Source organism: Thamnophis elegans, chromosome 6 (genome assembly GCF_009769535.1).
Source record: "Thamnophis elegans isolate rThaEle1 chromosome 6, rThaEle1.pri, whole genome shotgun sequence".
NCBI lineage: Eukaryota > Metazoa > Chordata > Lepidosauria > Squamata > Colubridae > Thamnophis > Thamnophis elegans.
This window is the reverse complement of record NC_045546.1, coordinates 16,611,993-16,684,081: the sequence shown is the minus strand read 5'-3', so window position 1 is coordinate 16,684,081 and position 72,089 is coordinate 16,611,993.

Sequence of the window (72,089 nt, the reverse complement as noted above, 5' to 3'; positions counted from 1 at the left end):
TTATTTGGATATAAGATTATTAGGGACAGATTATCCGAAATTGGCAGTGATGGTTGCCCTTCCAGTGACTCATCTTATGAGTTTGGTTTGCCCCTGAAGACTACGCTGTTTAAACATGATTTCCTGCTTGACAAGCATGACAGATATTTCTATAAATATGTTCTTCCTACTTGGTGTACAATGCAGGTGTTAAAAGTTTTATAAAGGCAATACCAATGAGCAAGAACAGCAACTGCAGCCTGTCACACAGCAACTGCTCTTTGAGAATTGACCTAATGTTGTCCTGAAAAATAAAAATGTCATTACCATAGTATCCGCTCATTTTTCATAAACACATGTGAAACCTTAGCAATGGAAGAGCTTATGAAGGACAAAAAGACTTACAGCTGAACATCCATCTTGAGATAGTTACGTGCATCAATTATGTACCATACTCCCCTGAAACTACTAAAGTAAAGGATAGGCACTAGTAACCAGATGTCTTTAATCGTTCTATGGTAGCCACAAGGACAAAACTTAGTATTGTCTTTCTTAGTAGGATCTTGGAACTCTTCTCTGAATGGAAATATGAAGGAAAGAATTGTGTATGTTTATGTCACATATTTCTATCTGAGGACACCCAAGAAAGATAACAATTAAAATAGGAAACAAACCATTGAAGTCAACTCAGACTGAAAATATCTGAATAAGAAGGTCCAGATTCCTTTTTGAAATAAGAAACAGAGAAAGCGAGAACTGCCAAGATCATGCACTCCGTAGCTCATTAGTAACATAGGGGAAGCTCTTTCCATGCAGTATAGGACAACTTGCTGTGGCCAATTCACTATAGTCAACTCGCCATGACCAACTTGCCATGGCCAAACTCACTGCACGAAAACTCCCCATGGCCAACTCACTGCAGGACAATTTAACAATTCTATTTAATGATTTAAAATAAATAAAAAACATATTTCATTCTATCCTTCCTTTTGCATCCTTTCTTTAATGATTCTATTCCACTATTTCTTTGAAATAGTGGAACGTAGTTCTTGTTCTGCAGTGAGTTGTCCTGCAGCAAGTTGGCTGTGTTGCACTGAGTTGGTCATGGCAAGTTGGCTGTGGCAAATTGTCATAGATCCTGTTCCATTCACTAGACAAATTATGCTATATGGGAAACAATATCTACCTCCCTAATTCTGCAAGATAGATGGACCAGATTGTCACTTTGTTACACATCCCAGAACAGATAGTGCTATCTGTCACCACTCATGTGATTGACAATGTTACATTTCAGCATAAACATGAAGGAATCTATGCCTAAAGATTGAATTTCTAAAGAAGGGGAAGCCTCTTTTGGAGGGATCTCTTCTCTCCTTAAGAATCAGGTAAGAACCTCTCTGAGACATGTGTACAATCATTCTTCATGAAATGTAAGAAGAACTAAGTCAAGTCCAGGTTCCAGTTTATTTATTAAAGAATCTAGGTGAGAAGAGTCAGAAATGATTGGTTGCATGAGGCATTCACAAAAGGGATGGGGATTAAATCATGTTACTGAAACCGCCATCTTGCCTTTTGGAGTTCTGATGGACTATTACCATTTAGAATAAAACTTTGTTATTGCTAATTAAAAATTAACTTGACATTTGATGATGCTTCTAATTGATTCCTTAGGACTTATTCAAGGGCTTCTCTTGAAAACAAAGCAGGTTTGTTCATGGATGTGTATTTGTAGGTGTGTGTGTACAGTTTTCAAGGTGGAAATTCAAAATGATCGATTCATATCATGACTAAATTGGTCACTTATCCTCTCTATGAGTTCCATCATATCTCTTTAAGGCCTCTGAAACACAATCAGTTTGGGATGTGGAGTCAGATATAGTAGGCTTGAGCATGTCTGAATATGTCCTTATTTTTAAAAAAGTTCTAAAACATTTAAACATAAAAAAATTAAAAATGCTCATGGGAAACAAAGTCTGACTCCATTGTGTAGACTGTCCTTAGAAAGTTAGAGTATCTTGAATAACACCTTTTATGTTGAGCTTAATGTCCAGATAGATTAATAATGGAAGAGGTGTCTCCTCCAATATTCAACCATTAAAGTTTTATTTCATTATCTTACATTGCACATCTGTCAGCCTGGCCATAACATCCTTCTGAGTCACAAACACTTTATGAACATAATTGAAAATGATAACTTTATGCCAATTTTAATAAGAAAGAGTTACTTAAATTATAAGAATGAATAAGGTTAATATGGAAAGGTTCTATGATTCTTCATGGTAATTGGGAAACAACCCTGTAAACAAATTAGCATCACATTTTTGAAGCAAGCAAATATGTCTAGATATATAGTCTAAAAAATACTGAACATTGAATACTCAGCCTTGTACAATATCAAGAGAAAGTCCACTGAGTTTTGTTGGGATTTAGCCAGTTAAGCATTTTTAAATTGTATAGTAGATACATTGGTGTTGTGGCCCAGCAGGAGCCGTTGGAGCTGCCACCAGACTCCAACAGCGAGGGGCTCTATGATTCGGCTCTGGAGGATGTGGAGGACTCTGGACAGGGTTCTGACTCCAAGCAGGGTGCAGAGAGACTGGTTGGCCACCAGGAGGCACTTGAGCCTTGGACAAGTGGGGAGGAGACAAGGGAGAGTGAGCCGGACATCAGTAGTGAGTTGTTCCTGGATGCATGGCATCGAAGAGCTAATAGGTGTCAGCAACAGTTGCGCAGTTACAGGAGGTAATTGCACTCAGCTGGTGGTCATTAGGCTCCTCTCCAGACTATAAAAAGACTACTTGTGCACACACCCCTCTTGCAGAAGTCAACGCAGGAACGAATGTCGGAAAACATTGTTATGAGCTTGGCAGGCTGGATTGCTTATCTGTGTTTATTGCTGCCCAAGCTTGTCTGTGCCAGTTTGCTGCCAAGGACCTGTCTGTCTGTTAATTAAATGCCGTAACTTATCTTTGGCTCAGAGTGTGCTTTGGTGTGGAATGAGAGGGGTCAGAACACATTGGTATCTACAGTATGTGTCACCAATCCAGCTGGTTATTTGTAATATTTGTTGTTGTTGAAACTTTCAGCTGGAAAATTGGAGACCAACCAGAGAAACACATATATCAGAGTTGCATATTTTGGTGTAATTCTGTATTATGTATAAAGGTAATGGTTCCCCTTGTACATATTTGCTAGTCATTCTCGACTCTAGAGGGCGGTGCTCATCTCCGTTTCAAAGCTAAAGAGCCAGCGTTGTCCGAAGACGTCTCCATGATCATGTGGCTGGCATGACTATATACCAAAGGTGCACAGAACGCTGTTAGCTTCCCACCAAAGGTGGTTCCTATTTTTCTACTTGCATTTTTACATGCTTTCGAACTTCTAGGTTGGCAGAAGCTGAGACAAGTAACGGGAGCTCACTGCATTATGTGTCGCTAGGGATTCGAACTACTGAACTGCTGACAAGCTGATCAACAAGCTCAGCATCTTAGCCACTGAGCCACTGCGTCCCTGTGTATTATGTATAGTCACATGTAAAACATTTTATAATAAATCTGGTTCATATCTATTTTTCCCAGTTGCACCACTCTCTTTGTTCTTTGAAATTCCAGATAAGGAATTTCCAGGTCGCTGTTCCAATAAACCAGTGTTATTCAGCTGTGGGAATTTGAAACTGTCTGATATTCAACTCCCAGAATTCCCCAAGAAGAATGGCTGACTGGCAAATTCAGGGAGTTGAAGTCCATACAGCTTCAAGTTGCTAAGGTTGAGAAATACTGCCATAGACCAACAGCAAGGTTAAGGACCAGTTGTCAAAGTCAGCAATTCCCAACTTAATATCTAAGTTAATCTACTGTTATCACCCTTCTCAGTTTCTGGGATGCTAAGTGTGAAAACTAATACTGTGCTGATACACAGAGAAGAAATATAATGGAGAGAAAGCACTACTGCTGGGAAAGGTTATGATTTTAGCAACTGTTTTTCAATTGCTGAATGCTAACAGGTGCTTCATGGAATCATCTGAAATAAATGGGAATTTACAGGTGGTTAGGAAGTCCCCATAGGAATTGTTCATTGCATTGGGCAAACATTGTTTGTTTCTGATCTTTTTATCTGGAATTGTTTACTATGTGTGGGAAAGATTTTTTGTCCTTTCACAGAATTAAGGATTTGAAAGGTGCATTTAGGACACATTAAAAAGTGTTGGTCTGTGTACACATTTAGAAAAAGGCAGCTATGGCAGATGGCGGCTTTAATTTAAATTCCTGCACAAGAAAGTATTCATTCTAACCCAGATGCTCTTAGTAGTATCACAATGACCATTTCCATATAAATGTTTTTTCCTCCTTTTTAATCAGGTTGTATCCTTTCACTGCTATATTTCAAACAGGAGAATAATTCAAACAAAGCTCACTTAGAACTTCCCGCAACACTGTCATATTACCTACTAAAACTGTATTGCTATTATTCTTCTCTTCCTTCCTAGTACCTATCTCTTCCCACTTATGACTATAACCATGTTGCTTGTAAGTTTACAATTTATATTGCTTTGTTTCCTAGTATTTGATTGCTAAGTGTTGTATCTTATGAGCCTTGATGAATGTATTCTATTTTATTTTTCTTTATGTACACTGATGCACCAAAGACAAATTCCTTGTGTGTCCAATCACACTTGGCCAACAAAGAATTCTATTCTATTCTATTCTATTCTATTCTATTCTATTCTATTCTACTTTATTCTATTCTATTTTTTTTTACTTTATTTTATAAAGAAGATTCTGGGTCATGTGTTTATTTGATTTGATTTGATTTGATTTATTGCATTTCTATGCCGCCCTATTCCCAGAGGGACTCAGGGTGGCTCACAAACCAAAGTAAGGGGGGATACAAACAGGAGGAAAACAACAGACAAACAATAACAACAATTTAAAAACAATCAACAACCACACAATTCGAGCGGGGACAGAAACTCGTCAGCCCCAGGCCTGTCAGAACAGCCAGGTTTTAAGGGCTTTGCGGAAAGCCTGAAGGGTGGTGAGGCTCCGAATCTCCATGGGGAGCTCGTTCCAGAGGGCCGGAGCAACCACAGAGAAAGCCCTCCTCCGGGTGGTAGCCAATCGGCATTGGCCGGTAGATGGAATTCGGAAGAGGCCTAGTCTGTGGGATCTAATAGGTCTGTTGGAGGTAATTGGCAGCAGGTGGTCTCTCAAGTACCCAGGTCCAATACCATGATTTGGTTATTATGGGTATCCTCATGAAAGCTGAATCTTGACTTTTTGGTAAATAGCAGTACACATTTTTCACAGAAGCGATACAAATCAGAAATAGTTTGGATTCAATAGGTTTTATTGCTAATGGCATTAGCTCTTCAATGTCTATTATCTATAAAGTAATTCTACCCATTTCAGTGAGGAACCTGGGGAAAAAACCCACAATCTGGTTTATACCAGTGTGATGGTGTTAAAGTGCAAGGCTGTGAAGACTCAATCCACTTGAGCTACAGAAACTCATTAGTTGACTCTGGGCCAGTCACTCTCTCATACTAGTGCTATAAAAATAATGTGAAAGATCTTGAGCTTCTGGAAAGAAGTGAGATAGCAACGAGATAAATATAAATTTAAGCTTGCAAAAAAAGAGAAGCTTTTTTGGCAGCTAGCTGGGAAGAAGGTGGGATAATTTGGTTTGTAGAGATATGTTTTCCATTCATCTGAGGAGTAAATCTCACTTGGGCTGTAAGTGAAATTAAGAAAGCTCCAACCAAGATTAACATTAGACCAACAATCAAGAAGCAAACAATGCCTCAATCAAGGTAATACCAACTCAGATAAACAAGCTAACGATAAAGAGAAACCCAATAGCAATAGCACTTAGACTTATATACTGCTTCATAGTGCTTTTACAGCCATCTCTAAGCAGTTTACAGAGTCAGCCTGTTGCCCCCAACAATCTGGGTCCTGATTTTATTCACCTCGGAAGGATGGAAGGTTGGGTCAAAATTGAGCCTGGTGAGATTCGATCTGCCAAACTGCTGGCAACCGGGGATCAGCAAAAGTAGCCTGCAGTACTGCACTCCAACCACTGCGCCAATCAAGGAAACACCAAAACCACTCCCACCATCACTGACAGGGCAAGCCAGTAGTATATAAAATGAGAGCAAAGCCCACCTCCCTACTAGCACTGATGATGTTACCTAGTTTGTTAATGAAGCAATCTGGAAGAAAACAGCCTAGTTCAGAGAGTTCCAAGGACCCTACAGTTCAACACTGAATTACGATTATTCTTTTATATGACTCCTGCTTTAAGCTACGTGGAATCAAGCAATTTTCTAAAGTGCTAAATTAAGTTTTAAACCAAATCTTCAGAAGTGAAACTTCATTTGCTCTCAAAGAGAGTGACACTCATTTAATAGTTAGCTGCACAATTGGATGGCTCCTCTGTTCTTTCACGATTCATTTGTGATACAGGTTAACAAATATTACATCACTGAGAGCGAGTGTAGGGCGGTGGTTAAGGAATCAGGCTAGAAATTGAAAAACTGGGACTTCTAGTCTTGTTTTAGGCTTAAAGTCAATGACTTTGGGTCAGTTATTCTTTGTCATTCTTTGGAAGCAGACAATAGGAAATCACTTATGAAAAAGTTTTCTAAGAAAACTGCTGTCAGGCATGCCTCCATCAATAACCAAGAAAGAAAACTCCCAACTCCATTGTTCATGGAATTAAAATACTTTTATTGGTTATGAAAAGATAGCAACAAAAGTAAAGCAAGATCTGAGCCAGAAAGGCGCGAACAAATACATATCAAATTATAACTCAGCTCCCTCCCTCCAACGACTCCACCCCAGTGTCCAATCTGCAACTCCCTTAGGTGTCATGTGGATTGCATCTCCAAAAGGCATCATCATGTTGCTATGCAGGACCAATCACCGGCCACCTGCATGTGCAGAAGATGGTGAGAAGAAAATCCCATTTCCCTATCACCTCCTGTACCATTTATTCCCATCCCAAATACCATGCCCCCACCCTCCCTGTTTCTATGGCAGCCGATAGCAAGTAAGCGAAGCAGAGGCTGACAACTGCAGCGATTGGTCCAGGTGTAAACCAGGGGTCAACATTGACTTGAAGAAACAATTCCCCATCACCCATCTCATGATGCAAAATGGGTGGCGCCAGCATGGGGATTCACTTAGGTTTACCTCAGTTCACAATTGTGAGCATGTGCTCACACTAATGTTGTGTGGCGTGCCTTCTGCACATCCATGCAGCCTTTAGCGCATGCACTTTGCTTGCACACACAGCCTGCACACATGCATGTGGCATCGAAAATGACACTACATAGGATGTTTTGGAGCTGGAGTGGGTGGGCAGGCCCACCTACAGTTCAGAGCTACTGTTTCAGGTGAACTGGTCCGAACTGCCTGAATACCACATCTGGGTGGCTCCAAAACCATATGTTTTTTTTTTAAAGAAGGCTCTCTTTTTCCTTTCATTTACTTTAAACTGTCCCTTTTTCAAAATCAAAACTTTGGCTTTTTTTTAAGCGAACCAAGTGGTTGCTTAGCTAACCACCCAACAGGACAAGAGAAGCAGATGAGAGTCTATTAGTGGCCAAGTCTTAAAGGCCGGTGTTCATGCCCTCTCTATTTACCTGAACACATTCTGTGTTCAGCCTTTATCTGTCCACTCAAATTGGCAAAATTGAACCTCTTCATTTTACATTAACCTCCTAGGGATCTGAACTTCTTTTCATCTTAGAAACCATCAATTGCAAAAAAAGAGTATCAGGGATACTTCATGAACAAGTTACAGGCTTGTATGGCTTCTTGATTGTCCATCGGTAATAGTCTACTTAAGCCATATTGCTGTGAGTTCCTGTTTAGGTTTTTGGTGATTTGTGAATGTAGGATTTGTGGAGGAGAGAGAGGGCGGGGGAGGGAGGGAGGGAGGGAGAGGGGAGAGAGATTGAAAGAGAAAAGACCAGATTTTTACAATAGCAATAGCACTTAGACGTATATACCACTTCACAATGGTTTACAGCCCTCTCTAAGCGGTTTACAGAGTCAGCCTCTTGCCCCCAACAATCTGGGTCCTCATTTTACCCACCTCGGAAGAATGGAAGGCTGAGTCAACCTTGAGCTTGCTGAGATTGGAATTGCCAAATTGTAAGCAGCCGGCAGGCAGCAGAAGTAGCTTGCAGTACTGCACTCTAACCACAGTGCTACCTCGGCTCAGTAACTTTGTAATGCCTGCTGTTTTTGCAAATATTTTCAATTACACGAATTGCATATAATGAAGTAGGTAAGCAGAAGAGGTCAGTATTTGAATACCTCCTTCTGTTTTGGATTATGCATTTAAAAGGATTTTTAAAAATTTTATGTATACAATTTATTTGCCACCCATCTCATATCTCAAGACACTGGAATGGAACAACTGATATTTCCGATGATCAGCTGTGAGCGGGATTTAAATTAGCTAGAAAGCAGGATTTCCTACTTTCTAGCTAATCTAAATCTCATGTGGCACAGTGGATTCCCCCGCCCCCTGCTGTTACCAAGTGTGCCTTTGCAGGCACACTTGGTAACAGGCTCTGCCCACCCGCTCTGCCATTATCACATTCATTTTTGATGCTCTGCACATGTGCGGAGGTGACACTCACATTTGTGAACCAGTAGCAAAGGTAAATAGATTTCATCCCTGCTACCTGGACAAGACAAGTTAAACTGAAGTTTTTTCTAATAATGAGACACCTCAAAAACTCCCAACTTTATTGGGAAAGGTATTAAAAGCAGAATTTTACAGTAGGATGGAGATAAAACAGGAGGATGGAGATATAAAGGATTCTTCATGTGAAAGAATATATATATATATATATATATATATATATATATATATATATATATATATATATATATATATATATATATATATATATATATTTATTTAGTTCAGTTTATTTTATTTTAGTTTAGTTTAATTTAGTTTAGTTTAGTTTAGTTTAGTTTATTGATTAGCCCATAGACCATACCAAAATATAGAGTTCCAAACACAAATTGTTAATAAAATCCCATAAAAACAATTTAAAATGAAATTGGAATAAAATACAATAGTTTAATATATAGGTAAGTAAAAGAAGATAAAATTATATTTCAGTATTACCCCTACAATCTATCCCTATCAGTCCCTATACACCAATCTCAACCCGAATTAATTTATTGTGCGGTATTAAATATTGTTTTCAAATTCTGGCCAAACATAAGATAATGTATGTATGTATGTATGTATGTATGTATGTATGTATGTATGTATGTATGTATGTATGTTTGTTTCATATTTCTTAATTGGTCATCTTCCTCAGAGAGAGGCTCTAGTTGGGTGTTTACATGGAATTATTTTTCTCAGCCTAGAAAATAGGTAATATTGTTTGTTTAGTTTTGTTTATAGTTATAGCCTTGTTTCACCTATAGGAAGAATGTAAGCGGTTCACAGTTGATTGACAATTGGAGAGGTTATAGATGCCTGCTAAAATAATTGAATGAATAAGTAACTCCTTTGAGCATTTAAAAAAATGTGGCTTAGATAATTATTTCTAAATCATGCATAATATCGCTATTAGCAGTTGACAATCACTCAGCCATATAAGCGACTTTTACTTAAGACGACTTATGATACTTATGATTTTTCATTGTACACTCATTATGAAAATAACACTTCTACTGCCACAGACTCAGTGTGGTACTCAGTTAAGGCAATTTTTTAAAAAGGAGTTTAAAAATAGATGCATCTGCTGATCTCAGGTCTGCTCCCATCTGTTCATGTATCAATCCATTCCAACCTATTCTGCATGCTCCGTATACTATAATATTTACATTTGCATTTTAATTTACTTCATCCCATGAAATGTATATGTAAATAATCTCATCTAAAAGGATACATTTATTTATATGTAAATCTGCATATTCTTATATGCCTTCATGGGCATTTTTTAAACAAAAAAATAAACAAATCTGTCTGAAATTCAGAGAAATCTAGTTATATTCTGATCAGCATCTTAGCCAAGGAGTGTAAATATTTGGTGTACGCTACCCAGAGTTGTTCCTGGTGAGATGGGTGGTCATATAAATTAGATAAACAGATAAGTAATGTTAGCTTAGTCACAAAACTGAATTCCTAAAGCATTTTTAAAAGGATTGATTTCTGTGTAGGAAATGATGCTGTTTGACTGCCCCTTTTAATTATTCTATAGAGGGTGATGATTTCTTAAAAAGAAAAGGAGGAGGAGGAGGACTGTGAGGTGTTTGGTGCACTCTGAACTTAGTGGTTTTCTTGCAGACATTTCATTACCCAAGTAGGTAACAGCATCAGTGCTAGAAGGGAGTGTGGTTTGGTCTTCCTATCAGTGTTGGTGGGAATGTTCTTGACATTTCTTTGATTAGGCTATTGTTTACTGTTTGATTGTTTGTCTGAGTTGATGGTTTCGTGATTAGGGCATTGTTTGCTTCTTGACTGTTGGTCTCATGATAATTTTGATTGGGACTTTCTGATACTAAACCAGATGGTAATTTTCCTTATCTGGGTGGTGTTTGCCAGTGAGGAGGTGTTTTGTTTTGCTTCCTTTTTAGCTTTTCAGAGATCTTTTTTTGAATAGTATGTTTATCTTTATGTGTCTGTTGATGGCTATTTTGTCTGAGTGCCAGACTTCAAGGAATTCACGAGTGATTTTGGATTTAGCCTGATCTGGGATGTTCACAGTTTCCCAATTGTAACTATGATTGAACCTGTTCATGTCTTGTGCAATTAAAGACTTATATTGTGTTTTCTGATTGATAGTTTGTGTTTATGGCTTTATGTTGTTAGTCTTCTGCCCGTCTGTTCTACATAGTGGTTGCTATTGTTATTACACCAGGGACGTGCAGTCAGGGGAGGCAGGAGAGGCAGAGCCTCACCACTGTCATCATGAAAAGGAAAAAAAATGTAAAAGGAAAAAGGCAAGAGCTGAGGTCAGGCTGAGCTAGTTGCTGCCAGAGTCACTGTGGATGACTCTGCTTAGTGTTTAATTGTTTTTAAAAGCCTCTTAAAAAGTGCCCTCTACAGGAGGTGGCAGGAGAACGACGTGCCTCATCTAGTCTGACTTTTTATGATCACTCAAACAGAGTTAAGCAAGGGTTAAAAGCTGAAAAATTCCTGATGTAGATGAGGCACGTCATTCTCCTGCCTCCTCCTGTAGAGGGTGCTTTTTAGAGACTTTTTAAAACAGTTAAGCAGAGTCATCCACGTTGACTCTGGCAGCAACTAGCCCAGCCTGACCTCAGCTCTTGCATTTTTCCATTTACATTTTTTTTCTTTTCATGATGACAGGGAAGAGCAGAGTTGAAATCCCCTCTGAAACAGCTGGAAAAGGTATGTGTAGGTCAGAGGGAGGGGGAGGAATTCAAACTTCATCCTCCTGGTGCAACTTTGTGTGTGTGTGTGTGTGTTTGAGAGAGGGGGGAGGGAGAGAGAGAGGGAGGAAGGAGGGGAAGGGAGAAGAAAAAGAAAAAGAAAGAAGGAAACTTATTTAGCAAAGGAGAAAAACAAATGCAGTCACTTTAAATCAGAACTGAGCATGCCTGGCTGTGGAATTCTGGGAGTTGAAGTCCATATGTCTAAAACAATTGCTGCCTCACCAGCCATAAACCTCACTGCACGTCACTGCATTACACTATATATTGTAGATGACTCCCCTGGGACTATTGAATCTTTTGGTTTACTTAAGATGTTTTGGAGAACTTTAGTTGCTTTGCATGCTATAGTGATGCCATGTGGTTGTGGGGAGACATGATAGCAGTGTTCCAATATCTCAGGGATTGCCACAAAGAAGAGGGAATCAAACTATTTGCCAAGGCACCTGAGGGTAGGACAAGAAGCAATGGGTGGAAACTAATCAAGGAGAGAAGCAACTTAGAACAGGAGAAATTTCCTTACATGTAGAACAATTAATCAGTGGAACAACTTGCCTCCAGAAGTTGTGAATGCTCCAACACTGGAAGTTTTCAAGAAGATATTGGATAACCATTTGTCTGAAGTGGTGTAGGGTTTCCTGTCTAGGCAGGGGGTTGGACCTGAAGACCTCCAATGTCCCTTCCAACTCTGTTATTCTATTCTAATAATCTGTTGATTGTTTCTGAAATGTTTTTGATGTATGGCACTATTATCCTTTTCATAGATTGTGTGGTATATTTTGATAAAGTTTCATGGGTATCCAGTTTGTTGGAAGTTGTGTAGTTGATCTGTTTCCTTCCATTGACCGTCAGTCTTTCACATAGGTCAACACATTAACAATATATGTTAAGCAAAACCGTCCCTCGTGGTGTGCTTATCTCTTCATTCATTTGCTTTAAAAAGTAAATTATGCTATCTAAGATCAGTTCATTACAAAGTTCATCAGCCTTCTGAAGGGTAGTTGGTGTTTTCATCAGGTAGAGTCCTGTACTCTATCTCCTAAAATTTATTTCTTAGCCACCTAAGTTTATTTTATGTAACGTAGGCGGCCATATATATATATTTCACACCAATCAATCAATTAACCTGTCAAAGTATCCGTTGATTTATTACAAGGCAGCATATGTGAATTAATTCTGCTTGAATGTAAAGCTGAATGTTGTCGTCTTGAGGATAACATTAAGGATTAATAGAGCCAGTTTGCTGTAGTGGTTATGGCTCTAGACTGGAAGTGGTATGGGAGAATGAGAATTCTTTTCCCATTTTAGGTGCGAAGTTAGTCATTCTTTCTCTCAATCCTAGGAATCCCACTTCTAAAATCCACTTCTAACTCCCACTTCCAATTCCACTTCTAAAATCATTGCCAACAAAACTTTGAGGACTTGTCCAAGTGGTCTCGACAATACTGATTCAAAGACGTACGTGTGCATGTGCATGTGTGTGTGTGTCTCTTTGTGTGTGTGTATATATGTGTGCCCATGTGCATGCGTTCGCACGCCACACGCACACACACATACACATACACACACATACTATTAAGGCAGTAATCCTAATGTTCATATCACTCAAGATTGGCCCAACTAATGGAAACTGTAGTTTCCATACAGTGAAACTTATATCATGTGTTATATTTCTTCTGAAAATACTTGCTTTTGTTTTTGTTTTGTTTTACTTTAGTCCTGAATATTCTTGTCCTTTTTTATTTTGTTCTGATCATATTTTCCCAGGGCATATTTTAAAGAGTTCTTCTTTGCAGGAGAATTAGCATTTTACAACAGAATTCACACCCCGGCTATTCATTGTTTTAGGAGCTAGACTGGGGAGTGATTTGTAAAGTTGGCAATCTTCACAAACTAGAGTGAAAAGCAGATATTTTGAAACTATGATTATAGTATGACCTAAAAAAGAGGTTTTTTTTCATTGTCTTGAAAAAATTAAGTTACTTTGAAGAGGCATTGAGCTGATCTCCGTAGCTTTCGGATTTAAGCTTAGCGTCAATATTACCCACATTAGACAAGACTGTAGTCCCATGATGGTGAATCTGTGGCATGCGGGTTCCATCACATGCATGCGCTGCTCTCTTCCGGGTTCTGGCATTCTGGTGTGCAAGTGCACATGCACGCCCGCATTCCACTTTCGGCACTCGGTGCCGAAAAGGTTAACATCACTGTTTGTCACCATTCCTCTTTCTCCTGGCTCTTGACTATGTTATGTGACAGACATCATGCACTGAGAAAGGCATTCATTGTCCTGACCAAGACCTTCTTGGAGATCTGGATTTTGCAGATGATATTGCTTTTCTTGAGGAAGACGAGATGCAACTGGAACAGGTGACAAGTGTCTTAGATGACGAGGCAACCAAATTGGTCTCAGGATAATTCCCAAGAAATTGAAGATCATGTATATGAGCTCCACCACACAGATATGAGGAATCAGATCACAGCGATTAGAGGAAGGAGAAAAGTTTACCTATTTAGGTAATGGAGATGCAGAGACACATTTCAAATGCCACATTGAAAAAGCAACAACTCTTTTCCAGAGGATGAATAAAATCTGGTCCTTGTCACTGAAAATATCACTGATAATTAAATTCTGTTTTCTTGCCCCTGTAGTGATCCCAAAAGATATTTATGCCAGTGAGACCTTGAAGTCATCAGTCAATATTAACAAGAGACTTGATGTCTTCCAACAAAGATGCCTTCGACAAATCCTAAAGATTCACTATTTTGACCATGTTGCTAATGAAGAAGTTCTCCAAAAGAGTTTCTCCTGAAAATTACATAACATAGTCGCACACAGAAGACTCCAACTTGCAGATCATATACTCGGTATGGAGAATGATCAAATTTCCAAGATGGTAATGAGGTGGAACCCCTCCCCCCCAAAAAAGCCAAATGACCAAGAGTTTGCACTCAAAATACATGGTGAAGAATAAGTCATCTATAAACAAAGATCTTCAGCATTACATGGGAGGACAGTGAATATTCATCCCAAATTGGAAATACTGGAAAACGCTTGTGGCCCGATATGCTACAGAGCATGGGAGAATTTAATACTGGTGCTAAAATCATGACTTTGCAATAAATTGAGATAAGAATGTATAGTAACATAGAAGACGACAGCTTTTAAACATGGTATTTATGTGATTTAACATTACAGAATCTTTACCCCCTTTGAAACTCATAACATGGTAATTATATTCTGTAAGAACACAAGAACAACACTTACTGATCAAACCATCTAGTTTACCATCCTGATTCTTATAGCAGTCAACTTCTAGGGAATCCAGACTTAATCTCTTTATTTGTAATGACATGTATAGGAAAGGGTACCAGTGACTAAGATGTGATGTTTGTTTGGATCAGCCTTTTTTTCCTTATTAATTAATGGGATATTTATTGATTTGATTTTTTATTGACATTTGTAGGCCGCCCTTTTCCCTGAGGGGACTCCTGTAACCAACTGGCAGGCGAACATACTGTATATGGCTGGTATCTTGCAAAGCTGTCATACAGCAAAATGTTGTTGTTGTTAGTTGCAAAGTCGTGTCCGGCCCATCGTAACCCCATGGACAACGTTCCTCTAGGCTTCCTGTCCTCTACCATTCTCTGGAGTCCATTTCAGCTCATGTCTACTGCTTCAGTGACTCCATCCAGCCACCTCAATCTCTGTCGTCACCTTTTGCCTTCAATCGTTCCCAGCATCAGGCTCTTCTCCAGTGAGTACTTTCTTATCATTAGGTGGCCAAAGCATTTGAGTTTCATCTTCAGGATCTGGCCTTCTGAAGAGCAGTCAGGGTTGATCTCCTCTAGGACTGACTGGTTTCATCGCCTTGCAGTCCAAGGGACTCACAGGAGTCTTCTCCAGCACCATAGTTCAAAGGCCTCAATTCTTTGGTGCTCAGTCTTTCTTATGGTCCAACTTTCACAGCCATACATTGCAACTGGTAAAAACATAGTCTTGACTATACGTATTTTTGTTGGTAGGGCGATGTCTCTACTTTTTAGTATGCTGTCTAGATTTGCCATAGCCTTCCTCCCCAGGTGCAAACATCTTTTATTTTCTTGGCTTCAATCCCCATCTGCGGTGATCTTGAAGCCCAAGATCAACAGCAAAATATCTAAATGCAATACCATAACAATAAAAGAATAATAACAACAATTGGATAATTATGACCAGATAAACCCATAAATATATTGGCTACTCCTAAAGGTCTAAATGCATGTATATTGTCAGGTCAGTTTTTGCCTCCTGGTTCTTGCAGTTTTCTTGGCAAGATTTCACAAATGATGTGCCATTGCTTTCTTCCTAAGACTGACAGAGAGTGAGCAGCCCTAGGTCATCCTAGGGCTTTGTGTTTAAAGCAGGATTAGAAGTCATATTATCCTGGTTTCTAACCTGATGCCTTAACCATGACACCAAACTGGCTCTTAAAGTCTAAACAAATTAGAGTAATTACCTATTTTGAGTTGGGCTACAAAAAATAAGATGACCACCAGAATAGATTCTGGACCAAGTTCAACCTTGGAAGTTCACTGCATGATTTCAGATCAATAGCTTACTCATCCCAACCTGATTCACAAAGTTATTGTGTGTGTGTGTGTGGGGGGGAACCTAGGTCTTGTGCTATATTCTTAGGTATAATGTGCTAGATATAAGCACATTATGTCTAAGCATTAAGCAGGTGAAAGAACAGTCTAAATCAGAAGCAATGTTACATTCCTTACACTAGAAAGAATCTACCATTCTTATATCCCAAAGAATCTAATATAACATTTCTCAAGGGCATTGGGAAACTGAAATTGTAACCCTGTCTTATAATGCTCCAGGGCAGTATTATTTAAGGTTGTTATGTGACATTTTAAATGATGGCTGGTCTCCAGCAAAGAATCCCAGGCTTCCAGAAGTTATAAGATGCTAAAGCTAGGTTTACTTAGGACATAAATGCTCTACAATATTTCATTTTTTTTCTTGCAGAATAGTCGCAATGAGAAAAATGGTTGTATAACAAACTTAAATGAAAAAAAAACTTAACCATTTATCCAGCAGAAACATTTAGTTACCTCTGTGTGATAAAATGAGAATTGGTATATGTGCCTACCTGACTATTATTAATGTAGCAATCTGACTTCTTTGAAAATATTGAATATCTGTTGTGCAGTAGTATAGGTTTTTTCAGAAGATATATTTACTCTACTTCTCTCAAGCACATTAAATTCATCTTAAACATAGCCTGAGTGAGAAATGCCTTTCAAAAGAAACCTCTTCATTTCATTTGCCTTTGAAAAAAAATCTTATTTTTATACACAAAGAAACACAAAGAAAACACACACACACACACAGTGAGCCATTTTCATGGTGCACTAAATATCCAGCTATCATGCAATCTTCAGGAGGAGTGGTATGGTGGCCTTGAGGTGAAGACTCTCACTTCCTATTTGGAAGGTTGAGTGTTTAACCCTAGGCAGCGACAGATGTTTCTTTATCAGGGCACAAAGAGAAAATATCTGCTGTGAACTCCCTTCCAGGCATCAGGAAGGGCATCTGGCCAGTAAATGCTCAGTTCCATTCAGTCAACTCAACTTCAGTCTGATAAAAGGGATTACAGGGGTTGTAACAAGAAAAAAAATACAGTCTTCAGGAGAATTGTCTTTACTTCCAAATTATAGACAACAACGAAAAAATAAATAGCAATATAAAATCTGTTTTGAACATGTTTTTCACATACTGGAAACTAGAAGCAATTAAGAGAGAGCTGAAATATGGCTAAATGGAAATAGTTGTTAATATAAAGCTGTACAAATGGGCAAAAATGAGGTAAGGTATGTAAAACAACATAATAGAAAACATTTCCAGAATCCACTATATATCTTATATTTATTAACTCAATTGGAGCATATTAGAAATGTAAGCAAACAATTTTAAATAGGGGGAATTGGGTAGCATCCAAATAATCCATGACAGGATTATTGTCAGGCCTGCAATTATATTCCTTTTAGAATTTTGGTCTGCCACACTTTCTCTTATTTCATTATGCTGTTTCTTTAGTATATAGTTGATGGGAGGCGGGAATAGACAGGAGTCAGATTGTGGAATGTATTAGTTTAGTTTAGTTTAGTTTTAGTTTTAATTTATTTGTATGCCGCCCTTTTCCCTGAAGGGACTCAGGGCGGCTCACAACTCAAAGGGAGGGGAAAAACAAACAGAATTACAAAAAACATAAAAAGCCATACATAGTTAAAAACACAACAATCATACCATTCGAAGTGGGGCAGCAAGTCTTTAGCCCCAGGCCTGTCGGAACAGCCAGGATTTAAGGGCTATGCGGAAGGCCTGGAGGGTGGTGAGGGTACGAATCTCCACGGGGAGTTCGTTCCAGAGGGTTGGAGCAGCCACAGAGAAGGCTCTCCTCCGGGTAGTCGCCAGTCGACACTGGCCGGCTGATGGAATTCGGAGGAGGCCTAGTCTGTGGGATCTAATTGGTCTAGTGGAGGTAATTGGCAGTAGGCGGTCTCTCAAGTACCCAGATCCAATACCATGAAGGGCTTTGTAGGTGACAACTAGCACCTTGAAGCGTACCCAGAGATCAACAGGCAGCCAGTGCAGCTCGCGGAGGATAGGTGTTACGTGGGTGAACTGAGGCGCACCCATGATTGCTCGCGCGGCTGCATTCTGGACAAGCTGAAGTCGCCGAATACTCTTCAAGGGCAGCCCCATGTAGAGCACGTTGCAGTAATCCAGTCTAGAGGTCACAAGGGCACGAGTGACTGTTGTGAGAGCCTCCCAGTTCAGGTAGGGACGCAACTGGTGCACCAGGCGAACCTGGGCAAATGCCCCCCTGGTCACGGCTGACAAATGGTGTTCAAAGGTCAGCTGTGGGTCCAGGAGGACTCCCAAGTTGCGAACCCTGTCTGAGGGGTGTACTGTTTGACCCCCCAGCCTGAGAGGTGGAACACTTGGCCAATTAATAGGAGGGAAGCACAGCAGCCACTTGGTCTTATCTGGATTGAGAACAAGCTTGTTAACCCCCATCCAGTCCCTAACAGCCTCGAGGCCCTGGCACATCACGTCCATCGCTTCATTGAGTTGGCACGGGGCGGACAGATACAGCTGTGTATCGTCCGCATACTGGTGGTGTTTTATCCCGTGCCGTCGAATGATCTCACCCAGCGGTTTCATGTAGATATTAAAGAGGAGGGGGGACAGGACCGAACCCTGCAGCACCCCATACGTTAGGGGCCTAGGGGTTGATCTCTGCCCTCCGACCAACACCGACTGCGACCTGTCCGAGAGGTAAGAGGAGAACCACCGTAAGACAGTGCCTCCCACCCCCACCTCCCGCAGTCATCGCAGAAGGATACCATGGTCGATGGTATCGAAAGCCGCAGAGAGGTCAAGGAGTACTAGGATGGAGGCATGACCTCCATCCCTGGCTCTCCAGAGATCATCGAACAATGCGACCGAAGCAGTTTCCGTGCCTAAAACCCGACTGGAAGGGATCTAGATAATTGGTTTCCTCCAAGGACCGCTGGAGCTGGAATATTTTCATTCTTTACTAGAAGCTAAGGTCATCCTTTGTCTCCGTACTTTGACACCTGACCGGAAGCAGCTGGGTGCGGATGCCAGCGTGGAAGAAGAAGATTGGACCATGTGATGGATTGTGGGTGTGGGGACAAGAGCATGAACTTTTAACTGGGTGGAATTCTGATGTCATTTCCAGTATTGGGATTCATAGTACGATGCCAACATGTCTGTCTTATTAAATTGGAACTTTAAGGATAGTTTTGCCTTGGTCTCTGATTTAATTCTGCATGATATTTGGAACGCTGACATTTATATTATGTGTTCATGGACATGCACGATGCCACCTTGAGTTATCAGACTCAGAAATGACTACGAGTTTCACTAGGCACCCAACAGCTTGGTTTTCTCCAGTCAACTTTGCCTTAAAAAGCAAAAGCAAAAATCCCTAAGGTGAAGAAAATTGAAGCTTTTTTTTTTTCTTGATCATATTTTCCACAGCTGATGTTAACAGTCATGGAAGGTTGCAAAATTATCAATGTAGTTCAGTGATTTCTTTTTAAACCAAGTAACATTTCAACTAAATCTGTAGACATAAAAATAAGGTTTGTATGTTCTCCGCATTTCCCCCCACAACTTTCAAACAACAACAGCTAGCCAACAGGGCCTCTTTTTTTTGGCACTGGAACATTGCTATTGAAATTATCCAATGGGAAGAATGTATTCAAGATAGCTATGATGACTCTTGTAAAAAAAAGTGTGGGGTATTAGGTGCCATGATATTTTTCCTCTGGACTTAATAGAATTGTTGGACAGTTCTGTCAGAAAGAAAAGAATGCTTTTTAATGCAAAAAGCACTTAAATGCCTTCACAGTTGGTCCTCAAAAGTCCTGGTCTTTTCCCAGCGTGGGTTCTTATGCATTTTCCATTCTTAAAACTATAAAAATTATAGTTTTCAGCCCTCTGTGGTAGACTGTGATTAAGGGGTCTGGAGCAGGGGTGGGTTGCTGCTGGCATTACTGCTGCTAAAAGCCCTATGAAGCGGTATATAAGTCTAACTGCTATTGCTATTGCTATTTGCACCTAAAAAGGTCTGTGCATGCGCAAAATGTTAAAAAAAGGGGGAAATTATATTTTTGCAATGAAAATTGTTCTGCGCATGCGCAGAATCAAAAATCAAGATGGCAGCACTGTAGGAGAACTGGTTCAGGGGTGTGGCAGGCCTGGGTCGCTGCCAGTTCCCGCGACCCAGGCTGCCAAGTTGTTATCAGTTCAGCTATACCAGTAGGAACCTACCTTTGATCTGGAGGACAAACCGTAAGATGAACGATTTAGGAAATTAGGTATGTCTAGTTTAACAAAGAAAAGAACTAGGGGTGACATGATAGCAATCTTCCAATACTTAAAACAGTTTAACAGAGTTGAAAGGAACCTTGTAGGGTTTGAAAGGACCCTGTAGGTTTGGAAGGAATCTTGTAGGAAAGAGACCTTGTCCTGAGATATACAATAGATTTAAAGGGGGGAAATGCTTTGGGTTCATGTGGGCACAGCATCTTAAAGAAGCCACATGTTTTTCTAGGATGCTGCAGCTGTTGTTGATTTAAGATGCTGCAAACAAGTTATTGAGTAGAAAAGTATTCTACTCAAAGCATCTCCCTCCTCTTTCAGTTTGAACTGAAAGCATGGCTTCATTGAATTTTAGGGATTCAGGAAGGCTACAGATCATTGGAGAAATGACCTTACAAGAAAAGGACATTCTTTTTCCAGTTGTAATTCTAGTTATCTGTGACAAGGAAAAGCAAGGAGACCTTGCTTCTCTTATGAAGACTGTTAGTAAAGGTAGAATTTTGAAGTTTCTAAGCCTGGAAATTTTGGAGGCAAACTTCTCTATGTTGGTATAAGTGGCTTCTCTGATTTGTGTGAATGCACACAAGTTTCTGCTGTAGGCCTAAGACAAATTTCTGCTGTAGGCCTAAGATGGATCTAAGATAAGGGATTCCAATAATTGTTCCTACTACTTCTTACCAATATGCCAACATGAAATGACTGGATGGTTTCATTTGATCTGATGTAGTAATTTTCTGCTAATCATACTAAAAATCTAAATCTAAAATCTAATGTGATTCTAAAGAACAGTGATCCTATGTTCCTGATTCAAACAGATCCCAACCAGTGGTGGGATTCAAACCTTTTTACTACCAGTTCTGTGGGCATGGCTTTGCGGGCATGGCAGGGGAAGGATAGTGCAAAATCCCCATTCCCTCCCTACCCCACTAACTTGCTTTCCAGCTCCGTTCTCCAGTGTAGGGCAACAAAAGAAGATCAGCTGGGAGGCAGCAAGGGCAGGGCCAGCCTATTTGCCAGTTCCCCAAACTACTTAAAATTTCCACTACTGGTTCTCCAGGACCTGTCAGAACTGGCTGAATACCACTCTTATCCCAACACTAAATAGGAAGAAAGTATATCTGTATAAAGACACTAAAATGATCAGCTGGAGAGCTGACAGCCTGGGTTTAAGACTTGAGATCCGTGCAATGAGATGGGCGCCCATTACTTGCCCCAGCTCCTGTTACCTAGGAATTCAAAAGCATGCAAATGCAAGTACCATATTTTTCCATCTATAAGATGCCCCCATATATAAGACACCCTCATGTTTCATGTAGTTTCTTGTAGTAAGCACACTATAAGTCATCACTGTGCAGAAGCTGTCTTGTTAGAGTGAGTAATACAACAAGAACAGGAAATGCATCATAAGAACAATAGGGATGAAACCTAGATGCAGGGAACAACTAAAATAGAGAGGAATGATAGAGCTCCATATAAGATAGAAGCTCATCTGGCACGTGCGACCTTCTCCTCCTGCCTTCCTGTGTATAAGATGCCCCTCCATTTTCAAGTAATATTTTAAAGAAAAAGCAGCATCTGATACATGGAAAAATATGATAGATTAATAGGTACCACTTTTGGTGGGAAGATAACTGTTGTGGGTTTGCTGGCAGCAGACTTGAATGATGAGGAGGTTGGGGAGGAACCTGGGCCAGTCCTGGAGTCTGGGGAAGGCTCTGATGGATGCTCATCATTGGACACAGAGCCAGGGCCATCTGGCATTTCTCAGGCACTGGAAAGGCAGCTGCCTTTGGATATGCATGGAGCAGATAGGAGAGGTGAACAACAGAGGACAAGGAGTTGACTCGGGAAACAAATCAAACGTTGAATGGCCCCTTCCTAGTTGGAAAGGGGAGTGGTGGTCATAGGAGACAACAGTTCACATTTCTAGAAATTTTGCTCATTGTGGTTTGTGCAGCAAAGACTGCCTTACCAGAACTTAGTTTGCAACATTTTGGTGTAATGAACTGATAAGGTCTGCTGCTGTAGTAACTCCTTGGAGGACTTTGGTTGAGCTTTCTGTTGGTGAATGCAATTAATTTACAAGGGCTTTTGTGAATAAATTTATTTTTTGTATTTTTGTATTTATTGCTGCCCTTTTCCCTGAGGGGACTCAGGGTGGCTTACAATCAAAGGGGAAAGGGAGTGTAGGACAAATACAAAAAGAGGTGTGAACAAAGGTAAATTAAACAGTAAAACACAACATTCACTCAACATTCGGGAGGGGCGAAAGTAGACTTATCCCCAGGCCTGACGGGCTAGCCAGTTCTTGAGGGCTGTGCGGAAGGCCTGGACGGTGGTGAGGGTACGAATCTCCACGGGGAGATTGTTCCATAGCGTCGGAGCCGCAACAGAGAAGGCTCTCCTCCGAGTAGTCGCCAGTCGGCACTGACTGGCGGATGGAATACGGAGGAGGCCAACTCTATGCGATCTGATGGGACACAGGGAGGTAATTGGCAGAAGGCGGTCTCTCAAATAGCCAGATCCAATACCATGGAGCGCTTTATAGGTGGTGAGTAGGACCTTGAAGTGCACCCGGAGATCGACAGGTAGCCAGTGCAGCTCGCGGAGGATCGGTGTTATGTGGGTGAACCGTGGTGCGCCCACGATCACTCGCGCAGCCGCATTCTGGACTAGCTGAAGTCTCCGGATGCTCTTCAAGGGCAGCCCCATGTAGAGCACATTGCAGTATTCCAGCCTGGAAATCACAAGGGCTCGAGTGACTGTTGTGAGGGCCTCCCGATTCAGGTAGGGCCGCAACTGGCGCACCAGGCGAACCTGGGCAAATGCCCCCCTGGTCACAGCTGAAAGGTGGTGGTCAAAAGTCAGCTGTGGGTCCAGGAGGACTCCCAAGTTGCGGGCCCTTTCTGAGGGGTGTAAATTTTGTCCCCCCAGCCTGAGTGATGGTATGTTGGTCAAATTTTTGGGAGGAAAACACAACAGCCACTCGGTCTTGTCTGGGTTGAGTATCAGCTTGTTTGCTCTCATCCAGTCTTTAACGGCCTCAAGACCCCGGTTCATCACGTCCACTGCTTCATTGAGTTGGCACGGGGCGGACAGATACAACTGTGTATCGTCCGCATATTGGTGGTATTTTATCCCGTGCCTCCGAATGATCTCGCCCAGCGGTTTCATGTATATGTTAAATAGTAGGGGGGATAGGACCGACCCCTGCGGCACCCCATAAGTTAGGGGCCTCAGGGACGATCTCTGCCCCCCTACCAACACCGACTGCGACCTGTCCGAGAGATAGGAGGAGAACCACTGCAAAACAGTGCCGCCCACCCCTATCTCCCGCAGTCGTCGCAGAAGGATACCATGGTTGATGGTATCGAAAGCCACTGAGAGGTAAAGGAGAACTAGGATGGAAGCATGGCCTCCATCCCTAGCTCTCCAGAGATCATCGGTCAATGCGACCAAAGCGGTTTCTGTGCTGTAACCGGGTCTGAAGCCAGACTGGAAGGGGTCAAGATAGTTAGCTTCCTCCAAGGTACGCTGAAGCTGGAGAGCCACCATCTTCTCAACAACCTTCCCCACAAAGGGGAGGTTGGAGACTGGACGACAGTTATTAAGGACAGCTGGATCCAAGGACAGTTTCTTCAGGAGGGGTCTCACCACCGCTGTCTTAAGCGCGGTGGGGAAGTACCCTTCCCGAAGAGAGGCGGTAACAACCGCCTGGATCCAGCCTCGTGTCACCTCACTGCTGTTGGCAACCAGCCAGGAGGGACACGGGTCCAGTACACAGGTGGAGGCACTCACAGCTCGCATAGCCTTGTCCACGTCTCCAGAGGCAACTTCCTGAAACTCAACCCAGAGATGGTTTGCCAAGTTTTCCCCTTGTGTCCCGGCTGGATCTACTGGGGTGGAGTCCAGGTCCGCTCGAAACCGGGCAACTTTGTCCGCCAAGAACTGGGCATATTCCTCAGCCTTACCCTGTAAGGGGAGTTTTTCTTTGCGCGGAGTCTGTTTTTTGCTTCCGCGAAGGCAGAACAATAACAGTGTTCCATGAACCTTTGGCATATAGCCATGTTGGCCGGATAATCACAGAAATTGTCTTTGGCTTCCTTGAACAAGAAATGGAGATGAGCACCATGCCCTAGAGCTTCTAGGGAAGGAAAATCTTTCCTTTTTTAATATCTACCATATTTTTTGGATTATAAGACACACCTTTCCCCCACATCTTATACACTGAATACAGCATTTTTGGCCGCCCGACACCCTGCCCCCTTTGAAAAAATGGTTGTGCATAGCCTTTAGGAGGCTTATAGAATGCTCCTAAGGGCTGGGGAGGGAAAAATGAGTGAAAAACAGGCAGTTTTTTGCTCATTTTTGCCCCTCCAGCCCCCAGGAGCACTATAAGCCTCCTAAAAGCTATGCATACAATTGTTTTGACAAAAAACAGGCCTGTTTTTTGCCAAAAATGGGCTATTTTTGGGAGGCCTGCAGAGTGCAAAACCTTTTTTTTTAATTAGCCTTTTTCAAAATCTTGGTGTGTCTTATACTCTGGTGCATCTTATACTCCAGTGCATCTTATACTCTGAAAAATATGGTATATTTGACATATGTATTACACATTATTTTGCTCTCATAATATCATATTTTTTATCCTTGATAGAATTATTAGGATGTCTTGCAGTGATCTGAACCCTTGTCCCTTGCACCTAATCAAGATTTGCTTATTTTCATCATTTTAACCACAAGAAGACTTTACATCTCTTCTCTTGAACCACAAAGAATATGTCATGTATAATTCTCATCTTCTGGGGTGGGGGGAAGCCTTCCAGCTTTGTTCTATTCATATTCAAAATCAGTTGCTGGAACTATCCATCTAATAAGGCTTTAAATTCATCTTTTAAAAATAATTGGGAGCAAAACATTTTTCTCCTTTCAATGTGCTGCTAGAGCTATAGGTCAGCCATATTTACACTTTCCTCTGATATTACATTTAGTGCCAGGCAGAAAAAATTCTCAAGCATTTTTTCTCCTTACATTTCCCACTTATTTTGATAAATGACCATTTGCTTTTGAAATGTGTCTCAAAGGAGAAAAATGTTGCAGGGAAATTATCACGGGTAGAGTGTGGTGCTCCTATACTTCTGTCTTGTGATCTACAGTTTTCTTATTTTCCCACATTTCAATTAAATCCTGAGGAAAGACATAATAGATGATGAGGAGAGGAGGAAGAGGAGGAGGAGGAGAGGAGGAGGAGGAAGAGGAGGAGGAGGAAGAAGAGGAGGAGGAGAGGAGGAGGAAAAGGAGAAGAAGGAGGAGACAAGGATGGGTGAAGAGGAAAAGAAACAGCAGGAAAAGACGAGGAGGAGGAGAAAGAGGAGGAGGAGGAGAGGAGGAGGAGAGGAGGAGAAGCAGCAGCAGAAGGAGATGACGAGGAGGAGGAAGAGGAGGAGGAGGAGAGGAGGAGGAGGAAAAGGAGGAGGAGGAAAAGGAGGAGGAGGAGAGGAGGAGAAGGAGGAGGAGGAGAGGAGGAGGAGGAAGAGGAGGAGGAGAAGAGGAGGAAAAGGAGAAGAAGGAGGAGACAAGGAGGAGGGGGAAGAGGAGAAGAAGCAGCAGGAAAAGATGAGGAGGAGGAAGAGGAGGAGGAAAAAGAAGAGGAGGAGACAAGGAGGAGGAGGAAGAGGAGAAGAAACAGCAGGAAGAGACGAGGAGGAAGAGGAAGAAGAGGAGGAGAGGAGAAGGAGGGAAGGAGGAGGAGAGGAGGAGGGGAGGAGGAGGAGGAGGAGAAGCAGCAGCAGAAGGAGATGACGAGGAGGAGGAAGAGGAGGAGGAGGAGAGGAGGAGGAGGAAAAGGAGGAGGAGGAAAAGGAGGAGGAGGAGAGGAGGAGAAGGAGGAGGAGGAGAGGAGGAGGAGGAAGAGGAGGAGGAGAAGAGGAGGAAAAGGAGAAGAAGGAGGAGACAAGGAGGAGGGGGGAAGAGGAGAAGAAGCAGCAGGAAAAGATGAGGAGGAGGAAGAGGAGGAGGAAAAAGAAGAGGAGGAGACAAGGAGGAGGAGGAAGAGGAGAAGAAACAGCAGGAAGAGACGAGGAGGAAGAGGAAGAAGAGGAGGAGAGGAGAAGGAGGGAAGGAGGAGGAGAGGAGGAGGGGAGGAGGAGGAGGAGGAGAAGCAGCAGCAGAAGGAGATGACGAGGAGGAGGAAGAGGAGGAGGAGGAGAAGAGGAGGAGGAGAGGAGGAGGAGGAAGAGGAGGAGGAAAAAGAAGAGGAGGAGACAAGGAGGAGGAGGAAGAGGAGAAGAAACAGCAGGAAGAGACGAGGAGGAAGAGGAAGAAGAGGAGGAGAGGAGGAGGAGGGAAGGGGGAGGAGAGGAGGAGGGGAGGAGGAGGAGGAGGAGAAGCAGCAGCAGAAGGAGATGACGAGGAGGAGGAAGAGGAGGAGGAGGAGAAGAGGAGGAGGAGAGGAGGAGGAGGAAGAGGAGGAGGAAAAAGAAGAGGAGGAGACAAGGAGGAGGAGGAAGAGGAGAAGAAACAGCAGGAAGAGACGAGGACGAAGAGGAAGAAGAGGAGGAGAGGAGGAGGAGGGAAGGAGGAGGAGAGGAGGAGGGGAGGAGGAAGAGGAGGAGGAGGAGGAGGAGGAGGAGAAGCAGCAGCAGCAGAAGGAGATGACGAGGAGGAGGAAGAGGAGGAGGAGGAGAAGAGGAGGAGGAGAGGAGGAGGAGGAAGAGGAGAAGAAACAGCAGGAAGAGACGAGGAGGAAGAGGAAGAAGAGGAGGAGAGGAGGAGGAGGAGAGGAGGAGGGGAGGAGGAGGAGGAGAAGCAGCAGCAGAAGGAGATGACGAGGAGGAGGAAGAGGAGGAGGAGGAGAAGAGGAGGAGGAGAGGAGGAGGAGGAAGAGGAGGAGGAAAAAGAAGAGGAGGAGACAAGGAGGAGGAGGAAGAGGAGAAGAAACAGCAGGAAGAGACGAGGAGGAAGAGGAAGAAGAGGAGGAGAGGAGGAGGAGGGAAGGAGGAGGAGAGGAGGAGGGGAGGAGGAGGAGGAGGAGGAGAAGGAGGAGGAGAAGCAGCAGCAGAAGGAGATGACGAGGAGGAGGAAGAGGAGGAGGAGGAGAAGAGGAGGAGGAGAGGAGGAGGAGGAAGAGGAGGAGGAGAGGAGGAGGAGGAAGAGGAGAAGAAACAGCAGGAAGTGACGAGGAGGAAGAGGAAGAAGAGGAGGAGAGGAGGAGGAGGGAAGGAGGAGGAGGGGAGGAGGAGGAGGAGGAGGAGAAGCAGCAGCAGAAGGAGATGACGAGGAGGAGGAAGAGGAGGAGGAGGAGAAGAGGAGGAGGAGAGGAGGAGGAGGAAGAGGAGAAGAAACAGCAGGAAGAGACGAGGAGGAAGAGGAAGAAGAGGAGGAGAGGAGGAGGAGGAGAGGAGGAGGGGAGGAGGAGGAGGAGGAGGAGGAGGAGGAGAAGCAGCAGCAGAAGGAGATGACGAGGAGGAGGAAGAGGAGGAAGAGGATAAGAGGAGGAGGAGAGGAGGAGGCGGAAGAGGAGAAGAAACAGCAGGAAGAGACGAGGAGGAAGAGGAAGAAGAGGAGGAGAGGAGGAGGAGGGAAGGAGGAGGAGAGGAGTAGGGGAGGAGGAGGAGGAGGAGGAGGAGGAGGAGGAGAAGCAGCAGCAGAAGGAGATGACGAGGAGGAGGAAGAGGAGGAGGAGGAGAAGAGGAGGAGGAGAGGAGGAGGAGGAAGAGGAGAAGAAACAGCAGGAAGAGACGAGGAGGAAGAGGAAGAAGAGGAGGAGAGGAGGAGGAGGAGAGGAGGAGGAGGAGGAGGAGGAGGAGAAGCAGCAGCAGAAGGAGATGACGAGGAGGAGGAAGAGGAGGAAGAGGAGAAGAGGAGGAGGAGAGGAGGAGGCGGAAGAGGAGAAGAAACAGCAGGAAGAGACGAGGAGGAAGAGGAAGAAGAGGAGGAGAGGAGGAGGAGGGAAGGAGGAGGAGAGGAGTAGGGGAGGAGGAGGAGGAGGAGGAGGAGGAGGAGGAGAAGCAGCAGCAGAAGGAGATGACGAGGAGGAGGAAGAGGAGGAGGAGGAGAAGAGGAGGAGGAGAGGAGGAGGAGGAAGAGGAGAAGAAACAGCAGGAAGAGACGAGGAGGAAGAGGAAGAAGAGGAGGAGAGGAGGAGGAGGAGAGGAGGAGGAGGAAGAGGAGAAGAAACAGCAGGAAGAGACGAGGAGGAAGAGGAAGAAGAGGAGGAGAGGAGGAGGAGGAGAGGAGGAGGAGGAGGAGGAGGAGAAGCAGCAGCAGAAGGAGATGACGAGGAGGAGGAAGAGGAGGAAGAGGAGAAGAGGAGGAGGAGAGGAGGAGGCGGAAGAGGAGAAGAAACAGCAGGAAGAGACGAGGAGGAAGAGGAAGAAGAGGAGGAGAAGAGGAGGAGGAGAGGAGGAGGAGGAAGAGGAGAAGAAACAGCAGGAAGAGACGAGGAGGAAGAGGAAGAAGAGGAGGAGAGGAGGAGGAGGAGAGGAGGAGGAGGAGGAGGAGGAGGAGAAGCAGCAGCAGAAGGAGATGACGAGGAGGAGGAAGAGGAGGAAGAGGAGAAGAGGAGGAGGAGAGGAGGAGGCGGAAGAGGAGAAGAAACAGCAGGAAGAGACGAGGAGGAAGAGGAAGAAGAGGAGGAGAGGAGGAGGAGGGAAGGAGGAGGAGAGGAGTAGGGGAGGAGGAGGAGGAGGAGGAGGAGGAGGAGGAGGAGAAGCAGCAGCAGAAGGAGATGACGAGGAGGAGGAAGAGGAGGAGGAGGAGAAGAGGAGGAGGAGAGGAGGAGGAGGAAGAGGAGAAGAAACAGCAGGAAGAGACGAGGAGGAAGAGGAAGAAGAGGAGGAGAGGAGGAGGGGAGGAGGAGGAGGAGGAGGAGGAGGAGGAGAAGCAGCAGCAGCAGAAGGAGATGACGAGGAGGAGGAAGAGGAGGAGGAGGAGAAGAGGGGGAGGAGAGGAGGAGGAGGAAGAGGAGGAGGAAAAAGAAGAGGAGGAGACAAGGAGGAGGAGGAAGAGGAGAAGAAACAGCAGGAAGAGACGAGGACGAAGAGGAAGAAGAGGAGGAGAGGAGGAGGAGGGAAGGAGGAGGAAAGGAGGAGGGGAGGAGGAAGAGGAGGAGGAGGAGGAGGAGGAGAAGCAGCAGCAGAAGGAGATGACGAGGAGGAGGAAGAGGAGGAGGAGGAGAAGAGGAGGAGGAGAGGAGGAGGAGGAAGAGGAGAAGAAACAGCAGGAAGAGACGAGGAGGAAGAGGAAGAAGAGGAGGAGAGGAGGAGGAGGAGAGGAGGAGGGGAGGAGGAGGAGGAGAAGCAGCAGCAGCAGAAGGAGATGACGAGGAGGAGGAAGAGGAGGAGGAGGAGAAGAGGAGGAGGAGAGGAGGAGGAGGAAGAGGAGGAGGAAAAAGAAGAGGAGACAAGGAGGAGGAGGAAGAGGAGAAGAAACAGCAGGAAGAGACGAGGAGGAAGAGGAAGAAGAGGAGGAGAGGAGGAGGAGGGAAGGAGGAGGAGAGGAGGAGGGGAGGAGGAGGAGGAGGAGGAGAAGGAGGAGGAGAAGCAGCAGCAGAAGGAGATGACGAGGAGGAGGAAGAGGAGGAGGAGGAGAAGAGGAGGAGGAGAGGAGGAGGAGGAAGAGGAGGAGGAGAGGAGGAGGAGGAAGAGGAGAAGAAACAGCAGGAAGTGACGAGGAGGAAGAGGAAGAAGAGGAGGAGAGGAGGAGGAGGGAAGGAGGAGGAGGGGAGGAGGAGGAGGAGGAGGAGAAGCAGCAGCAGAAGGAGATGACGAGGAGGAGGAGGAGGAGGAGGAGGAGAAGAGGAGGAGGAGAGGAGGAGGAGGAAGAGGAGAAGAAACAGCAGGAAGAGACGAGGAGGAAGAGGAAGAAGAGGAGGAGAGGAGGAGGAGGAGAGGAGGAGGGGAGGAGGAGGAGGAGGAGGAGAAGCAGCAGCAGAAGGAGATGACGAGGAGGAGGAAGAGGAGGAAGAGGAGAAGAGGAGGAGGAGAGGAGGAGGCGGAAGAGGAGAAGAAACAGCAGGAAGAGACGAGGAGGAAGAGGAAGAAGAGGAGGAGAGGAGGAGGAGGGAAGGAGGAGGAGAGGAGTAGGGGTGGAGGAGGAGGAGGAGGAGGAGGAGGAGGAGGAGGAGAAGCAGCAGCAGAAGGAGATGACGAGGAGGAGGAAGAGGAGGAGGAGGAGAAGAGGAGGAGGAGAGGAGGAGGAGGAAGAGGAGAAGAAACAGCAGGAAGAGACGAGGAGGAAGAGGAAGAAGAGGAGGAGAGGAGGAGGAGGAGAGGAGGAGGAGGAGGAGGAGGAGGAGGAGAAGCAGCAGCAGAAGGAGATGACGAGGAGGAGGAAGAGGAGGAAGAGGAGAAGAGGAGGAGGAGAGGAGGAGGCGGAAGAGGAGAAGAAACAGCAGGAAGAGACGAGGAGGAAGAGGAAGAAGAGGAGGAGAGGAGGAGGAGGGAAGGAGGAGGAGAGGAGGAGGGGAGGAGGAGGAGGAGGAGGAGGAGGAGGAGGAGGAGGAGGAGAAGCAGCAGCAGAAGGAGATGACGAGGAGGAGGAAGAGGAGGAGGAGGAGAAGAGGAGGAGGAGAGGAGGAGGAGGAAGAGGAGAAGAAACAGCAGGAAGAGACGAGGAGGAAGAGGAAGAAGAGGAGGAGAGGAGGAGGAGGAGAGGAGGAGGAGGAAGAGGAGAAGAAACAGCAGGAAGAGACGAGGAGGAAGAGGAAGAAGAGGAGGAGAGGAGGAGGAGGAGAGGAGGAGGAGGAGGAGGAGGAGAAGCAGCAGCAGAAGGAGATGACGAGGAGGAGGAAGAGGAGGAAGAGGAGAAGAGGAGGAGGAGAGGAGGAGGCGGAAGAGGAGAAGAAACAGCAGGAAGAGACGAGGAGGAAGAGGAAGAAGAGGAGGAGAGGAGGAGGAGGAGAGGAGGAGGAGGAGGAGGAGAAGCAGCAGCAGAAGGAGATGACGAGGAGGAGGAAGAGGAGGAAGAGGAGAAGAGGAGGAGGAGAGGAGGAGGCGGAAGAGGAGAAGAAACAGCAGGAAGAGACGAGGAGGAAGAGGAAGAAGAGGAGGAGAAGAGGAGGAGGAGAGGAGGAGAAGCAGCAGCAGAAGGAGATGACGAGGAGGAGGAAGAGGAGGAAGAGGAGAAGAGGAGGAGGAGAGGAGGAGGCGGAAGAGGAGAAGAAACAGCAGGAAGAGACGAGGAGGAAGAGGAAGAAGAGGAGGAGAGGAGGAGGAGGAGAGGAGGAGGAGGAGGAGGAGGAGGAGGAGAAGCAGCAGCAGAAGGAGATGACGAGGAGGAGGAAGAGGAGGAGGAGGAGAAGAGGAGGAGGAGAGGAGGAGGAGGAAGAGGAGAAGAAACAGCAGGAAGAGACGAGGAGGAAGAGGAAGAAGAGGAGGAGAGGAGGAGGGGAGGAGGAGGAGGAGGAGGAGAAGCAGCAGCAGCAGAAGGAGATGACGAGGAGGAGGAAGAGGAGGAGGAGGAGAAGAGGGGGAGGAGAGGAGGAGGAGGAAGAGGAGGAGGAAAAAGAAGAGGAGGAGACAAGGAGGAGGAGGAAGAGGAGAAGAAACAGCAGGAAGAGACTAGGAGGAAGAGGAAGAAGAGGAGGAGAGGAGGAGGAGGGAAGGAGGAGGAGAGGAGGAGGGGAGGAGGAGGAGGAGGAGGAGGAGAAGCAGCAGCAGAAGGAGATGACGAGGAGGAGGAAGAGGAGGAGGAGGAGAAGAGGAGGAGGAGAGGAGGAGGAGGAAGAGGAGAAGAAACAGCAGGAAGAGACGAGGAGGAAGAGGAGGAGGAGAGGAGGAGGAGAGGAGGAGGAGGAAGATTTTAAATTTAGATTTATTTAGATTTAAAGTTTATTTATATGCCGCCCTTTTCCCTGGGGGGACTCAGGGCGGCTTACAACTTAAAAGGGGGGGGGAGACAAACTTTTAACATATAAGACAAATACAAAATTAAGAACACAACATTCATACTATTCGGGCGGGTTGTAGTCTTAACCCCAGGCCTGACGGGATAGCCAAGTTCTGAGGGCTGTGCGGAAGGTCTGGAGGGTGGTGAGGGTACGGATTTCCACGGGGAGATCATTCCACAGGGTCGGAGCTGCCACCGAGAAGGCTCTCCTCCGCGTAGTTGCCAGTCGAAGAAGAGAAGCAGCAGCAGGAGGAGACGAGGAGGAGGAGGAGGAAATTCTAGCCCAGTAGGAAAGATTAGATTAAGGAAATATAATTTAAAACTTTAAAGATCAAAACTAGCATATAAAATCAGTAGGAATGTGGTATAAGTAGTAAAACATTAGTGTCATATTACATTAGACTGCATTATACTATATTGTTATAACGTTGAAATAGCTTGCCATAAAGAGCCAGCTGTGCAAAAATCCAGGCAACTAGGGTTGCACCAGTGAAAACATTTTGTTCCTTTCAAAAGGATCTCTGGTAGAACCCTTTTCGTTTATCTCATCTGAATATGAACAAGGCAAGATCTACTATCAACCGTTAGTGTATTAGTGCTTATAAAAGGCACCCATGGCCACCATTGCTTATGATTGCACTGAGCATTTCCAAGTTGTGAAGCTGGTAATGAAGTGATTCTAAATCTATCTCCATTATAGATCGATTTTATTCCCTGTTAGATGAGTAAATGATTTTTATTTTAAGATAGTACCATATTTTCATATTTCCACACCCTCCTCTATTGAGAAGAACAATAGTATCAAAATATATGGATAACAAGAAAAAGTTATTCACTGCCAACTTTTTATGCAAGTCTCTATGGAGATTCCGAGTCATCCATGTTGTCCCAAAGGTGCTTTTTCAAGAGTCAACTGGACTTTCTAGCTCAGGAATGTCCAAACTTGGGAACTTTAAGACTTGTGGACTTCAACTCTCAGAATTCCCCAGCTGGGAATTGAAGTCCACAAGTCTTAAAGTTCCCAAGTTTGGACATCCCTGTTCTAGCTTTTCTTTCAGGATGTTTCGCTTGATTCTCCAGCTCTTTCTATGCAAGTAAAAAACCAAATTACAATAAATCCAAAGACTCAGCATTATCAAAAAATATTTCAATTTAAGAAGCTATTAGCTACTCTAAGTCTGACCCCAAATAATAATAATAAACAGAGTCATGGCCCAAACTTCAGGATTTAAAACTGGTTTTGTTTGGGCTTTTTTCCAAGCAAAGAAATAATCATTGCTTAACTCAATAAAACATTAATTAGGACTGATGTTAAAGATTAAGTCTGGGTATGACACTTGTTAGGAAGTGCAGGAAATAGGAAGTGAAGAGTTTGCTAGTAGTGTTGTGGTCCGCCAGCAGAGCTGGCAGCAGATTCGGACAATGAGGAGGTTTGGGAGGAACATGGGCCAGTCCTGGAGTCTGGGGAAGGCTCTGATGAGGGCTCTGTGTCAGAGGCAGAGAGGGGAGCAGAGCTGTATGCCAGTTATCAACTGCCTTCAGAGTCAGACATCAGTGAGGCAGATGAACAGCTGGAGCCTGTTCCCAGTGTGCGCATGCACAGCGTTGCCAGATGAAGGGAACAGCTAAAAACAGACTCAGGAGTAAGGCCACAAATAGACATTGAATGGCCCCTCCCAGAGGAAATAAAAGAGGAGCGAAAGGAGAGAGGAGTTTGCAGGAGACAATTCGATTGCTTAATTGGTTCGTGACTCTCCGAGACTCCTGGCCAAGTTTTGCAGATATCGGCCTGGCAGCTCTCCAAGCCAGATGAGGTCTGTGACTGTAAATCCTTCCTTGAAAGACTTTGCTGGATGTGAATGAGCAAAATTCACAGTAAATTAATAAAAGGGTTTTTTGTTGGGACAAGGAGTTCCTTCATGCTCTTGGGAAGCCTCGGTCAGAACAAGTAGATCTCAATCTTCCAAGCAACTCTGAAGCCACTGGTCCCTATCTATAGAGTAGAAACTCTTTTGAAATGGATTCAAAATAGCTTGATAGGACATATTTCCACATCTGTCTTTGACTGTGCCAAAGTCTGGTGTGGAAATGTGAATAGTTTTATTTGAAAAGTGCAATGTAGATTGGTCATAGCTGGCCTTTGGATTTCTTTTAACGGATCCCCAAACTTATCTTCAAAAATGTTCCGATGGTCACTCTCTGCAGGGAAGAGAAATAATTACCCCAGTATAACCTAGTTCCTGAAAATTATAGAAAATTAAATAACGGCAAGTCCAACCTATTGGACCATTCTCGCTTACCTTTTACCTGCTGTGATTTTCAAGTAAATATTAGGACCTATTAACAGAAAACCCCTAGTGAGCTCCTTGTTCCATTTTTAGTGAGAGATGTGAAGAATTTTTGATTCAGCTCTAATCCAATTAAACAGCATTGTTCCTATTAGATGTTCAGCTAACAGTAGCAACATAAGCATATTGATCAAACATAATAAAAGATACAGTTCAGTACCTCTGCCAGTGAAGGAACATTGTAAGTTACCGTTTTCTTACATGATGTGTTGTGGTAGTCAATTTTATTTTTCTTGTGTAAGTTTCTTTCCCCATTATCAGATTTTGTCACTGTAAATGGAAGTATGAAAACTTTTAGAAATTAAGAATGGCATTCACTTGGTGGTTGGCATCCTATCTGTAAGGTAACACCAGAATCCTTCGTTAGAAACAGTTTAAATGACACAGAATAACCAATAAATATTGCAGTTCCAACTATGATCCTCTCAACTTCAGTGGCTCAATAATGGCTGCACTTTTTCTTAAAGCTTTGAGGAAGATGCATTCGTCGGCAAAAGAATGAGACAAATTCGGGATGAATCCAGGTAACTTTTTGTTCAAGATTTGCAGATTTCTTGAACAATGTCACAAAGGTTTAGTTTATTTCAAATTTATGGAAAGGAAAAAAAAAGAACCTCAGTCCTACTTTTCTTTTTTGTAAATTTTTTTTTTATTTTTTTTAGTCTCATATATACTTATTTACAGGTATACATTCACATAGTTATTATTCTTATTATATTTATCCTTTTTACACATTTAATTTTCCATATAAAGAATTAAAATATACATTGGAGATTGCTTTGCTTATCGTCCTACTTCACACCTACATTACGTTATGACCACCCTACTTTTCCTTCCTTTTCTCCCTCCCTCCCTTCTCTACATGCTTCCTTTTCTCCCCTCCTTTCCCTTTCCTTCTTTCCCTTCCTCTCCCCTACTCTTCCTTCTCTTCCTGTTTTTCCCCGGCTTTCTTTCCTCTCCTCTTTCTTCTTCCCCTCTCTTTTCCTCTCTCTCCTCTCATCTCCCTCTCTTTCTTTCCTCTTCTGTTGTTGTAGCTATTCTTTTTCCTCTCTCAACTGGTGTATTTTTGGGGTGGTATTCCAGCAAGCCTGGTTATAGCTTTGTAATTATCATTTTTCACTCCCTTTTCTCTAGTCTCATTTCCAAACTGTTTTTCACCTATGTCTCATTCTTTGAACATATATTAAAACTTACTTTTCCATTTTACCCACTTCCCCCTTTTTCATTTAACAGTGTATCATCTGGGTTTCTATATCTCTCTTACTTTCTTTTCTAAATTTATTTCTCTAACTAATCATAAAATCTTTCCCATGTCTTGAAGTATACCGATTCTTCTTTATCCTTTATTCTCAGAGTTAAACTGTTCATTTCTGCACAATCTAAATTTTGTTTATTATCTCTTCTTCCAAAGGGATCTTATCTGCTTTTCAATTTTGTGCAAATACAATTCTCGCTGCCGTTATTACATGTATGATCAGATAGGTGTCATCTGCCCTACTTTTCTGTGCTAAAATATTTTAACACTGGAATTTATCTTCTAGGTGGAAATCACCTAAGTATAATAATGGTTCTGCTGGTATCATTCAAGATAAACACAAGGAAAGCTTTTGTCTCTCAGTGGACAATTTTTTTTTCTTTCTTCCTTTTGTAATGGCTCCAATTACCCTAAGAATCGGCCAGTCTATAATGAATACAAGCACAGTTCCAATAAAAAAAATACTGCTAATGTTGCAAACCCTGAAAATAATATATGTGTATTTATGTATGTAACAATTTCCTATTACATGAACTTAACCCTTCCCAGGAATATGTTGTAACAGGTTTCATATACATTTTAGAAAACGGGAAGGAACTGGCTGAGCCCTGTGATATCCCACATTGAATAATCATGGGATTTATAGTTCTTCTGCAGAAATACTGATAGGAAATGTGCTCATCTCCATCATAAAAATATTTCTCCAACCTTCAACTCTTGTAGGTAATCCAGAAGGACAGCATGGTCTATGGCCGTGATGGCAAACCTATGGCACCTGTGCCAGAGGTGGCATGCAGAGCCATCTCTGTGGGCATGTGTGCTGTCACCAGCTTCTCTTCTGGGTTCTGTCATGTGCATGCACACCAGTCAGTTGGTCCAGAGCTCATGCACACCAGCCAGCTGCTCTCTTCTGGGTTCATATGTACACAAGCACGCCGGCCAGCTGGTCTTCACGCATGTATGTGTTGGAATCCGGAAGAGAGTAGCTGGCTGGTGCACATGTGCACCATACCAGCTGTCTGGCGTGCCTGCATGTGACAGAACCTGGAAGAGCAACTGGCCGCTCTGAACATGCGCACTGGTCAACTGCTCTCTTCTGGGTTCCAACGCTCTGGTGTACGCTCCAGTTTTTGCACTCGGTGCCGAAAAGGTTAACCATCACTGGTCTATGTTATTGAATGTCACCTAGAGGTTGGGATACACTTCCCCCAACCAGGAGGTCCTATTAAGATGATCCACAAAGTGCCATTTCAGCCCCTTGGTCCAAACTTGTTTTTTTTTTAATCAAAAGGATCTGGGTAATTTGCTTCATCTAGGAATCCTTTGTTTCTCTTCCTCTCCCTCCCTTCTAAAACTGCTTTGCTGCCAGGCAGGAAGGGGGAAAGAGTTCTTGAGAAGGATGAGTGAAGAATACTACAAATGTGTTGCAAAGAATCTATACTCCCAGCAGGTTTCTCATGGAGAAGACTCTGGACAATACTATGGAGAACCAAGAAAACAAGCAAATGTATCATAGAAAAAATCAACCAAAATTCTCATTTGAGGTACAAATTACAAAACTCAGATTATCATGATTTGCACACATTATATGAAGTCCCATCTTCCTTGAGATGTTCAGAATGTCCAGCAGCAAGATGGACAGACTATACTATGGTGATGGGCAGACTGTTAGAAAACTTGAAGGGCCAGGTTTGGAATAAATCATCCTGAAAAAGACCTACCGTATTTTTCAGAGTATAAGATGCATCTTTTTTCGCTCAAAAAAGAGGATAAAAATCTGGATGAATCTTATACACTGAATACAGCATTTTGGCCTCCTGAACCCCTCCCCCTTTGCAAAAATGGCTGTGTATAGCCTTTAGGAGGCTTCCAGAATGCTCCTGGGAGCTGGGGGGAGCAGAAATGATAGAAAAACGGGCCTTTGTGCTCATTTTCCACCCCCCCCCAGCCCCCAAGAGCACTCTATAAGCTTCCTAAAGGCTATATGTGCCCTTTTTTGACAAAAAATGGGCCCGTTTTTTGCTCGTTTTTAGCCCCTCCAGCCCCCAGGAGCACACTACAAGCCTCCTAAAGGCTATGCATACCCTTTGTTTAACAAAAAATGGGCCCATTTTCGTGAAAAATGGGCTGCTTTTGGGAGGTCTGCAGAGTGCAAAAACTTTTTTTTTATTTGCCTCTTCAATATCTTGGTGCGTCTTATACTCCGGTGCGTCTTATACTCCAAAAATACAGTAACTATGTGTTGGCTAAAGGCTGACTGACTTAATGGCATATCCTCCTCCCATCTTCTAATTGATTCTCCACATCTTGTTTACTATTTTTCCTGGAAAAGACAAGATTGGAGAAATGCATTTAATATGGCTGGATCAATAGTCTCTTTAAAATATGTTCTCTTCAACAGAGAGTACAGCATCACCTCTTTCAAATCTAATTCCAGACTAGCTGCACTATATTCACCTGAATTCAGATGCACATGACCTCCCTCCTCTGTCTGTGCAAAGGACTAGTGCCAGACTATAACAACTGTCTGCATAACTATAGATAAACTTTGAGAACTGCTAGGGGAGAAACTGTTTTAATCCTCTTCCTGACTATCACACTTTCCATGCTTCACTGCCTTTTGCCCTCTGGGAAACAGCCCTGTCTTCTAGACTACTTTCCACCACAGTCCAATCCACCGGAGGTGGCACTAATACTACATAGATTCTTTCTACTTCATCTGGTTTTTCAAGCTCAAAAGAATGCAAGATTATTTTACAAAATATAATCTTTGTCATTTACCCGATTCTGCCCGATTGCCAGTTGATGTTCTGTGAACATGTGAATTATATCAAGTAATCTTGCAAGTTGGCAAATCCTTTCTTCAAGGAGAGCTTAGTATTGTAAGGCTGTTATGAGTCATCTCCGGCACTTTGAGGATAAGAACAAATATCTTCTGGCTACTAGGTATGCTGGACAATGCTCCAGAATGATGTGAAATGAAGCAACGTGGCCACTCTACATTGTCCTTCAGAAGGAGAGGGGCTAGGCCAGTGATGGCTAACCTTTTTCTAAAGGTGCGCCAAAACTCTGTGTGTGAGTGCTATTGCGCATGCACGCCCACCCACCTGCAATACGTGAGCGACCCCCCACCTGTGCATGCACAAGTGACCTCCCCACCGCATATGTGCAAGCGACCCGATTCTTGAAGCCTGGGGAGGGCAAAAATAGCCTCCCCTAGCACTCCAGAAGGCCGAAAATCAGCTGGCCATGCTGGAACTGAGTGTTGCCACACCAGCAAACATGGCTCTGTGTAACACCTGTGGCACATGTGCCATAGGTTCACCATCATGGGGCTAGGCTGATTTCCAAGTAGAACAGTACTTAAGAGTGTCGCTCAGTATCTCCCCCCCACACGCCCCCCCCCAAATAAATGCCCATGTACATTTCTATAGAAGCCAATCCATGACAAGCTTATTTTAGTGTACAATTGCATACACAAAAATCAAATTGTGTGTTTCCTGAAGTCAGGGGTGTCAATACTTGGCAACTTTAAGACTTGTGGGCTTCAACTCCCAGAATTCCCCAGCCAGCAGAGCTGAATTCTGGGAGTTGAAGTCCACAAGTCTTAAAGTTGCCAAGTTTGGACATCCCTGCTCTAAGTGAACAAAATCTGATTTAACTCTCTATGGTACAAACCATAAGTGACATCTTTTGGGAAATCTAAATGCATTCTTAATATTCACGGGCGGTAGTTATCCCCCCAAATTTAATGTTCACTGGCCTTAGCCTTTAGCTGAATTATGGATTCAATCACACATTTGAAGTAAATCTGGGAAAAGAGAAAATGTCCCAAAAGTTTTGGATAAAGGGAGCAACATTTTTGCAGATATGGTTTCGAGACTACTCAGTCTTCAAAAATAGATATGGGGATATTAATGGGAAGAGGAAATGATGATGCTTTTCTATCTTCCCACAGCCTGCTTGTCATCAAAAGGCAAGTCTTAGCCAGTTTATCTTTTTTTCAGTTTTATATCCTGTTTTGAAAGGTACAAAGCAGCCAGTGACAGAAATCTCACGCATGTACCCCCACATGTTGCTTTAGATGAGTTAAAACTTATGCTTGCTGCTGAGACATTTCCCCAATTGATAGAACTACAGCAACTTTATTTTTGGCTCCAAGGAAGCAAACTATAACATCACAGAGGGTTTATTTTTTTTTAAGAAATAAATCTCCAAGGAGTCAAGAGCGTGGTGTATTGATATAATTAGAATGTCTCGTCCCTGTCACACCTAACAAAATTAGACATTGAAGAAAAAATATCTCAGAGATATATCAGGTAGATTATTAATGGTACCTCATGAAATCTTGGTTCCAGTCCAATGTAGATCTCTTCTGGCCTAAATTTAGTTACATTAATGGGTCTTGCTGACTGGTGGGATTCCATTTTTTATTACCGGTTCTGTGGCTTGGTGGCCATGGCATGACTTGATGGGCATGGCTTGGTGGGCATGGCAGGGGAAGGATACTATAAAATCTCCATTCCCTCCCCACTCCAGGGGAAGGATACTGCAAAATCCCCATTTCCTCCCAATCAGCAGGGACTCAGGAAGCAGAGAATTGATGGGGTCAGAGCCAGTCAGAGGTGATATTTAACGGTTCTCAGAATTACTCAAAAGTTCCACTACTGGTTCCCCAGAACTGGTCAGAACCTGCTGAATACCACCTCTGGTCTTGTTCCTAAGTAACCAGGATTGGCATCAGCCTGCCAATCAATTTTATCAGTTCTCAGAAATTATAATTTTTTTTAAGAAGGGGAATGCATGCTATCTACTTCAGCGTTGCGGCCTTGGGCAGAAAGAAGTAGAATATTGTTTCAATTCAGTCTGAAGGAACTCTTCAATATGACCAAAGCCACGGAGAAGGAAAATGTTCCTTCAAAATCTATATCCTTATTGGATCCTATCAGGAAACGGCTGTCCTTGTAGATCTCTTAATTTTTATATTCATGTACCAATGAAGTTCAGAAACAGATATGTATCCAAGTTCAAAGCAGAGATAATGTTACACGTGCTTCTAGGTTCAGCTCAGAGGTGGGTTCCTGCCATTTCGCACCAGTTCGGTAGAACCGGTTCGTCAAATCTACCGAACTGGTTAGAAGAGGTTCCATCAGTGGACCTGGAAAGCAGGACACACCTACAGAAGAGGTTCCAAAATTTTTTGAAACCCATCACTGGTTCACCTTATATTCACTCACACACCTACAGCCCTGGAAAATAGTTGCACTCTAATCATGAATCCCTTTCAACTGAACACTGAGACACAACTGGTTCTTTAGAATACACAGATTCACCAAATGTAGCATAACAGTAAAACTTTAGTGGTTGCAATATATATTTGTATATTTGTTCTCTCTCTCTCTCTCTCTCTCTCTCTCTCTCTCTCTCTCTCTCTCTCTCTCTCCTTCCTTCCCTCCCTCCCTCCCTCTCTCTCACACACAGACACTCATGCACACCAGTGTGGGATTCAATTTTTTTTTACTACCAGTTCTGTGAGCATGGCTTGATGGGAGTGGAAGGGGAAGGATACTGTAAAATCTCCATTTCCACCCCACTTCAGGGGAAGGATACTGTCAAGGTACTGATGATTTAATAGTTGCCAGCTGATGAAAGTGTCAGGCCTGCAGCCAGTTCCTTTTGGGATCTTTGGCCTGCCACACTAATATTCTATTCTACTATGCTGTTTTATTAGTGGGAAATTGGGAGGGGGAATGGCAAGGAGTAGAATGTGATGTTGTCAATATAAAATTCCTTTCTAGAATCCAAGGCCGTCCTTTGTCTCTACACCTCTGCACCTGACCGGAACTGGATGGGTGGAAGTGCCAGCATGGCAGTGGAAGATTGGACTATGCGATGGGCTTGTAGGCATGGGGGCAAGATCATGAACTTTCAACTGGTAGGGGAACACCAGGAAGCTTTCAGATTCAGGTTTCCCCAGATGTGCCAACATAATAAATTGGAACTTTGAGCAATACTTTGCCTTGGACTCTGATTTAATTTTGGATGCTATTGGTACTCTGACAGAATGGTTGTAAGCCATAATCAATAAGCTGATGCAATGTAAGGCAAGGCTGATGCAAATGGGATGATTCAGCACGACAGGCACAGCCTCTTTAAGACTCTGATGGGAGATCCACACAAGTCTGTATATAAGTGGCTATTAGAGGGCGTTTCTCTGTCTCTCTCACACTGTTCCCCCATTGTGTATTGTTCTCTCCTTGTGTCTGTAGTGAATGGTAAAGGAATTTAGGCCTGAAAGGCCTATGAAGCGGTATATAAGTCTACTGCTATTGCTATTGCTATTGCTATTTATTTACTGCACGTACAGTATATGTCTGTATATAGTTGTATATAAACCACTATTAATTGTCTTAAGGCTCTGTGTGCTGTGTTATTGCTCCTGGGTTTATCACATAATACTAGTCGCACTGCCAAAACCCTGACAGATACTGTAAAATCCACAATTCCCTCCCGATCAGCTGGGACTCGGGAGGCAGAGAATAGATGAGGGTGGGGCCAGTAAGAAGTAGTATTTACCGGTTCTCCGAACTACTCAAAATTTCCACTGCTGGTTCTCCAGAACTGGTCAGAACCTGCTGAATATGACCTCTGATGCACACATACCCACAACTCTGGCATTAGTCAGAGGAAGAGAAGCTGCCAAGTCTGGATCCACACACAACTCACAAAGTGGGTGGGCTGCAGGACCTTTTTTACTCCCTAAAGTCTTTGCTTTGTAGCCTGGTGGCAACCTCTTGCTTTATTGATTTAGAATTCTGATAGTGGTTAATCAAATTGGGAAGAGGGTTTCCATGTACTGAAGCCCATCTTGCTTTGTCAGGTTCAGGGGGTTCATTTTTTTTTATAATCCTTTATACTAGCTTAACAGTTTAGTTTCTTCTTATTTACCTCCCCTTAGGGATTGTAAGCCGCCCTGAGTCCCCTCAGGGAAAAGGGCGGCCTATAAATCCTAATAAATAAATTAAAATAAATAAATAAATAAATAAATAAATAAATAAATAAATAAATAAATAAATCTTCTACAAAAGATTCCTGATTTTTGTCCACACTGCTTATATTCCTGCTTCATCTTTAGATATAGCAGCTTCAGCCTAATCTCACAGTTGGACCTAAACCACCAACATCTAAAGAGCACATCTGCAACTACAAAGCAATTTCTCTGAAGTAAAAGGAAAGATGCTTTCCTTTGTTCTCTCTCACACACATACTTAACCATATTATATGGAAGAGGAGGCACGCAGATGTTTATATAAATAAGAGATAAAATAGACACATACACCTATTCATAAAACGCAGGCAAAAAATACAAGACTCTAGAAAACACAGTTTGGGCAAAGAGGATTCTATTCTATTCTTTGCAAAGGATTGTTGCAAAGCAGGAATTATTAGTGACAAGTATATTAGGAACTTTTACAAAATATTCATATTTTCTGTTTGTTCACTACACTTGGCTAATTGCATAATTCCGTCCTTTTCCAAATAATCCCATGTTCTGAAAATACTGGATTGGGCTTCAGGTTGTTTCCAAATCTAGTGGTTTTGTCAAGTTGCAGAATGGTGTACTTGATTCTCAACTCTGTCATAGATTGGAAGTTATTGCCCTACAATTTCTCCTAGCAGAATATATCCTCCAATTCGCTGTCCATTTGGCACTCAAGATTAAAACCTTGTTTTAATCTTAACCTTGTTACTGAATTAATCGGTGCTCTCGATTTGCACAGTACAATGCAACATACACTAAATATGCAGGTGGAGTTTACACAAACAATTTGTGGAGTTCAACTTCCAAAAGTCTTGGGAGTTCCGACTGGGCAATTCTGGGAGTTGAAGTCCACGAGTCTTCAAATTGGATGGACACCTCCTGTCCTAGACTACCCCTAACTTTGGGGAAAGAAAGTTCCCAAGTTGCAGTTAAGGTCACACTAAGCTAAGATGTGAATATACAAGTAGGCTGCATTCTCTACTATACTGTTAGAGAGCAAATGTCTGGGGAGTAAAGACAAATAAATAGGAAGATTATTCTTAGGGGTTTTTTTTAATTTAAAAAGTGAAAGCACAATAAGGAGCTAAAATGTGGAAGAGATTTGTAGAGATTCAATCACTGTAGTATAGTAAGCTTTCTTTCTTTTCCCTCACCCTTTTTAAGGTGGCGGGGTTGTTTGCTGAATCTTTACTTTCCCAAGGTCAGAAGTTTCATTACAGTATCTTATTATCTTGCACACAGCATATATTTTGATCCCTTAGGAAATATTTAACACTTCAGGTGATAAATGAAGAAAAGCAGCAATAAACATACACTGGGGATAATTTTTTAAACTATATGGAAATGCTTTCTATTTTTTGCAGGTTTAAAAATGAATGATAATGTGGTACAAAGCTATCATGTGCATGAATGATTTTTATGAAACACAATCAAGGGGAAACCTGGTGAAGATATGGCTATTGTCTTCATATGTAGGAAAGAATTAACTGGGTGTATGTATATATGGGTGTGTATATATATATATATTGTGTGTGTGTGTGTGTGTGTGTGTGTGTTCTATTTGTGCTGATAAATAAATAAAGGGAGACTAGTATAGATCTATTTCAAGCTATTTAGCTCTCATCAGCTAGCCATACCCTTACTGGGATTCAAACCTGGGCTGTATTACATATTAGGCAGATGTGTTAACCACTAAGCCACAGGCTCTCCTCCTTTATCAGCTGAGCCAGGGAAATAGGTATGTAATTAGTGTCATGACCCCTGGATTTATTTATCAGCACAAATACAACACAAATGTAACAAAGGCAAGAGTAAAAATGTTGGGTTTCTGTCTGGATGGTCTCTTGTGACGAGCCGATAGACAGAGAATGGAAGCAGTAAGCTTCCTCCCATATTTGGGCATACCAGGGGTTGTGACACTAATTACATGTGTGTGTGTGTGTGTGTGTGTGTGTGTGTGTGTGTAGCCAGTTCTCTTTACAGCACACTAGTGTCTATTCAAAATTAAGCCTCATTGAATTCAATTAGGTTTACTCTCAAGTAAATGAATATTGTATTACATCTCTTCAAGGAGAGAACATGAGAAGCCCAGGTTGGACTTATTAAGTATCCAAACCTTTTACAATTATTTTACTTTTGACTGTATTCTCTGAACCCAGCCACTGAGCTTGTAAACTGAGATTTATGACTTAATGCATTCAGTTTTGGTCACCACGATGTAGAAAAGATGTGGAGATGCTAGAAAAAGTGCAGAGAAGAGCAACAAAGATGATTAGGGGACTGGAGACTAAAACATATGAAGAACAGTTGCAGGAACTGGGTATGTCTAGTTTAATGAAAAGAAGGACTAGGGGGATACATGATAGCAGTGTTTCAATATCTCCGGGGTTGCCACAAAGAAGAGGGAGTCAAACTATTCTCCAAAGCACCTGAGGGTAGAACAAGAAGCAATGGGTGGAAACTAATCAAGGAGAGAAGCAACTTAGAACTAAGGAGAAATTTGCTGATAGTTAGAATAATTAATCAATGGAACAATTTGCCTTCAGTGTTGTGAATGCTCCAACACTAGAAGTTTTTAAGATTAAGATTAAAATTAACCATTTGTCTGAAGTGCTGTAGGGTTTCCTGCCTAAGCAGGGGGTTGGACTAGAAGATATCCAAGGTCTCTCCCAACTCTGTTATTCTATTCTATTCTATTCTATTCTATTCTATTCTATTCTATTCTATTCTATTCTATTCTATTCTATTCTATTCTATTCTATTCTATTCTATTATGTGCTTATCCAGCCACCTGTGGCCTATTAAAAAAGAATTAAGAGTTTACAGTTCAGCAATGGATGACTAAGTCCATACAGAGTCATTATAGGTTTAAAAGTTAGAGCAATTACTTTTTATTTAATTTAGAAATAAGCACACAGATTAAGTGGGTTGATTAGATAAGCCTGATTCAGAAGAATTATTTTGTTAGATACTTTCAACTTGTTATTCACAAATGACAACATCCTTTTCAGATCTCACTTGGCGCTTAAATTTATAGTATTAGAGTAGTTATTCACCAATTATTCTCAACGAAAATACTCTGGCAAGTAATGACCATTGCAAGAGAGTTATTTTTGCACTCTAGCAGGACCTCATGGGCAACTTTTCTTACAGACTTCAAAAATAATTGGTGCAGTTACACTAATCAGGTAGATGACAAATTGAAGTTCTCTCTTTTTTTGGCAAACATGTTGTCTCTTTCAAGAACATTCTTTATCCCAAACTGGCACCCTCAAAAGTAAAGAGACTGAGAGTTTCTGAAAAGTTTAAAATTTCTGAGAGCTTAAAGGAGCAAGTGTCAATAAATTAATCCATCTTCCCTATTTTAAGGTATTCAGCATTTACTTGTGGTCCCCCATGCCTGCTTTTTGAGCTACCTGTCAACGTAATAGCAATAGCACTTAGATTTTAGATTTGAAGTTTATTTGTATGCCGCCCTTTTCCCTGGGGGGACTCAGGGCGGCTCACAACCAAAAAGGGAGGGGGGAGACAAACTTTTAACATATAAGACAATACATAATTAAAAATGCAACATTCATACCATTCGGGCGGGTTACAGTATTAGCCCCAGGCCTGACGGGATAGCCAGATTCTGAGGGCTGTGCGGAAGGTCTGGTGGGTGGTGAGGGTACGAATCTCCATGGGGAGATCGTTCCATAGGGTCGGAGCTACCACCGAGAAGGCTCTCCTCCGCGTAGTTGCCAGTCGGCATTGACCGGCAGATGGAACTCGGAGGAGGCCTAATCGATGAGATCTAATAGGTCGCGTGGAGGTAATTGGCAGTAGGCGGTCTCTCAAGTACCCAGATCCACTACCATGTAGGGCTTTATGGGTGACAAGTAGCACCTTGAAGCGCACCCGGAGATCGACAGGTAGCCAGTGCAGCTCACGGAGGATAGGTGTTATGTGGGTGAAGCGAGGTGCACCCACAATCGCTCACGCGGCCGCATTCTGGACTAACTGAAGTCGCCAAATACTCTTCAAAGGCAGCCCCATGTAGAGCACATTTCAGTACTCCAGCCTAGAGGTCACAAGGGCCCGAGTGACTGTTGTGAGAGCCTCCCGGTTCAGGTAGGGGCGCACCTGGTGCACCAGGCGAACCTGGGCAAATGCCCCCCTGGTCACAGCTGACAGATGGTGTTCAAAAGTCAGCTGTGGATCCAGGAGGACTCCCAAGTTGCGGACCCTGTCTGAGGGGTATAATGTTTGATCCCCCAGCCTGAGAGGTGGAATATGTGCCGAATTGGTGGGAAGGAAACACAACAGCCACTCGGTCTTATCTGGGTTGAGCACGAATTTGTTAGCCCTCATCCAGTCCCTAACAGCTTCAAGTCCCTGGTTCATCACGTCCACCGCTTCATTGAGTTGGCACGTGGCAGACAGATACAGCTGTGTATCGTCCGCATACTGGTGGTATTTTATCCCGTGCCGCCGAATGATCTCACCCAGTGGTTTCATGTAGATGTTGAAAAGTAGGGGGGACAAGACCGAACCCTGCGGCACCCCATATGTTAGGGGCCTAGGGGTCGATCTCTGCCCTCCAACTAACACCGACTGCGACCTGTCCGAGAGGTAAGAGGAGAACCACTGCAAAACAGTGCCTCCCACCCCCACCTCCCGCAGTCGTCGCAGAAGGATACCATGGTCGATGGTATCGAAAGCCGCTGAGAGGTCAAGGAGAACCAGGATGGAGGCGAAGCCTCCGTCCCTGGCTCTCCAGAGATCATCGGTCAATGCGACCAAAGCGGTTTCTGTGCTGTAGCCAGGCCTGAAGCCGGACTGGAATGGGTCGAGATAGCTAGCTTCCTCCAAGGACCGCTGGAGCTGAAAGGCCACCACCTTCTCAACAACCTTCCCCACAAAGGGGAGGTTGGAGACTGGACGGTAATTGTTAAGGACGGCTGGATCCAAGGATGGTTTCTTCAGGAGGGGTCTCACCACCGCCTCTTTAAGTGCGGGGGGAAAGACTCCCTCCCGAAGGGAGGCGGTAACAACCGCCTGGATCCAGCCCCGTGTCACCTCCCTGCTGTTAGCAACCAGCCAGGAGGGGCACGGGTCCAGTACAGATGTGGAGGCACTCACAGCTCTCATGGCCTTGTCCACATCCCCAGGGGCAACATCCTGAAACTCAACCCAGGGGTGGTCTACCAGATTATCCCCTTGTGCCTCGGCTGGATCTGCAGAATCGGAGTCCAACTCCGACTGAAACCGAGCAACTTTGTCCGCTAAAAACTGGACGTAGTCCTCAGCCCTACCCTGCAGGGGATCCCCCGTATCCCTCCTACTTAGACTTATATACCGCTTTATCGTGCTTCACAGCCCTCTCAAAGTGGTTTACAGGATCAGCATATTGCCCCCCCCCCCCAACATCCTGGGTCCTCATTTTACCCACCTCAGCAGGATGGAAGGTTGAGTTAACTTGCTCAGGATCGAACTCTTGGAGTGAGCAGTTGGTTAGCCTGCAATACTGCATTCTAACCACTGCACTACCACGGCGCTATTAGGGTCCCCACCACAGTATATCAGGGGTGTCAAACTCAATTTCATTAAGGGCTGCATCAGAGTTGTATTTGACCTGGGGGGGTGGGGGTTTGGCCATGGTCTAGGTAGGCATGGCCAGCTCAAATCACTTGTGTTGGGGCGTGCCTGTGGTAGCCCAAGTGCTCTGCCAGAGGCATCATGGGGCCGGTCTTTTGCTGTTTCCAGGGTACCCCTATAGGCCAAATCTAAGCATACCATGGGCCAAATCCAGCCCACTGGAGTATACTGATCAAAATAAAAGTATTCCTCAATCCTGGGAATAACTCTCTAATGCTGTTATTCATGCTGTTGTGCTGGAGAAGCAGTGGTGGTCTTCAGCCAGTTCAGACCGGTTTGGGTGTAACAGTAGTGGTGTCCTGCAAATGGGCCTGCCCCTCACCCCCAGAGCTATGCCATCTTATTTAGGCATGTTTTCTAAGCCAGGTGCATGCGTGCAAGCCATGTGCATGAGCAAAGTGAATGTGTGGAAGGCACATGCACGAGCGAAGCGAGCATGTACGTACACACGTTCACAGTTTCAGGGGGCGATGAACCGGTGATAAAATTATGTGAAACTAATCTCTGTGGAGAAGCATAATCACTGTTTACTTTTGCCTCTTTGATCTCATATACTTATATAATGCGTGACCCGACAAAGGGCGAACGTCAAAACCGTTTAGCCTGACTAAACTGCATTGCTAAAACCGTGACGTCATCAACGCGGCGACAACAGCATGGAGACAACAGCGCAGAGACAGAAGGGCGCTTTATAATAGCGCGGAGACAGAAAGCCGATTTAACTTAAGGTAAGGGTTAGGGTTAGGGTTAGGGTTAGGGTTAGGGTTAGGGTTAGGGTTAGGGTTAGGGTTAGGGTTAGGGTTAGGGTTAGGGTTAGGTTAAGGGTTAGGTTTAGGGTTAGGTTTAGGGTTAGGTTTAGGGTTAGGTTAAGGGTTAGGTTTAAGGTTAGGTTAAGGGTTAGGTTTAGGGTTAGCTTTAGGGTTAGGTTAAGGGTTAGGTTTAGGGTTAGGTTAAGGGTTAGGTTTAGGGTTAGGTTTAGGGTTAGGTTAAGCGTTAGGTTAAGGGTTAGGTTTAGGGTTAGGTTTAGGGTTAGGTTTAGGGTTAGGTTTAGCTTTACGTTTAAGGTTACATTTAGCGTTAGGGATTAGGTTTAGATTTAGGGTTAGGTTTAGTTTTACAGCGCGCTTCTGTCTCCATGCTGTTGTCAGCGCGATTCAGCGCTCATGGTCGATGGTATCGAAAGCCGCTGAGAGGTCAAGGAGAACCAGAATGGAGGCGTAGCCTCCGTCCCTGGCTCTCCAGAGATCATCGGTCAATGCGACCAAAGCGGTTTCTGTGCTGTAGCCAGGCCTGAAGCCGGACTGGAATGGGTCAAGGTAGCTAGCTTCCTCCAAGGACCGCTGGAGCTGAAAGGCCACCACCTTCTCAACAACCTTCCCCACAAAGGGGAGGTTGGAGACTGGACGATAATTGTTAAGAACGGCTGGATCCAGAGATGGTTTCTTCAGGAGGGGCCTCACCACTGCCGCCTTAAGAGCGGGGGGAAAGACCCCGTCCCGAAGCGAGGCGGTAACAACCGCCTGGATCCAGCCCCGTGTCACCTCCCTGCTGTTGGCAACCAGCCAGGAGGGGCACGGGTCCAGTACACATGTGGAGGCACTCACAGCTCTCATGGCCTTGTCCACATCCCCCGGGGCAACATCCTGGAACTCAACCCAGTGATGGTCAACCAGATTATCCCCCTGTGCATGATCATGGTAGTTTGCTTTCTTTCTTTCATTGGCATCTGTGCTGTGGAAAAGAAGATAGTGTTGGTGTAATTGTGATGACATGCAAGTGATATAAATTTGATTTCATGACACACATGATATCCTCATGGCTTCTAAAGAGCACCTATGTCTTCTCCTTTTAAAACAGACAATAATTATGAATGTGCATATTGAATAGGAAAGCACAGGGTTCTATTTTTACATTTGGACTTAAATGTACATTTATTTGCACTAATTCCATACTAGAGCCAATAAGCAAGGGGTATTAAGGGGTATTTGAAAAGTGAATGGATCCCTGAAAACAAATGAATTAAAGCTAAGTGTATATGATTACTTCACATATTTAGCCCTTTTCTCCTTCTGTTACACTACAAGAAAGAACATAATTTTTTTGGTTGTCTTCAGGAGAAATGAAGTCCAATCCTACATACACTAAGTTTGAAATATATTCCCCCCTTTTTATATATATATTTTAAAAAATATCAAATCAATGTGTGAACAGTGTGGCACCTGAGTGTCACACATTCTAATAGGAATAGAACTAATGAAATTAATCATAATTATTACATTCAATCAACTCATGTATTTCTAGCAATATTACACATTTATGTTAGATTACACTCCACCATCATGTAATTATTTCATATTGTATTATTATTTTTATTATTATAAAGTGTATACACTAGTGTTCCCCCTTCTCTTGTTTCTATCACTTCTTCTAGCCTTTAATCATATCACATTTTTTTAAAATACTATTTCTGTCTATCCTAACTTCTAATCATATCACCCATCTAAAAGAAAAAAAGGGAAGAGAGAGAGAGAGAGAGAGAGAGAGAGAGAGAGGGAGAGCAAATTAAAACAACCATAGAGGGATTGTCCATTCATCACCTATAGCCTGCTTTGATATTTTAATGCTACATTTTAAAAGAAAGAGAGAAAGAAGGAAAGCAAATCAGAACAATAAAAAAAGAAAAATCCATCTATCCATCATTCCTTGCCTGCTTCAATAATTTGATTGCTATGCTTTTTCTATTGACTTGCATTCCCAATTCCTCTCTTAGATCTTCATCTCTAACTTCATCTGCTTCTTGACTATTTAATCTAAGCATTTCTCCCACCTGTAAGTTTGAAATATGTTCTATTGAGATCATTTGGAATCAATATAATTATAAGTACGTATTGCAATTCAGAAAATCTTCTTTAGCTAGAAGAACACACCCTCATCTTCAGCTCACATACTTTACAGCCAGGTTCAGGCAACATAAGAATTTTGGGAACCCATTTCAATCATTCTGAACTTTTAACTAGCATTACTCTATGTAATGCTGCTTTAATCCATGTTTGCTTGGTTAACTCAATGGTCAAAAGAAAAATCTAGCCAACATGCACAGAGCTGGTTTGAAGCAGAGCAGGATGCAAGGATTCCATTTATCCAGGCCATTTCCTCACTTAAACGAATTTAATATTTCAATGCATTTCTTAATTGTAAGTTAACAAGAAAATTACAAATTATTAAATTGCAAATTAAGTGTTAAAATGCTTTGAAAGTCACTGTCTTGCAACAGCTGACGAAAAGACACACTAGCAATCCATATGCATGACATCCAAATCCTGCAGCCTTTTTTTCTTTTCAGTCTAGGATATTTAGGTTAGAATTTGGTGTCTTTGCCAACTGCATAAAAGTATCACAGAGGCAACAGGAAGGGTTTTAGATAATTAGCACACACCTGCAAGGAAGCACGTTTGCTTTTCAGTACAAAAGTTATAAATGACAGATTTTGTTAGACAAGGGATGTAGATCACTGTGCTGTTAAATGTATTAAAGAGCATCGGTGACTGATGCTGCTGAAGGGTGGAAAACTGCCAAAACCGTTGGAGAGATGCTTCAAGGAGGAATGTCTGAATGATCCAACAGGAGCAAACAGAAATGGAGAAGATTTTGGAACAGAATGGCTGCCTCAGGAGAGAACAGGGACAACAGTATGGAGGAGAATGACCCTAGAACCCTGATGGCACAGTGGTTAAAGGACAGTATTGCAATCAAACTCTGCCCACAGCCAAGAGTTTGATCCTGAGAGAGCTCAGGTGGACTCAGCCTTCTATCCCTCTGAAGTCGGTAAAATGAGGACCCAGATTGTTGGCGGCAATATATAAATAATGCTGACATTATAAACCATCCAGTGCTGTAAATGGGTGATATATACTGTAAGCCTAAATGCTATTGCTATTCTAAGAGACACAGAAAAAGAACAATCCACCCCTCCTCCTCCTCCTCCTCAGAATAGGAAAATGGAATAAAGCAAAGCTGTAGAGAAGAAGTTAGCATGGCAATGCAGTGATTAAGTTTAGTAACTGCGCGGATAAGGAAGGGAGTAAGGAACTATAAGAAACTGGGTATATAAATGATTGGTTTGCTAAGCTAAGAGTGTCATATTCTAGACATCTGAGCATGAATATTTTTACTAATGCACCCTAATACAACAACAAAACATCATTTTACTTTGAAGAATAACACTTTGTGTCTAGATTATTTCCTGTCTGTTTCCTACTTTCCAACACAAACCTATTTTGCAGACCCAACTCCAGGGCTGGTATATTTTTCCAGAGTTCCCTGAGAGAAATAAGAAAACAATGGATTCTGTTCTGCAAATTCACACTGGAACCTGTGGGCTGTGGATTCTGTCAATCAAGGAATTTTGGCTGATGGGATCCAGGAGAAGAGCCTTTTTCTGCTGTGGCTCTTGCCTTCTGGAACTTTGTGGCCCGTGAGGTGAAGTTCAATGGCTTGGCCTTCTGAAAGGGTCTTAAAAGATGGCTCTTCCAATTGACCAACAGCCTTGATGGGGACGTGTGATATAAGGTAAAGGTTCTCCACGCACATATGAGTTAGTCGCTCCCAACTTGAGGGGGCAGTGCTCATCTCCGTTTCAAAGCTGAAGAGCCACTGCTGTCTGAAGACATGTCCATGGTCATATGGCCAGCATGACTAAATGCCAAAGGTGCATGGAATGCTGTTACCTTCCCACCAAAGGTGGTCCCTATTTCTCTACTTGCAATTTTACGTGCTTTCGAACTGCTAGGTTGACAGAAGCTGGGACAAGTAATGGGAGCTCACTCCATTAGGCAGCACTAGGGATTCGAACTGCTGAACTGCTGACCTTTCTGATCGACAAGCTCAGCGTCTTAGCCACTGAATGAGGAGGTTAACTAAGTGACTAATTAATTGGCTAATTAGGAGGTAGCTAATGGATTAAGAGAAAACTCTGCCTCTATCCCTTTTATAACTTGCTTCCTTCTGTAGTCAATTTTATTAATTTTAATGTTAATATTTACTATCTTAATATTTTAATGCTTTATCTTATTTTTATTTTGCAGTAAGCTGCCTAGAGTCGCCTCTAGAAAGATGAGTGGTACAGAAATTGAACAAACAAACAAAGAAACAAACAGCCTCCATCTTTTATGAACCCATGAAATCACATGGGGAAGGCAAGAATTGGGTTTACTTAAGTTTTCATTGTCTCTGGGTGGGATTTTACGAAATCAGCTTTCCCTCTTCAGGACTGAAAGATTTACTTTTTCAGGGGGAAAAAAATCCCAATTTTCCATTGGACTGTCTGCTTGAGAATCAACCTAACATTTCTTTATAACCCATCCCCCCCCAAATGCAAATTGATTCTTCTATGAACAGCTGCTAAAATGTAAGTTGGAGTCAACCTTAGGGTAAATTCAGGAAAAGAAGGTGATAAAACATTCCACCCAGAATGTTTCTGAAATGGACCTCATGCACATTAAATTAGATTGATTTCTTTACCGTTTTCTATTAATGTGTCATCAGTAATTAAACATGTCATTTTCCAGATTATAATTTAGCAGAGAACCAGACACAGGGCAAATAGGAGTTGTTGCTAGGATGCTGATTGATGTGCAAAGTGTTAGGTATGAATTACTTACTGGAATACTAACATAATTCCATAAGAGAAATAACTTTGACATGCCATTCCTGTGTGATCATTTACTTCTAGATTCTTGTGCAACCTGTATAAAAATAGAAATACCTTCATGAGGGATAATGTATGAGTATGGCGTTGCTTTTAAAACTGTTGGGTCCCTCAAAGTCCCAGGTGGATCTGCATTGTGGGCCTTTTTTTAAAAAACAGCATAAGAGAGACAGATTGTTTTCCTCCTGGTTTATTTACCTCTAGTAGAGAAGATGTGGTGGCTCAGCGGCTAAGACACTGAACTTATTGATCAGAAAGGTGAGCAATTTGGCCGTTCAAATCCCTAGCGCCGCATAACGGAGTGAGCTCCTGCTACTTGTCCCAGCTTCTGCCAACCTAGCAGTTCAAAAGCATGTAAAAATGCAAGTAGAAAAAATAGGAACCACCTTTGGTGGGAAGGTAACAGCGTTCTGTGTGTCTTCGGCATCTAGTCATGCCGGCCACATGACCATGGAGACGTCTTTGGACAGCGCTGGCTCTTTGGCTTTGGAACGGAGATGAGCACCGCCCCCTAGAGTCGGGAACGACTAGCACATATGTGCGAGAGGAACCTTTACCTTTACGTTACCTTTAATAGAGAAGATGAGGGTGATGGTAATGATGATGACAGTTGGTAGTTTTTACAGAATTACATATAGATTCTCCATCCAAAACTTTATGCAATTACCAAGAAATGGAAAGAGATACCAGGAAAATAAGGAAACAATTTTTTTTCTCCAGTCACATTTCTGAAAGGAAATTGTCAATCCTAATTGTGGTGATTACAGAGACATCCATGTAGTTTTCTTGATGATATGTTTTTCAACTTTCTTGCCTAAAGTCTTTAGGTTGCCCTAAAGACTTTGGAAATTTCTCTCCATTCATGGTTGGCCTGCTTACTTTTCCAAGATAAATCAAAGCCAGCTTGGTGTTTATGCTGAATTATTTCAAGGCACGAGACCCTGTATTATGGAGGAGAAGGGAATGCAACAGCCATACTAGCTTGCCAACTCTTGTGGATGTTTTCTTCATATCTCCTGTACCTGAATTGTAGGATATCTGGGTGAAGCTATTCCCCAGGAAAATGAGTGCCACCTGAGCAGATACAGTAGTTAGGCTGCTATCATCTGCTTTTATGGAAAGATGCTCCATTTACTGGATATCTGGATGGAACAAAACAGGAATAAGTTTCCTCATCTTTCCCAGGGATGCAGCTTTTAAATAATTGTCTCCAGTTTTCCCCTTTTCAAGCAACTTTGGAGGACATAATGTTCAATAACAAATCCACAACAGAATAAACAGAAAAAAAATAGTTTAATAAAGACAACAAAGTAAGAATTTAAGAAAATATTTTACCTATTTTATTTTGAGTTACATTAAGCTGGGATCTGCATGCTAAAATTAGCACTAGTTATCTTTAAAAGGACTGAGCAAATGAGCAGATCAAGACAAAAAAAAACATGCTAGTTAAAGACTACCTGTGTAACATTTTACAACTTTTCAAAAACATCCAAGCTATCAACTCTTTGTTTTTTGTTATACCTAAATTCCAAAATGAGATTTGATAAAATGTGAAATTCAGCTGCTTTCCTAATTAAATTATATACAGTAAGTGAAGCATTTTTGTGTATGTGTGAAGTAATTAAAACCTACTGGTGGGTCTTGTCTTCTGTGGGATTAAAGAATAACTCCACCTCTTCTGTGTAACAATTTTTGGATTGCTTTGTTATATTTTGGAAAGTGAGATGCTATTTATACTAGTGTCTACTGGTAATTATATACAGTAGTTGTTCTCCAATGTACAATGTACATCTGTCCCAATCATACAAATAGCCCTTAATTTATAACTATTTGTTAGTTACTGAAATATGTGACTTACAACTGGTCCTCACACTTATGATTGTCGCAGCATTCTCATGGTCACATGATCAAAATTTGGGTGCTTGGGAGCCAGCATGCCAAAGGTGGGTTCCACCCGGTACAGCCCAGAACGGGCATATCGGTAGTAGCCGGGAACAGCTACAGCTGGTACGGTGGCTCATTTGGCGCACCTGCCCCCCTGCATTCCATACCTGTTTTTAAAGCAACTGGCCAATTTTGCATGCGCGCACAGCATGAGGTGCCTGCGCGAGCTCCAGCAAGCAGCTGGGTGTTGCAGGGGCGGTGGATTGCACATGTGTGCGCAGCGCACGTCACGTGCATGCACAGAGCACATCAGGCTCGTGCATGGACAGACCGCCATTAGCATACCGGTAGCGACAGTAAGAGCAACCCACCACTGCAGCATGCATTCACAATGGTTGCAGTATCCAGGGGTCAAATGATTACCATGTACAACTTTCCCAGACAGCTTCTGACAAGCAAAATCAATGGGGGAAAGCCGGATTCACTTAACGAAGTGTGATTTATTGAACTGCGGTAACTCACTTAACAACAGTGGCAAAAGGATCATAAAATCGAGAATGACTCACTTAACAAACACCTTGCTTAGACATGTAAATTCTGGTTTCAGTTGCCCACTCACCCCTGTGCTTTCCTGTCCTATATTTCCTTGGTTTTCAGCTCAGCTGATTTGCGTGGCACAGTGGATTGCCGTGCGCCAACTGTTTTACTCACAGGTGCTGACATAGAAAGTAAGTTTTGAAGCTTATAAAGGTAGGTTTGTGAATGCTGCACATGTGCGTGAAGTACACACTCACTGAACTGGTTGTTAAACCGGTTGCATCCCACCACTGCACTGAAATATGAAACCCTGTTTAAACTTTACAATATATGTAAAAAAATGGATATTGACAATCAGAGCTTTCAGCCTTCCTATAATTGTCTGGTAAATTTACAGAGGTGTGCTGTAAAGGAGAGCAAGCTGGACACTGGAAGGAAAGAAAAATGAAATGGAATAGCAATGAACATTTATCCAGAGATTTCATTCACATACAAATAAGCACCACAGAACTGTAATGGAGGGGAAAAAACCCGCAATTACAAATATAGATTGGCCTCCATTGCAAATGAGTTTCTACTGGATAGGGAAGATAACGTATCATTCTGTTAATGGCTATTTCTGCAGTGACAGAAAGAAACTAATTGCTCATATTTTTGTCAAGCACTGTTGAATAGTCTTCCTATTCAAACTCCAACAGTGAAATATGAGTGGTGGTGTTATTTATGCTAGCATATTACTTGTTTAGGAAGCAAGATACCTTGTACATCTAAGCTTCAAGTTGTTGTTGTTTTTCTCCTTTAGCACAAGCTGTCCAGATTTCAGGTAATAATCAGATAAGGGCCCTTCATAGGCACACAGGAAATATGATTCAGTAGGCAGTGTGCAATTAATTATTCCATCCCAGAAGACGTAATTGGTGGCATAATATTCAGAGTGTCCCTCTCTCAACATCTCTGAAGCATTACGATGGGTGCCATGAACAATTCTGTATGACTAAAGGAATTTCACCAGGAGTTCTAAAGTTTTTGATGATGTTTTCTTTAGTCTGCAGAAGGTAACAGTGCAACTCCTTTACTTCTCTAATGACAAAAATAAAATCATGTATGCAGTGGTGGGCTTCAAATAATTTAACAACTGGTTCTCTGCCCTAATGACCAGCTGGGTAGGCAGGGCTTGGGAGTCATGTGACTGGATGGGCATGGCCAACTCAACATCATTCATGTCGATGGATGCCTTGCCTTAGCTCTTACAATGTAATAAGGGTTAACCGAAGAGACAGTTTCTGTAAGCAGGGCAATAAAGATTAGGCTAGAAACAACACTAGAATGTTTTCTTCCTGCCTTCCTTACAGGATTAGCCCAGTAAAGTGGAAAAAAACAAAATGATATTTCTTCCAATAACCGGTTCTCCCAACTGCTTAGAAAGTTAACAACCAGTTCTCCCAAATAGGTGCGAACTGGCTGAATCCTACCACTGCATGCATGTATTTGTCTCCAGAATGTCAGTTCTGAAAGGTATATAGTTGATAATGATTCAGTATTTACCCTAGATATAAATCAACTTTACTACGATATGTATAAACATAGAATCCTACCTTTGGGAGCAGTATTTAATTGTTCATTTCCAACCCCTTGTTCACTGTAGGAATCCATATTAAAGCATAAATTAAAGCAGCATGTCAGGGACAAATATGTCAAATGCATTGCTGAAAACAAGATATATTACTTCCATAACATTCCCACAATATGCTAATGAAGTTATCTGTTGCAAAGTGAAATCAGGTTAACCTAATGTGGTTTGTCCTTGATCAGTTCAGACATATATTGTTTTTAAGATGGTTAAAAATTCAACTCTTAGTATTGCTAAAATCTTCCCAAATTGTTCTGAAAGAAAAATTCTATATTCATTGAAAATTCAAGGGTAACCTTTTAATAAAGGACAGTAACACTTGGAAAAAAAGTTGTGATTATCCCATTCAAAATAGAATAGAATAACAGAGTGGGAAGGGACCTTGGAGGTCTTCTAGTCCAACCCCCTGCTTAGGCACGAAACCCTATACCACTTCAGACAAATGATTATCCTTCTTAAAAATTTCCAGTGTTGGAGCATTCACAACTTCTGGGGGAAAGTTGTTCCACTGATTAATTGTTCTAATTGTCAGGAAATTTCTCCCTAGTTGTAAGTTGCTTCTCTCCTTTATTAGTTTCCACCCATTGCTTCTTGTCCTACCCTGAGATGCTTTGGAAAATAGTTTGACTCCCTCTTCTTTGTGGCAGGCTCAGAAGTGCAGTAGCAATTAATCATATTCCTATTTGTATAAAGCTATGTTTATGGTTGTATTGCAAACATACCAAGATGAGATAGTATTTTCCATATTTTTTGCAAAGTACGACTAATCTAATATACTGTAAAAGTATGTGGACAGAATTAATGGCTAGAATTAATCTTCTGTTTTGTTTTTGTGTAACTGTTTTATCTAATGGAGTAGTTATCTTACTCCCAGTGACACTTTTCCACCTAACTGAACTTATGACATAGCTGATCAGAAAGACATAGCTTTAAAGTGATGAATGGATTGTAAAATGTAATTGTAAAATTATATTTTACTGCCTCTACAATTTATTTTAAGCAGTTAATTACACTGCCTTTTTCTTTCTAGAGTTTCTCTGAAGTTGTGCTTTGTATTTGCTCTTAATACATGTACAGCAGGGCCCCATTTTGGTGATTCACAATTGTCAATTCATTAAAGCGTTCTTGAGACAATTTGTTTTGCCAATTGATTAATGCATTTGATTACCAAGTTACTTAAATGAAAGCTTACAATGCATCAATATGGAATCATTAAGCAATTTGCTTTCTTGTTTTTTTATCACAATCGTGTGTTAGTTGTTTTGCTTCTTGCTTTCCTAAATTATATTCCTAATGGGTTTAAGGATTGCACAGATTCAATATTACAGTCAAGAAATGAGGCCAAAATATGAGTTGTAGCTAGTAGCTCAGTCTTATATTGAAGCTGATATTTTTGCTTCAGAAGGAAGCTGACATGCAATTGTAGCTGGCTTGAAAAAAATCCTAGTTTAACAGAAAAGTAGGGTATATTCAGACACCTTCCATAGCTCGTCAAAATTCTAACACATTGAAATGTTACTAAAATGAACTTAGCATTGATATTCATAAATCACAGAATTAAAGATGGCACCATCAACAGCAACCTCAGTGAAATGCTCTCTAACACTAGACACAAGGACAGTTTTTTCCCCATGCCATCACTCTGCTAAACAACTATTTCCCACAAATTATTTAGTAAGACTATATTAATATTCTTCTTCTCCTATTACCTATCTCCTTCTCTACTTTGTTGCTTGTTTCTTTACAATTTATATTGTTTTATTTAGTTTCCTAGTACACTTTACGTTGATTGCTTATTTAATATCCTATGAACTATCACTAAGTGTTGTATCTTAGGATTTATGATGAATGTATTTTTATGATGACTACGATCATGATTGATCACTTATAGCTTTTATGTACACTGAGAGCCTATGCACCAAAGACAAATTCCTTGTGTGTCCAATCACACTTTGCCAATAAAGAATTCTATTTTATTCGAAATAGGTTACATGACAGGGGTGGGTTTCAGGCGGTTCGCGGCTGTCCCCGCGAACCGGTTGGTCGGCGAACCTGGAAGTAAGTAACTTCCGGGAACGCCGAAAGATCCGCCCGCCCGCCCGCGTTTCTTACCTGGTTTTGATGAGTTCTGCGCTTCCACGCATGCGCAGAATGCATACAGCACCTGCACGATCTTCCAGGAGCAGCTGGAGCATCGCACAGGCACTAGTACGCATGCGTGCACTGCACGCGTGCATGAGGATGCCGCCGGCTCCGTTCCAACCGAACCGGTTGGAACAGGGTGAGAAACCCACCCCTGTTACATGAGTATAAAAAGTTACACAAACATCTTCTCAATGCTTTCTTATTTGTTGGGATTGTGGTTTTTCTAAAAAATAAAAAAGTGGCCTTATCAGATTTATTGGACGTTCCTGCAATACCTCTGGAAAACAAAGCATGAAACCTAGGAAATCTTTTCTCAAAGATATCTTAATGGTATGTGGGAATGACCTCAGGAGACAAGAGCAAAAGCCCCAAACTAGGCAATGGTCAAAAAAGGGAGAGATACATTTTCAGATTTGCAAGACGGATGTCATTTGTGACCAGGACTTCACACAAAAAATACACGGTCTAAGTTTATTGTAAGGTTAACAGAATCTTGCAAGTCATTATTTGCCCTTGCCTTTACAACCCAGGGAGGGATCTTTCAGAGACATTTGCCATGCCCTGTCAGCCTTTCTGGGTAAAACAGAAGGGAAACAAGACTAGATGAGTTAAATCTACTTTATTGTAAGGCTACATTGACAGAATCTTGTAAATCTGAAAGTACAGAATTCCTGCCTACCACTTTTCACGGCAAGATCAGTGTTACATATAATAGAATTATAGAATAACAGAATTGGAAGGGATCTTGTAGGTCATCTAGTCCAACTCCCCACCAAATCAGGAGATCCTACACTATTTCTGATAGATAGCAGTCCAGTCTCTTCTTGGAATCTTCCAGTGATCAAGCTCCCACAACTTCCGAAGGCAAGTTCTGTTCCATTGGTTGATTGTTCTCACTGTCAGAAAATTTCTCCTTATTTCTAGGTTGAATCTCTCCTTGTTCAGTTTCCATCCATTATTCCTTTTCTGATTTTCAGGTGCTTTGAAAAATAGCTTCACCCCCTCCTCTCTGTAGCAGCCCCTCAAATATTGGGACACTGCTATCATATCTCCCCTGGTCCTTCTCTTCACTAGATTAGCCATGTCCAGTTCCTGTAGCCGTTCTTCATATCCAGTCTCCTAATCACCTTGGTTGCTCTTCTCTGCACTCTTTCTAGAGTCTCAACACCTTTATTTATAGTGTGGTGACCAAAACTGGATGCAGTATTCTAGGTGTGGTCTTACTAAGCTTTTATAGAGTGGTATTAGTACCTCACTTGTTCTTGATTGAATGTTAATGCAATTTAGGATTGCATTGGCTTTTTTTGTCTGCGCTGCACACTGTTAGCTCATAATTAATTGGTTGTCCACTAAGATTCAAATTTAGAGTAGAGTTACTGCTATTAAGCCTGGTTTCTCCCAATCTATAGCTGTACTTTTGGTTTTTCATGCCTAAGTGTAAGACTTTACTTTTCAGATCCATTAGGTCACATCCTTCTCAGTTTCTTTCTTTGACCATTACTTGCCTGTGGGCATCTGCCTCTTTTGTTGATTGGTTTCTTAAAGTTTCTACACCCTGAAAGAGATCCAAGTCAGCCTCCCTCCCCCTTGAAGTTCATTGCCTTTTATCTGCCTCAAATTTGCATTGAACATTAATAAATCAGATTCCTGTATACTGTGTAAGTTGTATGCAGTGGTGAGATTCATTTTTTTTTTACTATTGGTTCTATGGGCATTGCTTGGTGGGCATGGCATGGCGAGTGGGCATTGCTTGGTGGGCATAGCAGGGGAAGGATACTGCAAAATCCCCATCCCCCCCCCAATCAGCTGGGACTTGGGTGGCAGTCAATAGATGGGGATGGAGTCAGTCAGAGGTGGTATTTACCGGTTCTCCGAACTAGTCAAAATTTCTGCTAGTGGTTCTCCAGAACTGGTAAAAACCTGCTGAATACCATCTCTGGTTGTATGGAATAAACTCACAGTGCTTTTGAACTCTATGCTGGCTCCTGATTTCTTGGGCTTGACAAATCCATTGCAAAAATACTATCTCTGAAAACAGACAGTAAGTCACAAAAGTATACACGGCTAATTTTAGCTCAGATAAAAATGAAGAAAGATTAAAGAAATTTCCCCAAAAGACAATTATGTCAAAACCAATTAAACTTTATTTTATAGTAAGTGAAATGAAGGTAAAATGAATAATGCAAAACAACAACAAAAATGAATTTGCAAACAAACCAGAGAAATTGTTGGCATATAAAGAGAAAAAAATGATATTAGAAGTAGAAGATGGAAATACCATAATAATTTGCTAAAATATTCCATCAGTATTGCTGTAAATTATATAAAAACATTTCTCTGGCAAAGGGTGATGAATATTTAAAGAAACAAAATTTACCAAAGATTACAGAAACAATGAATCAACCTATAACAATAATGGTAGTTTGTAAAGCTATAAAAAAGATTAAAATCAGGAAAGTGCCTGGATCAGATGGTTTATCAACCTCTTATTATAACAGATTAGTTGATAACCGGGTATTTATTTATAGGGGAAAATGTCCACACCAAACGTAATTTCTAATGTTGGATTTTCCCCCTTGAGGGAGCCCCTATGTGGAGTACTGTGAAACAGTTTCCATGGCACCTCCACTGCACTGTACAGTAGAAGCCAATATGGCAGTATGGAACAACAGGCTGTTTCTTAAGAGAACACCCCCCCCCCCAAGGGGTGTTAGAGATGTCCTACCCCACAGTATTTTTTCCACACAATAAGTCATCTCTCTCTCTCTCTCTCTCTCTCTCTCTCTCTGTGTGTGTGTGTGTGTGTGTATTCATAGATGTTCATAGATTTTCACAGGTACAGGTATGCAAGTCTTGGCGTATTCGGGTCTTTTCCCATGTAAGATTGAGAGTATTGCAACATTGGATCAACTCTATTTTACATCCTGGAAAGATAATACTATATTGGCTTTTGTCCAAATGTCCATTAATATCTAGTGCTCAAAATATGCTGTTCTCACTGGTGCTATCCTTATTTATGGTACCCTGGCCATGTTAAAGACACAGTGGATTTCCCTAACTTTTCCAGCCAGCAGGAAAATGCCTATTAATTTCTTTCTTTAATGATAGAGAGGAAGCAAGCTTTGACACATACTGTAGTGAGATTAATGAGTTTAGCCATCTCTCACAATTCACTCTGGTTCTGTAGAACCAGGTGTATTGAAAAGGGCATTAGCTGGGATCCTGGTGGAGATGAGTTTAGCATTTTTGCAGAAGAATACTAAACTTGTGTTCAAAAATAGCCCAGACAACAAATGTTGCATGGACAGCTACTCTGGGAAATGAAAGGGAATGATCTCTTCCTCTCTCTTCTGGTTTATCATGCAGGCTATCTGCCATTATTGTTGGGTAGTTACAGTTTAAGTTGATTCAGGTCTCTGAGCTAGGAATCAGTTGGAAATATGGTAGATGCAAAGAAAAAGCCTACTTTGAAAAATCCAGATTCTTCCATTGACTAAAGCAATATTCTGGTTACTATGCCAAAGTAATGGAAGAGTGGGCTGAATGTGCATCTGGTAAAGTCCCCAATAGGAAGCTAGGCTGATTTTACTCTGGAGAAATCCATAATTGTGATATCAGCCAAATGTTTGGTGAAATATGTTTGGTTGCCTGAAAAGCAAAACTTTGGTGGCTTAAACAGGAACCATGGCTTTAGCCCCTGATAAGCTAAGATGACTCTGAGTCAGTGGTGAAATTCATTTTTTTTACTACCAGTTCTGAGGGTGTGGCTTGGCGGGCGTGGCAGGGAAGCATACTGAAAAATCCACATTCCCACCCCAATCCAGGGGAAGAATACTGGAAAAATCCCCATTCCCTCCCCACTTCTGGGGGAAAGATATTGCAAAATCTCCATTCCCACTGCACTCTGGGGCCACCTATGTGTCGGTTCTCCAAATTACTCAAAATTTCTGCTACCAGTTCTCCAAAACCTGTCAGAACCTGCTGAATTTCACACCTGCTTTGAGTGGCGTGGTGGCCTAGAGATAGAGCTCTTGCCTCACAATCAGGAGACTGTGAGCTTGATCCTAGGTAGCAGCAGGTATTTTTCTCTATGGTGGAAAGAGCTCTGCTGTGAGCTCTGTGTAGGCATCAGGAAGGGCATCTGGCCAGTAAATGCTCAGCTCCATTCTGTCACCCTGACTCCACCACGATGCAAGGGAATACAGGGTTGTTAAAGGGGGAAAGCTAAAATAACTTTATGTTGCATCAGTACAAATCGAGGATGAGATGAAAGCATTCTAATGAGGATACTGGAGGATAAAAAGGTTGATGAATCTTGTTCATCCTCCAGTAAGATCATTTATTAATCAGTGATTTTAATGTATTGTTTCGACTTGTAAGCCTTGATTCTGCCCATTGTTGTTGGCGAGTACTGCCCTATACATTTACATTACAAACAAATGCAATGAATTTATGCCAAGAAAGTGGGAAAGGCCCCACATTGAAATTACAATGGTCCCAAGACAAAATAACAGCTTTGATCTCTCATTTATCAATATACTTGGCACCTTTTCTGCTCCCACCAATCCAGGACTTACACCTGCCATCCAGTCCCATGCTTTTGTATATGCTACAAGTAGTTTTTAATCATGAGAAGCAACTTTGATGCTGATGATGCTACCTAGTTTGATAATGAAACTATTTTCTGCAGGAAAATCACCATGCCCAAAGAGCTCTTATGACCCCACAGTTCAACCCTAAGACACAAATATTCTCTTCTATCAGAAACAACTTTGCTTTCAGATTTGCTGCTCACTGTGGAGGTTCAGTACAGATCCTTGTACTTAAGGTGAAGTACTAATACCACTCCATAAAGCCTTAGTAAGACCACACCTAGAATACTGCATCTATTTTTAGTCACCACACTATAAAAAGGATGTTGTGACTCTAGAAAAAGTGCAGAGGAGAGCAACCAGGATGATTAGGGGGCTGAAGACTAAAACATATGAAGAATGGTTACAGGAATTGGGCATGGCTAGTCTAGTGAAGAGAAAGACCAGGGGAGACATGATAGCAGTCTTCCAATATTTGAGGAGCTGCTACACAGAGGGGGTGGTGGTGTCAAACTATTTTCCAAGGCACCTGAAGACAAGGAATAATGGATGGAAACTGATCAAGGAGAGATTTCACCTAGAAATAAGGAGACATTTTTTGACAGTGAGAACAATCAACCAATGGAACAACGTGCCTTCAGAAGTTGTGGGAGCTTCATCACTGGAGGCTTTCAAGAAGAGCCTGGACTGCCATCTGTCAGAAATGGTGTATGGTCTCCTGCATGTTCGGGGGTGTGTGTGTTGGATTACAAGGTCCCTTCCAACTCTGTTGATTGTTAATTTTACTCTTCTAGTGTTTCAGCCCGGATTATTTTTGTTCCAGACGATGGAAACTTTGACTTGAACCCTTTCTCCCTATCAGGATTGTTCCTTTTGATGCATTAAAGAGATTCAGTATTTCTGGAATCAGATTTTTATTCTCCATCAGCTATAAATAGTTCTCAGTTTCTTATCCTTTTTGTATTTTTTTCATTTTCCTTCTATGGAATGTGTGGCTGATTTCTTACCTGATTTACAACAGCAACTGTTTTGCCTCCTGCCCGACACACAATTCTCTCTCCCCTACCTTTTGTTTGCATGGATGTTTTCTCCTTGATCCACTCACAGCTGCTCAGTGTTTGTTATTGTCTCTGTTATCTTTTCACATTTGTGCTTATGAGTAAAGAATTTTATAGAACTTTATTGAAGTTCCTATCCTGCTTTTATCACCTTTAGTAAGTGCAATTCAAGGCATTTGAACAACTCACAAGGGGGGAAAAACCTGTTACCTAGATTAACTTTCTTTTTGGATTCTGTTTTTATGAACTCTGCACTTAAAATCTTGAGACTTCCATTTAAGGGAAAACTCTTACATAAGAAAATGAACTAGTGGAAAGAATCAGGATGAAATGGAGAAAATAGTTAAGGGACGAGGTTAGAAACCAGGAAATTATGAGTCCTAATCCTGCCTTCTGCAGGATTCTGCAGGATTGCAGAATTCAAAACTGGCTGGATGATTTTGGACTAGTCACAATATCTCTCAACCCAACCCCCACTAGGTTGCTTTTGGGAGGAAAATAGGAGGAGGAAGGAATATGTTAATCTACTAGAATTACTTATAAAATTAATAAAGGAGGGATTACAAAATTAAAAAGAACAGGGAATAAATTAGGATTAAATAGCAATAGCATTTACTGCTTTACAGTGTTTTACAGCCCTCTCTAAGTGGTTTACAGAGGCAGCATATTGCCCCCAACAATCTGGGTCCTCATTTTACTGACCTCGGAAGGATGGGTCAACCTTGAGACTGGTGAGATTCCAAGTGCCCAATTGTAGGCAGCTGGCAGTCAGCAAAAGTAGCCTGCAGTACTGCATTCTAACCATTGCATCACCATGGCTCTTGGTATATAAGAGAGAGGGGGGGTAGGTAAGTAGGTAGGTAGGTAGGTAGGTAGGTAGGTAGGTAGGTAGATACATACATACATACATACATACATACATACATACATACATACATACATAGTAGACAACAGATAGGAGGAATAGATAGATAGATGATAGATGGATGGATGGATGGATGGATGGATGGATGGGAGGATGGGTGGATGGGTGGATGGATGGATGGATGGATGGATGGATGGATGGATGGATGGATGGATGGATGGATAGGGGATATACAGACAGACAGACAGACAGACAGACAGGCAATCAGTTATTTTATTAATTAGACTTATATACCGCTAATTTAGCATTTAGTCATTTAGCATTGACTAAAATGGGTAGACAAGGAGAACAGTAAAGGACGAGTTGTTATTTATTTCCAAATTCAAGTTAGACTAGAAAAGTGCTTACATATATTTTCATATTCTCTTCTATGATTTTAGTAAAGTCTGTAATCTCAGGTAGATATAACTGGAGCAAAGAATTTTCAGAGAACATCTATGTCTCCTGAGGATGGCAGCTCATCAAAGTAGCAAAAAGAATGTTCAGGGGAAAAAAATGTATTAATAATATATTACGACATGTTGTATGTTTATCTAGAATTCTCAGTCCCTTCATAATATCTGTACAGCAACCCTTATCATATCTTCATTGCTCCTCATTCTTTGATTTCAACCTTTATACATTATGCCTTAAACAATAATTCTTATTTCTTTAGTCCAGGGACCTTATATTTTATTCATGCTTTGTATACCTTTTAAATAACACAATTTGTTTGCCTAGCCCTGGACAGGTTTTGATAACTTCAACATATAAGTGTATTTCTTCTGAAAGTGCGAAGCCTTGTTTTTCTTATTCACAAGGTCAATATTTATAGAAACTTCCTTAAAGTGTCAGCAAAACATGAAGGCATTTGTTAAGAGTGAGAGTTAAACTTGGGAAAATTGGAAGAATTTCTGCAAGGTAGGAGAAGAAGAAAAATAGCAATGATAACTCTTCCACAAAGAAAGAGAACAAATGTAAGATGTTATTGCACAGACCACTGTTTAGCAGGGCTAGTCAACTTTCTATTAACATTTCTGTCTCACTGTGAATGTCCTCAAAGATTGAACACTGAGAACAGATTTCTCATTTTGTGCTGGGAAACATCTGAAAATTGGAGTGTATAAATCCTGCAATAGCATGTTGTGTTCAGAAAAACCAAAATCCTCACTCATGTGTGGTATAGACCATTACTTTAAACTGGTCTCCCCCCCTCAAAAAAAACAACCTAAAATGTAAGAATAAGATTTGGTTAACAAAAGGTTGTTGCCCCTGTTGTAGAAGAACAACACTGAAAGAAAAGAAACTTTGGGATTTTAAGTTCCACTTTCGTGTGACATTACTATTATAGAATAGTTCCTACATTGTTAATTGTATGTGGAAGGTATCCCCTCTCTTCATTAATTGGAATGAACCAAATTAAAAGAATATATATGTAGAATATAGAATATCTTCTATTTTAGTTACTCAAATCATTTTCATTTTCACTGAACAGGTAATTTCCAAAGCTTTAAAAAAGTCTCTCTCTGTCTCTCTGTCTCTTTCTCTCTGTCTTTGTCTCTGTCTCTCTCTTTTTCTGTCTCTCTCTGTCTCTGTCTCTGTCTCTCTCACTCACTCTCTCTCGCTGTGTGTGTGTGTGTGTGTGTGTGTGTGTCTGTCTGTCTGCCTGTCTCTCTCTCTTTTCCACTTGTTTACTACTGAGCAGCCATGGCTTAATTAGCGTAAACCAACTTCTGTATTGTCATTGATTGTGGTTGTTTAAATGTGTCAATGCTGCAAGACCTAAAAATAACTGAATCTTACGTCGGTCACGGACAGATGATATGAATTATATACTCATTTTTCTCCACATGCTTGTGCTTGGGTTGCCATGAATTTGTTGTGTGATTAGCCACATATGTAAATCACAGCATGGCTACCCCTACAGTGTCTAACTCATGAACTAGCAATGACTTGCTTCATTGTCCTGTTTATGTGTCACTTCCTAGGACTGCAAAGAAATAGGAGTCCTCAACCACCCATGTACCCATGCGTGGCACGACAAAACCGCGGTCCACTAAAGCGCGCCCGATTAAAACGTCATCAGCAGCGCGACAAATACAACCGCAGAGAAAAAAGGGCGCTTTAAAAAGCGCTTTTAAAGCAAGCTGATTCACATAAAGGTAAGGGTTAGGGTTAGGGTTAGGTTAAGGGTTAGGGTTAGGTTTAGGGTTACGTTAAGCGTTAGGGTTAGGTTTAGGGTTAGGTTAAGGGTTAGCGTTAGGTTTAGCATTAGGTTAAGGGTTAGGTTTAGGGTTAGGTTTAGGGTTAGGTTAAGGGTTACGTTTAGGGTTCGGTTTAGGGTTAGGTTTGGGGGGTTAGGGTAAGGTTTTCGCGTTAATTTTAACTTTACCGCTCACAGCGTGATGTTTTCGTCGCGCTGTGATGACGTCAGGTACGCGCTTTCGTCGAGTGCGCTTTAGTCTACCGCGGTTTTGTGGTGGGACCGTACCCATGTACTTTTGCAAGTCAAGAACCGTCATTGTCATGTTACGTCTGAATCATTGAATGACAGGCTGTGTAAGCATGCTATCTCAGAATAATTCAATGGCTGCTAGATATGATAAAACCTTTCCATCTTTGGAGACAGTGTGTCCTGCCTGAATAATGGATTACCTTGGACTTCTCAAATACGGCTGACTGTTTTGGAAGATAGCACCTTAGAACTAGGCATTAGAGCTTCTAGAAGAGTAACATTGATCAAATGAGGGATTCAGTAGAAGCAATATCATTAACGATTCTGACTTTCCTTCCTTTTTTTGTTTTGTTGCAGTTGAAGTTGCAACACTTGTGTTAAGGTATAATAAAAAAAAACAACAACCATTTTTCTATAATGGACAGCAATGCTGTCTTCAAACTAGAAAAATCCATTTGCTGCACCTTAAATCAGAGGAAATTCCAATTGTTCTGCAGCTTTGTCATGCCTCATTAATTTGTAATTAAATAAAGCGAGCTATTTATCTGCTATTGTTCCTATTAGAGATCATGGTACTTAAACACACTCCTGCTATCACGTTAACCCTTGACTGGGATGATTTCCTGCTTTCAAACCTGCTATAATCTATGTCAATTTAAGAACTTTATTTACTTCTAGAGAAGTGGTCCAGGGAAACCTTTTCATGAATCAATCTGCTTTAATGTCCATTTCTGTCATTTAGATAAGATACTAGTCCCAGGGGAGGGGAACCTTTCATCAGGAATAACAAGCAATGGTGCATTATGTATAGAAATGAAAGTTTGTAAAGTGGGAAATAATAAAAGCCATGAAATAAGAGCATTGCCTTATTAAGGAAAGCTTTGTAGCATTAATCTATCTTTTATTATTTTATTATTTATTATTTATTTATATTTATTATCATGATTATGTTATTTTATTATTATATCTAAAAAAGGCTGTATGTATGTATGTATGTATGTATGTATGTATGTATGTATGTATGTATGTTCGTTCCAGCATAACTATGGAGTGTTTCGAGCAATTTCAACCAAACGTGGTACAAAGATAACTTACCCTCTCAAAACAAATACTGGGAGGGTTAAGACATCCCTGATGTGTCTATGTGTGTGTCTGTGTGTGTGTGCTCCAACATAACTCTGAAATGCCTGGCCCGTTAAGGGGAGCGAGTATGGCATCCTAGAGTAGCAATTGTTTGTGATGTCAGTTCCTTTGCAGCTTCCTCTGGAAAACCAGCTGTGACATTCGCCCTCCAGTGGACCAATGGAGAAGCACCTGATGGATTTGGGGCAAAGTGCCAGGATGGTAGATAGGGTGGGAAAGAGGAGTGCATGGGAGGGGGAAGGGATAATGGGCATGGGAGCAGGGGGAAGAAAGGTCCCTCTCAACAGCTCCCTGTCAGACAAACACTTCAACATCTATAAATACCCAGGCAATGCAGGGTTATCAGCTAGTAGTATAGTAATATAATGGATAGACCAGAGGGACTAAATAAAATAGTAGTTTGGTTCTGTTCCACTCAGCATCAAACATTTCAGATGTCAATCAAACCGCATTATAAGGCTCTGCAGTCACAGGAGTTCAGAAGCAGAGCTGACCACAAGAGGGTGGGTCATGACTATGTGGCTCCAAAGATCCAGAAAACTGAAAATCTAGAACTTTAATCAGCAGTAGCATCTGCAAAGCATGGTGATGGTAAAAATAAAATCAGCCACAACCATGTAATCAAAGCCCTTTCCTATTTTAAATGCATGCACAACTCATGGAGAAAGGGAAGGAGCTTTGATTATTGGGTTTGGTCACCATTTTTGTTCTGACCTAGGTTTTCCCAAAAAGCACGAGGCAGATTCCTGGTCCTGACTAAACCCTTTTTATTAAATAAATGTGAATTGACATTCAGCAAAGGCCTAGTAAACAGTCTTTCAAAGGTGAAGTTATGACCACAGACCTTATCTAGCTTGGAAAGCTGCCATGTAAATATTTTCCAAATGCAGACTTGGCACAGAGTCTCTGAGAGTCACGGACAGATCTTCACACTCCTGAAATGAATGAACAAACAAATGAATGGTTTCCTGCAAAAGCCCACTCCCCTTTCCCTCCTCTTTTATTTCCTCTGGGAGGGGTCATTCACCTGTGGCTTTACTTCCAAATTGAACCTGATTTCTTAGCTGTTTTTTTTGGCAGTTCTGCGCATGTGCACAGTGGGAACAGGCTCCAGCTGTTCCTCTGCCTCACTGCTGTCTAGCTTCAAAGGCAGCTAAGAACTAGCATACGGCTCTGGCCCCCTCTCTGCTTCCGACACAGAGCCCTCATCAGAGCCTTCCCCAGACTCGAGGACTGGCCCATGTTCCTCCCCAACCTCCTCACTGTCTGATTCTACTTCCAGCTCTGCTGGCCGGTGGTGGGCCACAACAATTTTTTACTTTTTAAATCCTCCTTAGAGATGGCCCTGGCAGCAGCAAGAAATCTTTCAAATGCATTTTCCAGCAGTAAAAACATCAGAGTCTTACATATCAGGGATTAGCCCTATCAGAGGAACCACTCAGGGAAAGAAGTTCACTCCACAGTAGATGTCTTCCTTCTGAGAAATCCTGACTATAATGAGATTTCTTTTACTGCTCAGTTTCCTGATTTTAGGTTTGGTGGCA